The sequence below is a fragment of the Aplidium turbinatum genome, chromosome 4, assembly GCF_918807975.1.
Source record: "Aplidium turbinatum chromosome 4, kaAplTurb1.1, whole genome shotgun sequence".
Taxonomy (NCBI): domain Eukaryota; kingdom Metazoa; phylum Chordata; class Ascidiacea; order Aplousobranchia; family Polyclinidae; genus Aplidium; species Aplidium turbinatum.
In genome coordinates, this window is record NC_137475.1 from 46749955 (window position 1) to 46822043 (window position 72089).

Consider the following 72089-nt stretch of genomic DNA (forward strand, 5'->3'; position numbering starts at 1 on the left):
GAACGATTAGCGATAATTTAAATGGTATAACTGGCGTTTTAAGTCGTTTTTTTGCAAAATTTAACAAAATTGGGGCATTTTGGGGCATTTGCAGGACCCTAAAAACTTTTTTATTCAACAAAATTTATTTGCCATTGTTAATCATATAGAAAATGGCAACTTTTACCAATTTATTGAAGCGATTGAAAGATAAATTTGAAAAACGCCCAATTTTGGCCCACCCTAGTATATATGATTATGGAACTTGTCAGGAATCGAAGCTTCACCCTCACCACCGGCAATCCACGGCGAAGCAGACTGAGACGCCTGAAAAACGGCGTCCCGCAAGGATCGGTCCTGGCTCCACTTCTTTACAACATCTACACCCACGACCTGCCAACCACGGTCTCCGCAAAATACGCTTATGCGGACGATCTGGCAATTCTCCACTCCACAAAGTCGTGGGAAAATCTAGAGGACACCTTGAGCCAGGACATGCAAACCATCTCAGCTTATCTCCAGAACTGGCGACTGAAACTCAGCGAAACCAAAACTGTGGCGGCAGCTTTCCACCTACTCAATCGGGAAGCTGATCGTGAGCTACATGTCCACAACAACGAAAAACCTCTGTCCTTCTGCCACGAGTCAAGGTATCTTGGGTTGACACTAGACAGATCGCTCACATACCGCCACCATTTGGTGTCACTGCGCAAGAAACTGACATCCCGCGCTGCACTACTGAAGCGCCTGGCAGGCTCTAGCTGGGGGGCGAGAGCTAACACTCTGCGTATAGCAGCCTCAGCCCTTGTCTACTCTTCAGCAGAGTACTGTGCACCTGTCTGGTGCCGCAGTGCTCACTGCCACAACATCGACACTGCCATAAACAGCGCCCTGCGCACAGTGACCGGATGCCTGCGTCCCACACCATTGGACAATCTCCCCATTCTCGCTGGCATCCAACCTGCTGAGCTTCGTCGCGAAGAAGCCACTCTTTCCCTCGGTCGACGGACACTGGAGCCTAACCATCTTCTCCACCACAAGATCTCTGCCTTCCCAAACGGGCACCCCCGCCGACTGAAATCAAGACACTCATTCGTGCCAGCCGCTCAGCTTCTGATCAACGAAGCTGATGAACAAGACATCTCTGAGGCTACTTGGGTGGACCATAAATGGAATTCTGAATGGAGGTCAAGCACCACCAGACTGCATTCATTCATCCCCGACGCCGACACACGCCCCATTGGCCTGACACTACAGAGACAGGCATGGGTGCGCCTCAACCGTCTCCGTACGGGCGTCGGGCTTTTCCGCTCAACCATGCACTAATGGAGAATGGCTTCTTCCTCCTCCTGTAAATGTGGTGCCGAGGAACAGATCGCAGACCACATCATCAATGACTGTACCATCTTCAAGCCACCTAACGGAGTGGAAGGTCTGCGCGTCATGGATGATGAAACTAAAGACTGGCTGTGCTCTCTAGCAGCCTTCCAGTGTAGTCTGGGAACATCGTGAATCTGGGGTGGTAAAAGGATAGACCCTCGGCCCCAGAAGCTCAGACGACGACGATAGTCTCACATTCAAAAACTTGGTTGTGATGTCATAAAAGACTCAGAAAAATAAAATTTGCTGGAAACCGGCTCAGTGATGGTGTGACCATGCGGATTCAGAAAAAAGTAAATAAAAATAGAGATATTATTAAAATAATAACATAGAGACATACTACTTCTGTTCAAATAACTTTGTTCAATCAATTTCACTTTCACTTTCCAAAAGTTTTACAAAAGTTACAAAATTAGACCATGAAAGTATAGTGTATATTATCAGTTTATCACTGCTCCGATATGGAAAGGAGGTTCAATTCGATATATAGATTTCTTGACCAGTTTAAAAATAACACAAGTATAAGCAGTGGCGTACGCAGGATTTTCTCAAAAGGGGGGGGGGGGGGGCATTGAAAATGTTTTTGAATCAAAACGAAAAAAACTAAAAAAACTACCATTTGCTAATAACAGGCGATAGCAGTGGCGTAGCCAGGAATTTTGAAAGGGGGGGTTTGAAGGCCGGCGGGCGAAGCCCGACGGCGTCTTCGCCAAAGGCGACAACCAGCGGCGGGGGGTCTGGGGTTGAAAAATGGAAAGATATACTAACGATGATCAAGAAAATAATACAATTTTTGCATAAAAAAACACCACTCCAATAAATAAAACTATAGGCCTAATGTTAACTAAACAAAGATGCTTAGAGAGGTGTCAATTTTGCAAAAATCGCATTATTTTCTTGAATATCGTAAAAATATCATTCATCTTTGAACCGTTCTGCTGAGAGTTCCTCCCAAATTCCCACCTATTGATGCACATCCCTGGAAAGGTAATTTAATACTGAATCCGATGCATGTAAAATTTAAGTGGTACGTGTTGTGGATTATATTACAATTTGAAGATGTTTGGAGAGGTGTCAATTATGCAAAAATCGCATTGTTGTCTTGAATATCGTAAAAATATCCTCCATCTTTGAACCGTTCTGCTGGGAGTTCCTCCCAAATGCCCACCTATTGATGCACATCTCTGGAAAGGAAATTTAAAGTGGCACATGTTGTGGATTATAGTTTTATTCGAGATTTATAGGAGTGGTGTTTTTTATGCAAAAATCGTATTATTTTCTTGATGATCGTAAATTTATCTTACATCTTTAAACCGTTCTGCCGGGAGTTCCTCCCAAATGCCATCCCTTTGAGGACCATTAATTTTCCCCCAAAAAATAGTTATGTAGAATTTGTTTGTTTACACTTCATATGTCATATAAACAACACCTACGCAAAAAAAAAATTAAAAAAGGATGTCTATCCTCAAAATAAGCATAGATATCTAATACTACGTTAGGGTATTAGCAGTGGCAAATTTTTTAAGTTAACTGGGGGGTAATCGGCCTAATTTCATGGGACACATATGTCCCATCGGTCCTCAAAGGGTTAATGAAAAGGATGAAAAAAGGAAGGTGAAAAGCGGCGGAATAGAGGTGATAAAGCGGAATAGATATGGATCTTTTGACAATTTTACTATGTTTTTACAATAAAAACATTAAACCAACATCGAGGTATCAATATAAGTTCATAGAATGACTTAAAATTGACCAATTTGCATCGATTCAACTAAACATTTACCTAATTAAAGTTTAGCATTAAAAATATGAAACGTTTACCACTGAATGTGCTGCAGCTTTCTCCAACATCTACCAGAATTAATTCGCCCTAAGTACCCAATAAGCACTAGCTTCAGGTAGTGCTGACTAAAACTTCATCAACTTGAACCTATTCTCAGCAATTTATTTTGGCAATAAAATTGAAAGAGTATGTCTTGCTTTATGCACCTGAAAAGTTTCAGGTGTATCTCTTATCTACAAAACGGGCAATCGTCATTCAAACGTAATCGCTCGTCGACAGTTTTTTCCAATGCATTGTAAAGGTGAATCCATCATTATTCGGTAGGCTATTAGCCATCCCTGTTTGCGATGTAGGATAGGCTATAGTCCCTCCACTGAAAGTGCTGTAGCTTTCTCATTTCTGCTCAGATTTTAACAATTTTGCCATCGTTGGAAAGCACGATTGTACATCTACCCGAATCAATTAAATACAAGCACAAAGTAAGTGCTAGCTTTATCTTGTGTCAATCACTGCAAGTCACCAACTCACTGCGATCTCCTGCCATTCTCTGTTCCGGTGATTTACTTCAAATGGAACATCGAGCGCGCAGTGACATAGGCTATCAATGGCAACTAACCAGTGATGTACGCGCATACAAAAAATATTGACGCCATCAGCGTAAACGCAAACGTTCGAAAAACCATACGCCATATACGTCAACGTAACTTGCAAAAAGAGTTGGCGGCGTCAGCGCATACACTAGCGTAAACTAATTTTGTTTGCTAGGTGCCAAACATTCACACGGTATAAACCACTCGAAACAAACAAGTTTTATTTTGAATTTCCACAAAGAAACACAGGCATCTGAAAGTGTTCATCTGACATTTTGCTGCGTTTTGGTTTCAATAGCCTATATGTCTTTGCTCATTGAAAACATTCTCTCAGCTGCAGCACTGGAAGGTATTGGCGTGTTGTAGCGAAAAAAAGGCATTAAAAAGTATGCGTTGACGCTATATACGGCGTATAAGTCTACGGTCTCTACGTATAAGTCTACAGCGTATACGTACATCTCTGCAACTAACCTAATGCCTTTGCCATCTCTAACAAGTCACCTCGGTAAACCCCAATCAAATGGGAGCAAAGGTACATTTCTTCACCATAGCTTACTCTTTTGCTTAAAGGCTTAAAGGAGAATTGGTAACTCAGCGGCCTATGCGAGTGCGGCCGAAATCTAACAGACGCATGACAAATAGATGTTGGACCAATATAAGTTGTCAACAACTTTTGTTTCTCCACAAGCCTTGTAGCGTTTTTCTTGCTCTATTTAAAATCTAGTTATGCGAAGTAGTCTGATTGTTTAGAACTGGGAGCCAAAATCGTTGATGATGGCTGAGTAAGACGACACTATTCTACACAATAAAAACCAGCATAAAGTATCGACCTAATAGGCCTAGTTGAAATGAGAGGCTTAACTTTAATAATTTCATACAATATTGAAGTACCGGTAGGCTAGTATAGTTTACATAGGTCTGCTTGTGGTACCCCCGCTCAGCAGCGTTATTTGATACAAAGTTAGGCGAGTGTTTTGGCAAGCAAATTCATCAATTCTGTTTTAATCAGAAACTTTTGCATGCCATCACTATTGTTTATCTGTCCAATTGCTTTTCCTACATTTCCTGCAATGATTTTATTTCGACAAAGATTTACAGAGTAGGCTATTCTTGCACTTGCTAATATTCTACCCGAGGAATGCTTGTGTATGACCTGAGTTACAGTAATCAAACACAACATTTTTGAAAAACAAATTTGCAATATGCTCTAAACAAAAACTGGTTTGAAGAGAAAAAATTTTGAACATGTTGTCTAAGGCAATAAGCTTTTAAGAATATGTGAGATGTCAGCTGCTGGCATGCAGGAAGTTATATTCTCGTACATACCGTACGGTACTAAGAATGTTATAGGGGAAGTTAAAATAAGGAAACGAGTATTATAAAATTTATTGGAAATCGTGTTTACTTTCTACGAATTTTCCACATTAATCTGGATACTGTAGGGTCTGGAAACTTCCAACATCTTTTCTGGCACAGAGAGGGCGAGCTAACATTGTCATGCGTTGCCTGCAGAGGCACTAATTGCTTTCAGTAATTTTTCTGCTCATAAACGTGATATCTCTTTTTTTGTAGATGCGCCCAACTTGTTGTAGGGTAGTTCGGGGCAAAACAAGTCGTCGGGGAAAACTGGTCAGTTTGATTTTAATCAAACATAACTTTTTTTTTGGAACTAATAACACTCAAAAAAATGCTTTAGCTCACTTAGTGGTTCTTTTGTGATGCGACAACAGCAACTGCTGTGCAGTTTTTGCTTGCTGTCTCGGTCTAGGCTGCGAAACGTAAGTTGGTGTAAAATTTTACCTTCATATTTTGGACTAACTTTTTTTTGTGGTTTTGACTAAACAGAGCATTACACTATGAAAATTGTTAATTAAACCAAGACTTTCTAGTTTAAACGAAATTACAATTATTGTACTTTGTCTCAAAACTACTCATCTTGTAGTTCTTCCTTGGAAATTAGTTTTATTGGGTAGGCCTATTTATTTTTGTTCAGTCATGGCTATTTTGGTTGGGGCAACTCAAGTCAGTCACGAAGTGCTGTGCCAAATTTTTACCTCAATTGGTGAAAATGCTAAATTGTTTAACCAAAGAATTTAGCATTTGGTTCATAGGGTATTATTTGCCTATTAAATCAAAAATCAGCTTATCCTAGTGTAAGCGAAGCATTTAGTTTGGGGGGGGTCTGCCAAGGGGGCACGATTTTTGGATTTTTGGCTATGTTTGAGGCCCTATCACTGCTAAACCAAATTAGATAACAACCCAAATTTTTTACAGGTGATAGTACTTCTACAAAATATGAAAAAAAACAACATCGTTCACATTGTCACTCTAAAAGGTCATAGACATCCAAAGTTAGCCGTTTCCAGCTCTCGGCTAAGATTTTCCGAAATTTTAAAACCTTGCCAAGACCCCATTTTTGATTGGTTTTGGCTGAAATTTGGTAGAAATGTTGTTTATAAGATTCTCGATGAACTGAAAAAAAAGAAGTACAAAATATTAAAGGATTTGGAAGTTTATTCAATGTGAAACGTGGGTCAAAATAAAAAAAATAAAAGTGGGGTCCTTTTAATATCTTGGTTGCCCATGACCCCAGTGAAAATTTGCACTAAAATTAATTTTGTCCACTTATTTACTAAGATATAGTAAGTCTACCATGCAAAATTTATCAATGGTTCTCAATGTTTTTTTATAGAAAGTGTGCGTCAAAGTTTGGACAAAAATGCAAAAAATCACAAATGAAAGATTTAAAAAAAATGTAACAATATTGAACTATAAGCTACTAGAAAACATTTGAAGTGTATTTTTGATTGTGTTTCTATCAATTGTTTACAAAGCAATTGTTCTAACATTTGACAACTGTAATGTACCATGTGGACTTCATTGTCAGTGAACAAAATGGCAAATTTGTCATAATCTTCCTTGCTCAGTTTGTTTTGTCGTCAAGAAGAACCATGGTTACTCGGCACAGCAATTGAACAAATAATGTCATAAAATAGAATCCAGCATGTTTGCCGATGTCTGTTCTGAACAAATGTGCTGCAGTAGTGCACTTTGTATGTGTAACTGCACTTTTTATGTGTAAATATACTCTTTTATTCATCAAAAAAACACTGACTTGTTTTACCCTTACTTAGGGGCAAAACCAGTCATTTGACTCTGTCGTAAAAATGATGTTGTATTAACCCATTTACGGCCGGTGTCCTTTTAAAAGGACATCGTCTTGATTGACTCAGTGTTGCATCATCCTATTTCGATTGCATCATTTTGGACTTGCTAGTAGGGGAGACCGGGGCTAAAAGTAACAGGGGTAAGTTGTAACACTATCATTTTCTCCCCAACTAAACAGAAAAATATATTTCTCTATTGCGCCCTCTATCAAGTGTATTGTAGCTAAGTTACAGAGAAACCCTCGTTTCAATATCTCTCCGTACAGTTGAGTTATAACGAAAAGCATTTTTTGCCTACTGAAAGTAAAATTTTAGAAAAATGAACTTGTAATTACTACGACAAGAAAAAGTAAGCTAGAGGGCTGGTCTTTTTTTTTTGATATAACTATTTACTTAGGTATTTAAAAAATTAAAGTTGACCAAAAATATGTGGCATTTTATTGGTGAAATATCGAACAGTTTATGGCTAACTGCTATTGGGGCAAGATGTAACAAGAGCTGTGTTATGTTCTTTGGCAGTAAATGAACTAGATTACTTGGTAACTGTTACAATTATGCTTAATTATATAGCAAGGGCAACAAGCTTTAATAAACACAATGTTCAGTTGTATTTCAACAAACTTGGTGAAGTTTTGAATCGTTACAAATTTAAAGCCTCTGACATTTGGAATTTGGATGAGACAGGGGTCACAACTGTGCAAAAACCCCGCAAAGTTGTAGCTCGAAAAGGCAGCAGACAAGTTGGTGCTATTACTTCAAGGGAAAGGGGAGAATTGGTGACTGTTTGTCAAGCAGTTAATGCCACCGGCAATAACGTGCCGCCAGTATTGATTTTTCTTAGAAAAATGTATAGGGACTGGTTTATTCGTGGGGGACCACTTGGCTGCATTGGTGTAGCAAATGGTTCAGGATGAATGCAGGAAGCTCAATTCTTGGAGTTTATGCATCACTTTATTAAGCATGTGCGACCCAGTAAAGAAGCCCCTGTTTTGCTACTGCTAGACAACTATTCTGCACATTTGTCTATTTCTGTACTGAACTTAGCCAAAGAAAATACCCATGAACTCCAGCCCCTGGATGTTTCAGTTTATGGGCCTCTTAAGAAATATCTTGCTAGTGCACAGGATAATTGGATGAAAAATCATCGTGGTGAAGTAATGTCAATTTATCATCTGCCAGCCATTCTTAATGAAGCTCTACCAAGAGCCAACACCCCAATCAATATCATGAATGGGTTTAAGAAAACTGGCATTATGCCTTTTAATCCAAATATCTTTGAAGATCATGAGTTTGCTCCTGTTACTGATAGAGATGACCCTATCCATGGCAATGCTGTCCCTGCTCTACCTATCATCACAGATGAAAATACTTCCACTGAGATAACAAGTCATAAACAATCCTGTATCCCTCCAAGTGAGGATGTTTCTACTGATCAACCTTCAGTTGCAACACCTTCTACTTCTCTTCGTTCAAGTGAAACACCAAGTCCTTCTGTTTCTTTCAGTGCTGGTTCAGCAGTGTTTTCTCCTATCCAAGTAATGGGAGGATTGCCTAAGGCTGCACCTAAAAAAGTTGGGGCAAAGAAACGCAAAACTAAGCAGTCTGCAATCTTGACAGAAACACCAGAAAAAGAGAAGCTTGAGGAAGAGCAACATGCTTCCAAATCCAAGCACACGAAGAAGCGAAAGCTTACTTTTGAAAAGAAAAAGAAACAAGGCTTCTCGAAGAAAACCGAATGGTATTGTTTGGTGTGCTCCGAAGCGTATTCGAACAGTAGACCGGGAGAAGGGTCAGGCGTGAAAAGTGCCATGGTTGGTCGCATTCTCAATGTACCGAGGGATTGCCAAAGTATTATTGTCACCTTTGTGAAGAGTAAAGGAAAAATGTGAATTTTTGAAATGCCTATTATATTGTGTGCAGTTTTGCTTCAGTGTGTACCTTCTGGTGAACATTTTCTGACCTTGAGGAGTGAATAAACCTTTCTTGAGCAAAAGTGAATGTTCAGTAAAGTGTTTGCTATTTATTAGCAGCAAAAATATTTTGTTACAACTTGCCCCAGATCCGGGGCAAGTTGTAACGTCCGATTGAAGTTTTTCTAGGCCAATTTTCTCAAAATCCTTAATACATATCACAGGGCTTTAGGTGGAATAATATGCGTAAATAGTCTACCTATACAACTAATCTCCAAAAAATTCGCTCAGACTTGTTTTTACAGACATATAATAAATAATTCAAAAAATGTTACAACTAGCCCCGGTCTCCCCTAGTTGTTTAAGGTCTGTTTTTGAAGGTGCTAATAAATATTAGAGAACAGTGTATTTTTTCTGGATTTTGTGGAAGTTTGAAAATTATTGAAAAATGAGTCGAGCCGGAAGTAGCGAAGTGAGGAGGAACATGTAAGTTTTATTGCCTATTAGTAATAGATATGAATTATGTCTATTCATATTTTGACACCCTATAATGTTGTGCTTCCTAACACACTCTAATTTATGTAAGGCTTTGCTTCTTTTGTTTGTTTATTGTGCTTTATATTTATTGTTGCCTTTTAAAAGGACACCGGCCACATGGCCAAATTTTGTTTGACTGTTTTCAGCTGTTCTATTGTCAAAAAAAAGTTTAAGACCCTGGACTACCTCTGAGCGGGTCCTGGCTTCAATAAGCCGTAATGCGCAAGCTTACGTCAGTGGTCTGGATGGCGGAATGGTAAACATACTGGGCTAGCACACTGGAGGTTCAGGGTTCGATTCCTCTCCTGAGCAGGTGTAGGTTTAGCATTTTATGCTTGGCTTTTTGTTCATTTTTTATGGGGTTAGGGTAGGGTATAAGGATAAGGGGTTAGAGTTAGAGAGACATGATTAAAGTGTTAGGACGAGAGTTCAATTGGGAGGGGGGACAGTTTGGTCGACACTGCCTTCAATAAAGTGGTAGCCTATAGCTTGTGGAAAAATTAAGTCATCGTGATTGAATATAACTCCATAACACTAACGCTGGAAATTTTTATTAGGTTCTCCGTGAATGAAGCTTTGGCGATGTTGGAAGATGACTTTCCTCAAAATTACTCACAAGCTGATATTTATCTCCTTCCTGCTGTTTCTACGCTCTCGGACGAAGATAGTGACGATGAAGATAACCCTGAAAGTATGAATCACCTCTCTGGCAGGCAGCTGTCCGCTCCAGCAGAGGTCGTGATGTATACACACCAGGAATTTGAAACTAGCGAGGATGAAGCCCAGCTACAAAATAACCAAAAGAGGAGTGTTACAAAACAAAAAAGAAACCGCCAAAAGAACTCTTCCAAACCAAGAACTTGGAAAGCTAAGGACATACCTTCAAAAGAGTACCTGGGCATTCCGAAGCGTTCATACGTACACCGAGATTGGAGTCCAGTGGAGTGTTTTCAGTTGTTCTTTGACGACGATCTCATCCAGTACATTGTAGAGCAGTCCATATTGTATGCCAGGCAATCAGGAAACCATACTTTTACCATCACCGTTGATGAGCTCAGGGTTGTACTGGCTGTACTGCTTTTGAGCGGCTACACCAGATTACCTCGGCGTGATATGTATTGGGAGCATGCAACTGACGTGCACATTGACGCAGTAGCTGATGCCATTTCCAGGAACCGCTTTAGAGAGTGCTTACGATACCTGCATCTAGCAGACAACGAAAAACTGGATGCAAGTGATCGCTATGCTAAAGTAAGGCCATTGTTTACAACTCTCAACGAAAAATGGTTACTTTATTTTCCTGTTGAAAAATTCCTCTCTGTCGATGAATCCATGGTGGAATATTTTGGGCGGCATAGTTTGAAGCAGCATATCCATGGAAAGCCAATAAGATTCGGCTACAAAATCTGGAGCCTCTGTACTACTTCAGGATATCTGATTCAAGCCGAGCCTTATCAAGGTGCCAATACTGGAGATTCTATCCCTGGGCTTGGAATGGGAGGTTCTGTTGTAGTCGACCTAATTTCGGAGCTTCTCAGCGAAGGTATGGAGTATAGCTTGTTTTTCGACAACCTTTTTACTTCATTGCCATTGCTTGACTATCTGTCTGAAAGAAATATTGGTGGAACAGGAACCATTCGGAGTAACCGTATTGGTAACACAACACTGACCGATCAAAGTGAGTTGAAGAACATGCCACGTGGGTCATATTCTTATGCATCCGATCCATCAGGAGTTTTGCTTGCGAGGTGGCACGACAACAGTATAGTGACACTTGCATCCAACTGCATAGGTGTTGCTCCGCTTTGTATGGCACAGCGATGGAGTCAAGGTGAAAAAAAGAAGATAGATATCCCCCAACCTTATCTGATTCAGATGTACAATAAGTACATGGGCGGAGTCGATCGCCTTGATCAAAACATCGCCAAACTCCGAATCGGAATACGCATGAAAAAATGGTGGTGGCCACTGTTTTCGTGGTTACTCAATGTGTCAGTGCAAAACGCGTGGCAAGTGTACCGTGGAATCAGTGAAGAGCAAGAGCTTGAAAAACTGGACTTACTGCAGTTTACACGCAGAATTTCTCGGTATTATCTAGCTTTCCATTCGTTCAAGAAGAGGAGTAGTATTGCAGTGAGATCAAAGGTTCCACCTGAAATCCGTTATGACGAGCGGAATCATCTGGTAGTATCCTGCAAGGCTCAAGTGCGTTGTGCAGTTTGCGGTGGGAAAGTACAGCGGAAGTGCAGAAAGTGTGACATTGGTTTACACATTGATTGCTTTGTACCTTATCACAGCAAATAAAAGCATACTGTGCTACCAGCAAGCGTGTCATTATTATTGCACAGTAACGGTGTTGATTTGCAATATACGATGCTTGCTAGTTTTCATAAATATTCCTTAGCTTGTCATATGGTGATTTCAATTGCCAAACTGATTGAGAAAATGAGTTGCTACTACCGGTGGCGTATAGCTAGGGTTTGTGCCACCCGGGGCGGACCATGATTTTTTCACCCCTGGTAGCGTGAAGTAGGAACCAACACATAGAATTCGAGCCGAAGGTTTCAAAAAAGATTTTTACTATGCTTTTTCGTTTCATGCAAAAATTCCGCCGCCCACAAGCTTCTGACTGGGGAAGAGGGGTTGCCCACTAGGGGGACAGCCCTCCTCCTAGCTATACGCCGATGGTTACCGTGAATATATTATGTTTATAGGCCTACAATAATTTTAAAACATCTTTCGACAAAGATCTGACAAATTTCTATTGAAAAAAAACACCTGCTTCTGTTAAGGTATCGCGAGATTTACATTTGACTATGTGGCCGGTGTCCTTTTAAAAGGCAAACAAAAAAATGCATCAAAAAAGTAAAAATCACCAATTTTTTTTGATTTACATTAAAAGTTATGATAAAACAACTTTGTGGCTGAAATATCACCTCAAAAGAGCAATGGGAACTTGTGGCGGCTTTTAATGGGTTAAGATAACTTAAAAATAAATTTCACTTTTTTTTGCTATCTTGTTTAAGGAAGCCTTAGTACAACTGTTTAACACTAAAAATTGAGACATTTTTAACTTTATGTGAAGATATACACAATAATACCAAAATGTGACTAGTCTTGCCCCGTACTACCCTATCATCCAGTGTTTGAATTCTCACTGTACAATGCAAACATTGCTACCTTCTGAAGTTCAATCAATCAAATTAATACCGGCAGATGGCCTCCACTAATTTTAAGTTATTCATAAAATGATTTATTTTGACTAAATTATAAAAATGTTTAAAAATTGAATGAGGCTGTTCACCAGGTATTTATTCAAATAGCATGATAAGTTCTTTTGGTGAAAACTAAGCTGAGTTGTTACAAGATGTACAAGGTGATAATCTGCATATATTCCGACGTTTCGTCAATCATACACGAGCGACTTCTTCAGGGGACTAGGCCAGGTATTGACTACCTATCTAGCAAGGCAAAAGACAGGACCAGCGCAACGCGCTAACCACTTGGCAGCAATGGCCGAGTGGTTAGCGCGTTGCGCTCGCAGTCGAGAGCCTGCATGTTCGACTCCAGCCACCCGCACTTGCTGTTGTTTCTCTGGGCAAGAAACTTTACGATAATTGCCTCTACCCAGTGATCGATTTCGAGTAATGGGTAGTACCAAATTTAAGTCATAAGTAGAGTAGACAACCGGAAACAGACATTGCAGTCGGCTGCAGCGTGGGTCAGGCGTACGCCGGAAGGCGTACACCGATGCATAGCGCTCAAGTCCGCTTTCCCGCAATGCAGGATAAAGATAAACAAACAAACAAACAAACAAACAATGTCGCCGTAAACCAACCAAACATGCAAAATGACCTTCAACTTCAAAACCAAACGTTATCACGAGCAAATTTTGAAATTAGAAATTGAAATGAAATTCAATACAATAGTTTTTTTTTATAAATAGTAAGTGCTTGTCTGATGTATTTAAGTTGGTTTCTTGCTGATTGAAATGTGCAGTGTCGCGTATACAATTTGGTTCTTCACGACTCATACTGTTTACTCCCCGCTCTGCCGTTATTTAAGCTACTTGTTGACTTTTGAACACTTTTTCTAATTTCCAAATTTGCTCGAGATAACTTTCTGTTTTGAAGTTGAATGTCATTTTGCATGTTTGGTTGGTTTACAGCAACATGGTCCTGTCTTTTGCCTTGCTAAATAGGTAGTCAATACCTGGCCTAGCCCCCTGAAGAAGTCGTTCGTGTCTGATTGACGAAACGTCGGAATATATGCAGATTATCACCTTGTACATCTTGTAACAACTCAGCTTAGTTTGAACCAGAAGAACGTATATCATGTTATTTACAAAAATATTTGTCAGCTTAACACCGTTGGTTGAGCAAAGTCACAACGAAAGAAATGTTGCTCGCGTTTGAGTATTATTACCTTGCAATTCCCATTGTCTTCCTCTCCATTGTAGAAGTCAGCGGAGAATAAATTAAAGGAAAAACTAATTTGCTTAACCGTATCTGTCACTGCTTCCTTTTGGCGTCAAGAGTTACTGGCCGAGACCATCAGGTCTACGTCTCTCTTATTGCTAATTACTCCGTCGGCTTATATCAAATAACAACGGGAAAAAGTATGCCGTTGGTCAAAAGCCTTATCTATCACTTCAATCAATTTATTTCGCAAAATATATTCGTGATTGTGTATTTTAGGTAGAAAAGGTGATAAAGACTCGGTTTTTTACCTATTTTCGCCATTTCTTGGTCAAATTTCTCAGTTCACATTTTATTTTGAAAGTCCTCTTGCATAGAACACAGAATTTCATCAATTTTGTTTTTCCGTTTCTGTGCAAACCGTATTCCATGCCCTTTTTGCACTACAAAGCAATTTGCGCAAATAATAAATTACCTTCCTAATTGATGTCTGCCAGCAAAGAATGACTCATATCGCGTCAAAGACCAACTCCCTACCCAGACAGAAAAATCGACGTTGAATCAATGTAAAAATGACGGATTTTGCTGCCTGGGTAGAGAATGGAATTTTAGCGCCGTCGTGTTATGACTGACAGACACAAAATGAAACCGCACGCTAATAGTAAACTGTCAATCAAGCTATTGAATATCAGGAAATTTCTTGCATTTTATAACTGGCTGTGACAAAAGGTTTATTTTGAACTCCACAATTATCCGATACCAACATAATCGAGATTAAAAGTTGGGGCAAGAAAAAAAACTAAAAGTCAAGAAATCTCAGGTTTCTAGCGTCACTGCTTCTATGTGAAATTGCTGAATTAGCAGAGGGCGAGACCATAAGGTCTACGCCAGTGACAGATACGGTTAAAATTTAAAATTTATTTTCTGTTGATTTGTACACAGATTAACTTACATGCATTAGTGGAAAAATGAATCTTGGTGTCAAAGCTTACAACAGTAGTCAAGTATTTTTTGAATTAAACATTTGAGTTTTCGAAGAAAAACATGTAAAACACATCACAAAAATATGTTCTGTCTTTTAATTATAACAAGAGCTACACGTAACAATAGATCTGCTCGATGGCTCCTTATTGTAAGTCAGGAGCTATTGGAGTGTTACAACTTGAGGCGAGGGAAATTGCACGGTGGCGGTTGTCAGGGGAACTTGTTGGAGCTTCCCGTACGTGGACACTAAACAGGAACAAGAATGAACGGAGGTAACTCTAGGAATTGCTAGGTCAGTCACTGGTCACAGTCACTGGTCACAGTCACAGGTCGCAGTCACTGGTCGCAGTCACTAGTCACAGTCACTGGTCGCAGTCACTGGTCGCAGTCACTGGTCACAGTCACTGGTCGCAGTCACTGGTCACAGTCACTGGTCGCAGTCACTGGTCACAGTCACTGGCCGAAGAGAACGCTAGTGCTTTTAGATGAATGATGGCGTACGGAAAAAAATGCAGTTTATTGGAGAAAATCGTCAAAGTAACTTTCCATCTGTGGACATGAGGTAGTGACGTTTATGGCATGAACTGGTGGTGCGATACTGCTGAAGATGAATTAGTGACCGATACACCTGTGTTTATCGCATTTAATTATTTCTGCAGAGAAACGTTTTGTCAGCCTGCTTTATAGTTCTAACAGCACTTCTTTGAAAAACATTTAATTTGTGAGCGTTAGGACTCAGATTTTACTGTCACATGACCCACCAGAGAGAGTGATGAAGATGACTCCCCAGGCTATGCTCCAAATCCAACCAATCAAGAAAACCCACACAGTGAGCAACTGGCACCAACCAATCCAAAAGTTTATACAAAATACACCCATCTGTGTCGACCCAGTCTGTGGGATTTGAGAACAACAAAAGACAGTCATGGACGCAATGATTGTTCCTGAAACAATTCGTTGTTTGGTTTAATTGACCTGCAAAGAGCATACTTCTATAAAAATCCAAGAATATTAAAAAAAAATTGTTTCTCTTTTCAGTGAATGTGTTTTTTCTCTGTTGCCCAGGAACAGTAACATGATGTTGGCTGCATAGTCGCGTGGTGAGAGCGCTGGAACGGCAATCGAAAGGGCGCCGGTTCGACACCGCTCATGAGCATGCGGCTGTGTCTTTGGCAGGACACTAAAAGGCATGCCTGAAGGTAGATACGAAGATTGGCTTCCTTGTCTTCCCATCCACTTAATCTAAATCTTCAACCACCAGGCGTAAGCCTGGATATACGATAAAGAAAGCAACATGAAGTCATCAAAACTAAACTACACGTCAGAGTCTTCAAGTAAAGTGAAGACTGGTCGGAAAATATTACGAAATAGCCAAGAGAGATTCAAAAGAACGTTGCAGTCATTCGGCAAACTCGAAGACAACCGTCGAAATAGACATAAGTACATTGAAAAGAATTCAGCAAAATATCCTAATTACAATTTACAAATAACTCCATAAGATCAACAGAGTCTCACCTATTCCAGGGAGGATCACATTGACCACGCAGAGGATGATGGCGCACCAGAGCGGCATCACAGGGATGGCAGACTGCATTGAGTCCAGTCCACTGTTTCGATTCACGAAAACAACTTGCTGCGGTGGCGGTGGCATCATAGTTACTCCCGGGGTATTCTGGGGTAACTGAGAGGTATGTGCCCCAGAATAAGGGTTAGGTTGCTGCGCAGGTGGTTCTCCTGGGTAAGATGGGGGATGCGCATATTCTTGCCCCTGCAAGTAAATAATTCGGTCTGGTGACATCATCTTTGTTTCAGCGACGCATTATAAGCATGTTTTTTTATAATCATGTTTTTTTATTTGCGCCCATTGCGATAACATACAGTACACTGCGATCACAGATGCGATACAACAGACGACAGGAAGCAGCGAAGTGACATACAGTCTTCGAGTCAGCTGCTCCCCTTATTTTAGCTTGTCATTAAGTGTCTTTGCCGAGACACAGCCGCGTGTTCTTGGAGCGGTATCGAACCCACGTCCTTTCGAACGTCGCGCAGACGTTCTCACCACTCGGCTACGCAGCTTTTCAAATAGTTTACAGCAGCCACTCACGTATTGTGATGGACCTGAGGAGTATTGAGGAAGAGGAGTAGACTTTTCGTTTTCTGTAGAATCCATTGTTGCCATTTTCTATGGTAAGATTAAACAAAAATATTTCTAAGAAATAACAAAAGGGTTAATTTTCTTAGGCCTACTTTTGAAAGATTAATTTTTGATTTTTTCATTTCTTAACGACTATAACTTCGCAAGCAAGAAACACTTTCTGCCAGTTTTTCTATTTGAAATCATGATACGTTCTCCTGCTGTGAAATAAGCTAAACTATTACAAGATATTGTGAGGAGTAATCCGTATTTATTCCAAGTCAGGTATTAAACTTTTCAGCTGATGTAGTAATGTGCCTCTGAGCAATAACCTCATTGTAAAGTTGGCTTCTGCCATATGTATGTCCAATACTTAATTTTATTCATTATTTGTCATTGTTTTATTAGAATTCATACGTTTATTTCATACTTAGCCTACTCCTTCGGTTTGCTTAACACAGTGCTTCCCAACCGGTGGGTCGCGAAGCTATTTCAGGTGGGTCGCGAAGCAGTTCTAAATGTTACTGAATATTAAAATTTTCTAAAAAATACCGACATTACTATGGATTTCACAAGCCACAGTTTGGTCTTGAACAGTACTGCGCCTTCGCCATTGCTAATCTTCACTTCATTTGATGACTTTCCATTTTCATGAATTGTGCAATGTGCACCCTGTTTTCTATTAGATCGGGAAATTATTACTCATTATCATTACATTATCATTATGTAAGAATTATGCAACAATGTAGCAAATATGTAACAATTAGATGTGTTGTGTCGCATTAACTATTTCAGTACGTACGTCGTACGCTAGTAGTAAAGATGCCATAACAAAGATTTCATATCTCATTGTGGGTCGCACAATAAAACTTGCATTAAAAGTGGGTCGCGAACTGAAAAAGGTTGGGAAGCACTGAAACACGAGAAGTAAGCTATGGTTGATATCGCTTTTGATCCATTGCAGTTAATTATTAATTTACCACACCCATAACAGTGTTTGTAGACTTTTCAAAAAAAATTCTCTCATTCAATTTAGGCAATGATTGTGTCAAAATAATATGGTTCTCAATATTTGCAATGTTATACCTAAAAGCACTCAAACGGATGCTGTGTGTACAATTTTTAGGAGCGGAAATTCATTGTAACCACAGAAGGTCAGAATAGGCTTCATTTGTGTATGAGACAGCTATAGCATCATTCTATTACTGTACGTCACTACACTTTACATCGCAATGTTGCTCGAATGTAAGTTGTTCAACTCTCCCTGCTTACCAAAAGAACAATAATTACTGTTCAATCTGCATTCTAGCGTTGGCATTGGTGGAGATATAACGTCTAAATTCAGTCTAAAACAACGAAATATCGCAATGCCACAAAATGTGGTGTTGGTCACAAAATAGGAAAAATATACTTCCAACGCTGCTTCTATTAGAAGTTCAGTTCGTGTTAGACTTGCAGTAACTGCAATCGATGATTACACCTATGAAACAAGTAAAGGGTGTTAACAGGGAGTACACTCGTATGCCAAAAAGTAAACAAGAAAAAAAGACGCTGTCATATGGCAAGGGGTATCAACATAGCAACTGAATAAGAAAATATTTGCAAAAAAGATAAGTGAAAAAGTTATGGCAAGATAGAACATCTTGAAGATGGAACATCTTGAAGATAGAACATAATCTACTTGCATCCACTAACGGTAAAATATCAACGGTTTAGGGAAACAGTATTTTGTACACGGCATTCCTATGTATTAGACATAACAAACAACAAAGGGTTCCTGAATATCTATAAGGAACTTGGCTACAGTACGTATGCAACCAAAAATTCTGGTAAAGTAAGCAAGCTTAGCGTGAAGAAGAGGAATTTATGTCTGCACGAACGAAAGAAAAGAAAAACATTTTTTAATTTATCTAAACGAACTTTTTAAATCAAAAATTATTGAATTTGCACGAAAGGTCAATTGATCTCTTTCAATTTAACATCCACTCATCTCCTGGGAACAGGTCTTGCATCTCATGGTGATGCTTGCACCCCTGATTAAGAACCCTTGTCCTAAGTAGCCTGCTGTAAATTGGCCGTGTATTTAGTGTTAATAGAGTTGCCAAGCTCCATATAGCCTATATAGGATAATATATACAGTATATTACATTATCAATTCATTTTATTAACTTTCGCAAGGAACATTACCGCAAATTCATTATGCATTCAAATTTAGTCTAACTGTCGTAACTGACTTTCCTGTGCCAAACCTATTGCTGACTCCCAAATGAAGTTCTGTTCTGATGAAGAGAAAGTTAAAATAAGATGATTTTGCAAAATGTTATTACTTGGAAGAAGAAAAAGGAGCATAAACGAGCGATGTCGTGTTCTGTTGGTGAGGTGGCGGCTGACTAGGTGACCACTTATGGTCTTTACCATTCTGATTGCGCCCGAAACTAACCAACAGCTGCCACGTACAATGAATTGTTTTGAAATTTCACTTACTCTGTTTGTGATATCTCTCTATCGAAACAAATAAATTGACTTGAAACATTGAAGGTAAGCGTAAAGTTGTCAAGACAGCTTGGCTTGGTTTCGAGTGAAGCGAACGAACGAGCGGACGCCTAACCCTAATACAATTCCACCTGTCACCACTCGAACTACCCCTGCTTCTGATGACGAAACAATGATCATTATGAGCTTTTTGTCGAAGTCATAGGATTCTTGTTTCCTGGAGAGAAGCTGGGTTGACGTCATATCACATCTAGACAATGTTGCAATTATGTTTACAACTTGTATCATGCTGCAAGATAATGATTAACCTTTGTTTGATTTGACGTCGCTACAGGATAATGTTTCCAAATACAAACAGAAACATCCAACTTAAGTCAATTCAAGGGTTATAGAGTTTTAAGTTGGCAATTCTGTTTGTTAGATTTTTTAGCGTTTCTTTATTGTTCTTCTTTATAAACATCTGTTGCCCATGAGTCACACAAAAGTGAGATCATAAGTCATTGCTACTCAAACTGTGGTACCGGTACCGATACGCCAGCACTTGTCTGCCGGTACGCGATTAGTTTGAAAGTAATCTATTGAACATTGCATGTGATTGCCATTATGCTTAGGTTGGTTATCAGCATAATTTTCGTACTTTCGTATGTTGTTGAAGCGATATAGCCTAACTTTAATGCTGGCCGCAAACCACTGACTCGGGGGTCACGAAATGATTCATCCCAAATTTTCAGTGACCCATTTGTCTTTACAAATATAACGATCAAATATTTCATTTAACATTTGGAATAAGGCCCCAACCTATTTTCTTCTAGTATCCTGCAACATTGCGGTATAGCAGTCTGATACAACTAGTGGCGCTTAACAATTAACTGGGTGCTTATAACGTAATGAAGCTATTGTGCTCTTGATCGTTAGCAAATCAGTTGACGGCATGCTTCTTGGCTATTTAGAATTAGTGTTGTCTGTGAATGAAAGTGAACTAAAAGCGAACATGGATGGTTGTGACTTTCCTGTCGAATCCTATTCTGAAAGTATAATCCTTGCAAAGTGATACACCCTTCCAAATTCGTTTCAAAACATGAAAAGATTTTCTGGCAGTAGTTTGTTAAAGTTGTGTGGTTGTTTGTATTTGTGCCAGTTCTTATTTTCTCACTTGAATATAAGTGCTCAGCTCAGAAATGAATACTGCATGTGTGAACCTGAACAATGAATGATCCACTTATGTTTTTTCAACGATTAAGGTCTTTGTGACTTATCAAATGGGGATATGAAAATGTACATAAATGAAAAATCATTGCTTTCAGAGACAATTTATTCCGATTCTGGAAATGCCAAGTGGTTGGCAGCAAAAATTCATTCAAGTATAGTTTGACAACACGATGCATCAAAAATAGCCAACTAGAGGCCAAGAACCTCATTTTTTGCTTTGTAGACCGCACTACACTCGCATCATACACATTCGCATCGCTTCCCACTCAAGACACCACTGATCATCCCAAACAAGTGTGGAACTGAAGTTTTGGGTCTTTCATTTTTGTTTGATCGGGTCCTTAACGAATATGTAAGTAGCGCTAAGGATTTTAAGAAAACTGGAAAACCACACATCGTTAGAGAAAAACTGTGAATTCGTTCATTGTAAACTTGCAAAACTAAGAATGGCCTTGTTATTTTTTTTTCGTTTGAAATGTGTGACCGGTACGCCGAATGACAATAATACCTCCGCCGGTACGCCGTATTATAAAGTTTGAGCAGCACTGGTCTAGGGTAGGTTTGTTTCATGTGTTCAGAGTGCGGTATTTTTTATTTAAAGTACCGTAATAAATTCCATTATTCCATTAAATTCCATTTTATTACACTAATGAAATTGCCTGTCAATAAAAGTATTATTGTTTTTACTTATCCGTTTAAGCCTCTTATCATACTTTTCATATTCACATGTCTCTATTTAGCACCTTTGACAGGAAGTCCAAGGGATGCTTTTAGACCTGAACCGGATGTGATTTTAAGGGACGAAAACTTTTGGCCTGCGGCCAAACTGCTTCCTCCAGTGCATCATTAATTGTAGACGTGTAAAACCAGAGTTGGGCTTGTTAATGTCACATTTTTTTCGTTTGAAATGTGTGACCGGTACGCCGAATGACAATAATACCTCCGTCGGAACGCCGTATTATAAAGTTTGAGCAGCGCTACCATAGGACATAGACGACCCACTCGATAATTTCAATCTCGGTACTTTTTTTATTGATGTATTGCATAACATACTAAAGTCAACCAGCAAAGTATGACGCAATGAAGAATAGTTAAAGTGCTGGTGTTCCAAACGAACAAATTATCTGCAAGTTTCAAAAATCAAACTAACGATTAAAGACGTGTGCGGGTTCTTGGAGGGTTACGTCGACAATTGAGGGCGTCGAAAATTGATTGCATTAATGGCAGAGAAGGAATTCTTTTGTTTATTTAGCAATGACAACACGCGTCGACTTAACATTTCATCTTTTAAGAATGCAGCGATTACACCAACACGAAAATTTGTTAATGGCTACTAAGTTGATTTAATTTTCTTTGATGCCCGATTAGTGAAGTCAAGATCATCATGGACCCAGGTTTTGAATTTAATGAACCGCGTAACTTTCAGATTCTGTAGTGGCCGTAAGACACACAAAAGCCAACAGCAACATAAAGCTACAACCTGACAAGAAAATTAGCCATTCAACAAACGGCAGACACAACATGCGATATATTGCTGTGAACGCTCTAGCTTGATTAGACGATTTTTATCTAGCTACAAGTTAATCTAATGCAATCATACCAGAAACCTTACAAGTCAACTCAGATAGCAGCGATGATTTACATTTATCGAGCTTCAAAATGGCAAACGCGTTGGGAAGCACTGGAGATAGTCTTGTTATTTCTCGTTATCCACCAGGTTTCATCTCAACTGGCAGGTTAGTTGTGGACAGGTTAACCTACAGACTTGTTTATAGGTTACCGGCAACACATGAGAGAATCTGCAAGCGATTGTTTCGGTTTATTGTCATCAATGTGATCGAGAAACGTTTGTTCAGAATCATAATTAAACTGGTCTCTATTCTCATCTTTAGCGTCCTCTTTCATCAGTATCAGCGCGGAAACAGCGACAGGATTCGACGTATCGTTTTCCACAATCTCGGATGCACGTGATTATGAAATCATAATAACGGCCATTCATGATCCAAAAAATACAGCCACTCTCAAAGCAAGAAACACTTCCATCACGGTAATTATTTTGATTTTTGTAACTAACCTGCTTTTAATATTTTCTGATGTGAAAGAGAATTGTAGAAAACTGGACAGACGAAGCGCGATGAAGAGACAAATGAAGAGACAGATGAAGAGACAGATGAAGAGACAGATGAAGAGACAGATGAAGAGACAGATGAAGAGACAGATGAAGCGACAGATGAAGAGACAGATGAAGAGACAGATGAAGAGACAGATGAAGAGACAGATGAAGAGACAGATGAAGAGACAGATGAAGAGACAGATGAAGAGACCAATGAAGAGACTAATGAAGAGACAGATGAAGAGACAAATCAAGAGACAAATGAAGAGACAGACGAAGAGACAGATGAAGAAACAGATGGAGAGACAGATGAAGAGACGGATGAAGGGACGGATTAAGAGACGGATGGAAAAGATATATTATTCTCCAGCTGTTGTACAGTATAGCACAATTTGACTGTATTTTCCCAGCAAAAAGTGTTTTCAACAAATCATTTTGTAAATGAAAGCTAGCCGAACCAAGATAATAATCATAATATTCTATTGCTCATTGTGACAACATTCAGCACATTGCGATCATAGATGCAACACGACAAGGGACATCAAAGCACCTACTCCTGCTACTTTGGCACGCTAAAACAGCCGTATGCTCTGGTGTACTATCGAACCGTCGTCATTTTGAAAGTCGTGCATTCGTTCTTACCACTTGGCCACACAGAAGCTGTAGCGGAAGACAAAATTCATTCAGTGAACATCTTGAGCACACTGAAATTGAGCCATAAAACTCATGTTTTTAGATCTTGCGGAAGACTTGACTTCTTATCCTGATACAGATTATAGGCTATGCTGTATTTTTTCAAAGTATCATTATACATTATTTCCAAAGAGATACAGAGGTCGGGTTGCTGAGAATCGAGGTATCGAAATTTCAATCGTTAACTTTTCTTTACCCGTGATGAAATTTAAGATAGAATTTTACAATAAGGATCATTTCGGTCGTTGACATCATGTAGCTCAAAATAACGTTCAAGTTATTTTTGATTTTGGTAAAAAAACGATCAAAGTTGCCAAGTCATAGTGGCACAGACGAATCGATATCAGTTTGTTACCGGTTCTTGTGGAGTTGCGTGACTTCCACAGCAACTATAGGAATCTAAACGTTACAAACTGTAAGGAATATTTGTATGGAAGCAGGTCACAGGAAGACAAAGTAACATCAACTATCGGGTTTCAGTCAGAGGATTGAGTGACACAAACGAACCAGGAGCAATTATCTCCACCAGAGCACGATCAGGTTTGTGGTTTGTTTAGATACTAAACAGAACCGATAATCAAAAGAAAAGTTAAATTCTTGTTCGAATAAACAAATATCAGTTATCAGAAGATGTCGGTACTGTGATCAAATATATTGTAGCCAGTAGGCTCCCATCTTTTTCACTCAGAACACCTTAACGGTGAGAAACAAAATGATACAATAAGACTTTTATGCTGTCTCTCTTTTCTTCTTTGTCTTCTTTCCTCTAGTTGCTTCCTTTGTAGCCAGTAGGCTACCATCTTTTTTGCTCAGAACACCTTAACACCAAGATAAAAAACCTTAACAGGGAGCAGGTCCCTGACAGGGAGAAACAAAATGATACAATAAGACTTTTATGCTTTTGAATTTTCTAAAAATGTGTTGTGATAATATACGCCCGAAAAAACATTTGCAAGACAAATTATCTTTACCGTCTTACAAGTTAAAAGAATAAATTTTCTGGACTTGTAATAACAAAAAACTTTAAGATATTTTAAAATCAAGAAAACGTTTTAAAAATTTGAAAGGCGTCTAATATGTCATTAATATCTTTGTATAGATACACATTCAAAAAAAAACTTTTCCTTTAATTTCTTCATAAAAACTTTGTTTTTGTTAAAATTTTTTGGTTATTCAAGGGTCAGGGGCGGATCCAGGCATTTACTTTAGGGGGGGCGATGTCATTGAGATTCAGGCAAGTGATCAGCCCGGCAAAAACAACGACGGGGTCTCCCCTAGAAAATTTAGGTTGAATTTGGTGCGTTCTGAGAGCATTTCAAACACAAATTATGAGAAATTCTATAACTTAAAAAACCCTCAACAATGCTGTTGTTTAACAAAGGGAGAGATGAAGAATTGATGTGCCCTTGCCATGTCAAGTTGAAGCCTGAACAACCTAGCCGCATTTATAGTTGAGACTGAAGGTTTCAATCTTGATTGATTCACGGCAATTTAAAAATTGACCACGGAAACATAATAACAGGTAATTCTGCCTTCACAATGTCACAGCATAGCCTAATATTGATACAGACATTGAGGTTGTTACGGGCTTACTGTATAGCTTCGAGGTTTTATTCCTCTGACAAGTTTTGAATTGTTATAAAGAGCAATGAGGAAAGATTATGCATACATTCAACATAATGAGCAACAAAAGTGAGGGCCAGGTCAAAACACTGGGTCATGCTCCACCCCCGTAGAATCGCTATTATAGGCTAGGTAGCCTATCGATTGTAAATTTTTATTTTGGACCAGCGAAACACTACAATTTGTACATTAAAACTATAGAGTGGCAGTTAAACATAGTGAAATGACGACCAAATGATATAGTCTTCCTTAAAACGTGTCATGCACGGTCGCTGCACCAGACAAAGGAACAAACAATAACAGAAACAACTATTTCTGTGGACTTCACAAATAAAACGAAAATGAAAAGGCTACTTTGCCGGTACGGGTAATACTAACAGGTATCGTACCTTTGACTACAACACAAAGTCAAGTTTGCGGTTTCTACTGTTGGCAAATCGATTTATCACGGAGTCTGTTTCAATTAAAATGTCCCGATGCTGGTATAGTAAGGCCAATCCACTCAGTCTTTCCTCGCCGATGTTGTTCCTCAGCCAGGTTTTCAACGACCGAAGAGATGAAAAGCTTCTTTCGGCTGATGCTACGCTGACTGGCAAGGTTAATAGTATTTTTAGAAGAGAGTGTACGATTGTGTACACATCTTCATCACACTGTTGTAAAGCTTCTTCCACAGTCATCGGTAAGACTGCAGCAGTCGCCGGAACAGTTATATTTGCCCACTTCTCCTTCCATAGTTGGATCTCTGAACATAGAGCAGACTCCACTGATTCCACACTATATATGTCGTGGCAAGCCGTTGTAGGCATTGCAAATGACTTTTGTCAATGCTGTCGGGTCGATACTTAAGCAATTTCGTGGTAGCAATGATGTTAGGTGACAAGATGCTAAAGTCTCAGCTGAAAATCTTGTTTCCAAGTCAAGTATGAAGGAATCCAACATTGGAATGTAGATCGATCTTTTGTAGTATTGCTCTGGTGATGAAGATGGAACGTTTGTCCTGTGAACTTGTCGTTGATTAATTCGAGGTAAGGTAACGGTAATGTCCAAATTTGACAAAACTTGGGATGCTTTTTGGAATAAACTACAGAATTCATCATCACAATTTTCACGCCGGGCTTTGAGAATGCTTTTTAAATCTCTGACAAGTGTTGTAGCTGCAGATAAATCCAGACTCTTCTTCTGAAACAACCTGCTAAGTGGTAGACACAGCATAAACACAGATAGTTGACAAAAGAGTGTGATGATGAACTCCACATTTCGTATGGATGAAATCATACTTCTAGCTTGAGAAGCACTTTTCGTTTCATTCCAGTTCGAAATGTATTCAAGGGCTTCAATTATCTTCTGCAACTGGTCGAAAAATTGCGCCAATGATTCTGTTCTTTCAACCCACCTGGTTTCGCACATGCTCCGCAATTGAGCTTTAACCACATTTAAAAGAACTTGATTTCGCTTTGCAGAAGCGTTAAAGAAGGACACGACTTCTTTAATTGTTCCAATTGCATTACGGACACTGGAAACTGATGACGTCTTGGACATAGACAAATTAAGCGCATGGTTGAAGCAGAGGCACCTGGATGCATTTGATGCCTTCTTCTTAATTTCAGCCACGGCTCCTAGCTGCTCCGATACCATCAGCGCACACCCATCTGTTCCAACACCAACGCAGTTTAACAAATCTAAATGTAACTCCTTCATTTTGTTCAGGACTAACTCTCCAAGAACTTTTCCACTGACCTTTGGCTCATAAGATGATGACATGCCTTTAAAACAGGAATCATGAACATTTAAAAATCCAACAAAATCTTCATGTCTCCTGTTCTGGTAAACGTAAGACACACAAAGTGTTAATTGGGAAGAATGCGAGATATCTGTTGTTTCATCGAATATTAGAGAGTAATATTTTGCTTCTTCTATGCGCTTGAGAATGATACTTCTAATTTCTTCTCCACAGCATTCAATAAGTTCGTTTTGTGTAGTTTTGCTGATGTATGTAGCATTGGACTTTGCTGTTTCTAGATGCAGTTTCAAGGTAGAATCGCCACTGAGGACACGGTATCTCAGCAGCTCTCGGAAATTACCTTCGTTGATTAAAGGCATTGCTGTCTCTCGTTCTAACGCACCGTCATCTCGATGCCCTCGAAAGGCAATATTTTGTCTGCCTAAAAATATTATAGATTCTACAATCGGTTTCAATCGTTCCCTGTTTTCTTGGACTTGCTTTAGTCGCTGCGAGCTAAGCTGGTTCGCGATGTGTTGTCTTAGTGTGTGGAAGGTCTTCAGAAAATCTTTACCCCCTTCCACTGCATCTCTATGGTACTGCTGTCTCTCGTGAGTTGTTAGATCGCCATCTTTTCCAAGAAGCTTCGCAAAAACAGTCAAAGGCTTTGTAACAAGTTTTTGAAGGGATACGTGCTTGTGAGATCCTCCAACACGGCCAATAACAAATAAGCTGCAATACTTACAAAATAGTCCTTTTTTGGCATCAGAATACACCAACCACGGGAATTTATCCAAGTGGGACTGGTTCAAGTATCTTTTTTCATTCTTTCCTTTTTTATGATGAGTAGAAAATGGCAGATTAAAATCATGTGGAGGTCTCCAGGGTTTCTCTAGTAACTCGCATTTTGTTAAGTCATCAATATTAGAAATCGAATCAATGTGGCATCCGACGTCATTCTGTCGAATAATGGAAGTCTTATCAGTATCACTGACATTAGTGACGGAAGAAAAACATTCTCCAGTCAGTTCAGTTTCAGTGCTAACAAAACTGGCATCACAACCATGCTCTAACTGTTCTTTCGAAACACAACCTGTCACTTTTTTTAGATAAAAATCCAAGGTTCCCTGCAATCTGCGTCGTTTCATTATGCTGACAACTTTTAAAGCATCTATAATAGCCTACTGCAATAGTTTCATAACGGTGTCGCTCTTCAGCTCCTATAAGAGAGATATCATATTAGATGCTACAAAAATAAGCTAATAAATAAATAAATTAACCTTGCATAAGGTGGTGCTGCTATTTTGCATTCATCAAATGCTGGCATTTGCTCAACAATCTAACCTCTTTGTGTAATTTATTAAGAATCGATTTCGCTATAGTAATAGCATCTTCAGCTAGCACATGTAAAAAAGAAAATTTAAAAAATACGTAAAACGAATAAATAAAGCAAACTCCGATAGTATCAACACGCATAAAAATTCCATTTTAAATAGATGGTTACATAAATTAAACTCAAAAGCTGCAAGCCTAAATCTTAAACTGGTGTTCTGCCACGATTTTCAACACTTTACTGGTACAAAATTCAAGAAATACATGAACATTATCATCCATCAAGTAAATTACAACAGTTCAACAAGACGAATACAAAGAAAAACGCAATTTAGTTTACAGTCCACTGCCATAAGTTTACATTGATATAACGCCAAAAAGAATAAAGCGTGAATGGACGTGGTTGAATAATCTACACTACAGGGGTCGGAGGTTGCTGATGACATAGGATTAACCAAAACAGACTAAGTGGTTGGTCGAATCAACTTCTGTAGCCTATGTTAATGGTGGCTTTGATATTATGTAGCCAGTAGCCATTTATCTTCAGCGATGTCTAAATATTGTTTGCTGGGTTGTTCGGCGAAAATAACGACAAAGCAGTCTGCCAGAGCTGGTTTCTTTTTCAGTTCAATGTTGTGGAGTTTCGCATAATGTTTCAATAATGTTTGCAGAATTAGTATTAACTACACTTTTTCAACCCCAAAACATAAGTAAGAATTCTAGTGGTTTTAGTTCCACGTCTGACCGCCAAAGTTGCCAATAACCTGTTCTGTCAATCAACTTATCTAGGCTAAGGGATTTATCGCTATGCTCTACAGTGCGGTAAAAGGTTTAGAAACGTTTTAAATTTTAGTAATTTCGTTCGGTAATTAGACTCTGTGACGAAATAATAGCCTTATGCTATGTTATTATTATAGCCTACCTTAGCCTAACCTAACCTTTGAACATGGCGAAAGACTTATTCAGCATTGCTTTCGATATGTTGTTTTCCAAATCGTATACATTATAAATGAAGAATAAAGCTATTTTCTTAGATTTTAGGGGGGGCGATCGCCCCAATCGCCCCCCCCTAGATCCGCCCCTGTCAAGGGTCAAATGAATACATTGAATAGCCTACTTCTAAATTGACCCGAGAGCAGAAATACTTTTTCGCATTGCGGAAAGTTAAGCTTGTGTCCCTGGCCGTTCTGCCATTTCAAATTTTGCGAACAGGTTATACCTTTCGGTTGTAACGGTCTACAGAGGTTTCGATCTCCTTCCACAGGTACCTCGAATCTCTAGTAGCTTCACAACCTAAGCTGGTGGACTTCCCTCCGGATGCATCGCCACCCCAAAATCACACCGCTTCCCGCCGCCGCGGGTGTGGTAGGCCAGTTTTTTGAGATCTCTGACTTGGCGATGTTTACTGTGCTTTTCTCGCCGTGTCAATTATTGTACCCGTGTGTTGTGGATGCTAATATAACATCACCGTTCAATAAGCAAATTATAATATAACATCACCGTTCAATAAACAAATTAAAACAGTAAAACGCAATGGACCTGGAGAGCAAATTCTTGCCACCAACGCTCAAAAAGCTCGGAGACAAAACTAAATCCACAAAGAATTGACAGCCACAAATACCAAGGTTACTGTTGCGATGAAGGCCCAAGAAGAGAGTAGAGAATGTGATTGTGATGTAACAATATAAGTTTCTAGCACGCAATAAAATAAATTGATTGACTAGTGGATGTTATGGTCGTTTTGGTGTCTCCCTGTCAGTACGAGAACTTGTGCCACTTTTGCAGTGTAGGCTATCAAAACTTGTATATTTCAACCATGTACTGTTCCTGCTTCTGGCAAGTAAACCGTTGGATTGATTGACAGTAGCGATTAATGTCGAGAGAAGTTTGATAAGCATTTTCAGATTTTTTCAGTAATAAGATTGAATTTTATTTTATAATACAACTCCGGAAGAGAGCTTATTTTTTTCAAACATAGACAAAGCTCAGCAACAATACGACATTTAACATTACAAAACATGTCGTATTGAATTTATAATGTTAAATGTCATATTGTTGCTGAGCTATGCCTTTTTACTGTTAATAAAATATCTATAATTTCTTCATGTTGGAAATTGTTAATTACACAAAGCTACTTTAAATTCAGATGGTATACTGCTATTTTGCATTCATCAAATGCTGGCATTTGCACAACAATCTAACCTCTTAGGGTAATTTATTAAGAATCGATTTCGCTATAGTAGGCTAATAGCATCTTCAGCTAGCACATGTAAAAAAAATTTGTACACAGACATAGCTCAGCAATAATACGACATTTAACATTATAACACAAATGTAAAATAAAGCGACTTCATTTTATTTTTCGTTCACTGTATCTTATTTTTGTGTTATAATGTTAATTGTTGTATTGTTATTGAGCTTTGTCTGTTTATTATTGGAAACTTCAAAAATGCATCGCGGCCACGTGTTTCAGACACTTGGACGGTAAAAAATTTATAACTATCATGAAATTTCTAACTTTTCAGACTTCTACTTTATCTTTAGCTGATATAGAGTTGTTCACATATCAACAATAGTTCAAACAACAATTAAAATTGGCCACTTATATAATTATGACCCGAAAACCTTGATTGGAGTCAACTCTTCATGATCACCACCAGAAAGCACATCTACTAAAATCCAATGCCAAACGTTTTATATTTAAACTTGAAATTTTGCATCACTATGCTTTATAATTATTATAGAACCTACTTATATCACGTCAACCTGCATGCGATACTGGTCAGCGTATGTCATTGAGCATTCCAGGATTCCAGGATCTCCGACGCGAACAATCTTCTCATGATTTTGCATAACAAATTATTCCTAACGAGAACGACTTTCACTTCTGCAAGAAAACTCATATAGTACTTATTTAGAAATTATTGAACTAAGCTTTATTTCAGCTCCGGGAGGCTGTGAAATTCTCCAAGTGATTGCTACCCCAACATTCATTTCTGTCTTCCTTGAGGAAGTACCAGGGTCAACGTCTTGGATAGTGGAGTACACCAACACGGTCACTGGGGAGGTTTCACTTCTGTCTGTACCAAGCGACACTCCCTCTATCACTCACTATGTCGCTATGTAAGACGATGTTGGACGAAAATCTTGATTTGAAACTTTCGTATTTGTTTGAAGCTTTAGTTGGTATTCCTATAATTTGCTTCGATAGTTGTACTGGAACGAACTTGAAATATGCAACTCAGCTAAATAGACTGGTCAAACAAATTTTGACTTTTTTTTGTTTAGATTAGAATCGTTGAACCCAAATACTCTCTACTCATTGCGGGCCAGAGTATCCCAAATCAATTCAGAAACTGATTACACATCTGCGCAAAGTCCTTTTGGGAACAGCATCAACGCTACAACAGGCATTTGTTCATCGCGTGATGGTCGTTTGTGACTCATGTGATATTCAATTAGGAAACACTGGAACGTAGATTAAGTTTATTGTTTCAAAAATCACATTTCATCAAACTGATGGACTGCGGAAACTTTCCTTGTTTAATTATTTGTAAAGTTATTCAAATCCTTAATTGATTGAAAATGATTCAAATCAAGCACCTTCTGAAGGCTTTCAATATAACAACGTAAAACCTGTTTGTCATAAACAGATCGTGCCCTTTGAGGACCATTAATTTTCCCCCAAAAAAATTTTAATGTAAAATTTGTTTGTTTACACTTCAAATGTCATATAAACAACATCCACGCAAAAAAAAAATTAAAAAAGGATGTCTATCCTAAAATTAAGCATAGATATCCAATACTACGTTAGAGTATCTGCAGTTTTCAATTTTGTTAAAGTTAAGTGGGGGGTAATCGGCTAATTGCATGGGACACATATGTTCCAGCGGTCCTCGAAGAGTAATGACATCGATGCGTCTTTGTGTTTAACTCTTATTTTCAAACCACCAGGTAGGCTATCGGTCTTCGGGAGGGTGGAATTGATAACGCGGAGGTTCGCTTTCTCGGACAATGCTAACGCTTCTTTGAAGAATGAAATAGCAACGGAGCTTCGATCAGCGTACGAAGGCGATTTATTCAGTGTTTCCACCGTCGAAATTGAAGAATCAATAGAAGGAAATATCATCTGCCATCACGAGGTCAAACTCAACTCCCCAACCACCAGCGTCAATCTTGATCATCTTGTACTGAATGATTCAACTTTGTACAGAAACGTTCAAGTCCAACACTTTGGTGAGAGTTGCTGAAACATTTTGTAAATTAAACAAATGACGTTGATTTGAAGTTTCTTTATCCCAACAAGATGTCACAATGTAAGGAAGAAAATTTACCTTTTAGAAAAAATTCTCTTATTTTTATTCACAGCTTCGAAAGACCTGGGTGGTTACAAATTCACGTCATCTCGTCGACTTTCCTTTGATAACGTCACTCACTGCGTCACCGGGAGCCTGGCCGCCGACTTCAGGTGGTGGAAGATCTACAGCAAAGATCTTGTCTCTCCTTCAGTCGAGATAAGAGGAAGTGACGTACTCACTCCTGATTCTGTGGACGTCTTCCAGTTCACAGATACTTGTAAGTTGTCGCTTGTTGAGGTTGATTCCATTGCAACACTTCACTTTGGTACACATCGCCTGTCGTGTGGTGAGAGCTTTGGTTCGACATCGCTCAAGAGCATGTGACTGAGTCTTTGTCAAGATGCTTATAGGGTTAGGGTTAACCGTCGATTGAAGAGTAGCGCCGTGTAGAGTAGATATACCTGTGAGCTGCATAGTAGAGCAGTGAGAGCCCTGATTTGAGATCGTTCGATAGGGCGCCGGTTCGACACCGCCTAAAAGCATGCGGCTGTGTCTTTGGCAGGACATTGAAATGCCTGAAGGTGGACACGAAGATTGGCTTCCTTGTCTTCCTATCCACTTAATCTAAACCTTCAACAACAGGCGGTACAACAGTGTAGCCTATAAATTGGTGTGGGTTATTGACTGTGTTTTAGCACCATTCTCGTCGGCTTCATAAACGAGTGGTGAGAACTCTGGTACGGCAGTCGAAAGGGCGCCGGTTCAACACTGCTCAAGAGCATGCGGTTGTATCTTTGGCGAAACACTTCAAGGCCTGCCTGAAGGTGGACACTAAGTTTATCTATCTTGCTTTCCCATCCACTTAATCTAAATCTTCAAACACAAGGCGTAAGCCTGGATACACACACAGCTGCAACCACAATTTAAAAAGTTAGATCAAAACAAGCCATAATTTTAAATTCTTAGGTTCTGGGGTTGACGTACGGTGTTGAAAGTTGGACCCTAGCTAAAGGTGTGGAAGATAATGGCTAATACACCAGACTTTCAAAAAAGCATTAACATTAGCTGGAAGCAGCACTTCACCAATGAAAACCTTTACAGTGGCATGCCGCATCTCACTGATACGATCAGAAGGAGAAGAGTACAGCTCGCAGGTCACTGGTGTTCAAAAGTTAGCAGCAAATTGGTAATATTCTTATTTGGGAACCAAACTATGGCCTTTTCCTGTTATTATTCCATAAATGGAACAAATTTTTGGGTGCTGGGTAAACACTTTTAAATTTTAGTATAGAGATTATATTTCATTTTGTGCAATGTTTAAGCAGTCCTTATGCCCTTCCGATCCCTTGCTTATACAAAATTTTTACAAACGCTAATTTCATGAAAATTTCAATAGCGGGGCTAAGTAAACTTGTGAATCCATCAACGAAATTATAGTTTTGAAATCATTCAAAGTCTACCGTAATTTTTACTCGACATATGTGATGACATTTCCAAGTAGAAAAAAAATCTGATTTGAGGCTGTTATTGGGCATAGATTTTAGCTCAAACATTTTTGTTCCCATTGTGGAACAATGGCAGTTTACTGTACACATTTTGCTGATGTTTTCTAGCAAGGTCTAATTATAAGTACAAAGGCTTTTGTCAGTTTAGAATGAAAAAGTAGACCTAGAAGTTTTCACACAAATGATAGAGCTGCGTTTTTATGTTGGGGAAGTCAATCTACATTTTATCTGTTGCGGGATTTTTTATTGTTAGGTAAATTATTTTCGTTTGTTGTAAAAAATTCGAAGTTCTTAGTTGTTTTGTCAACTCTAATCTAACAAAGAAGCTGTTTATTTGAACAGTTTGTTTCAAGAATAGCGCAACACATTTTGGACAAAGCTGAAAATGCGGATGCGAGTACTTCACATAGTTAAAAAAGAGAAACCCGATGTGGTGTGTTTTTTTTCCAGTGTCTTGAATCTGGGGACCACGATCCCACCATCTCATTGGTAGTGGGCCCGAGTGATCCTCTCAACCGCCCTGCGAGTAGCAACAGTAGCGGAAGTTCACGAAATACACGGAGGATTCACTGCAAGCTTGAAAAGCGAAAAAAAAACGCATCTTGAGTTTAGAAGACAAGTAACAACGCGCTTTCTGAACGTTCAAGAACACCGTGCAACAGCAAGTAGTGTTGTTTCTAAACTTCCACAAGATATACTCTTTTATGGCCTGCTCTACACCACTTCCTAGGGCTAGAAACGTAAACCCAAGGTAGGTGCAGCAAGTGCAGAAATAATACGAGAAAATACTTACAGGCATGCCTGAAATATGTGCACAAAGTGCAACGACTTTCTCTATAAGGGACGTGACAAAACTTGTTTAATAGAATATCACACTCGCCAGTGCTTAACAACAAATAAATGAATGCTTTTTACGAACTTGAAATTCTTACCAGACAGACGTAATTCTAAGTCACTGGAGTAGAAAGTTGAAAATCTTGTACGATAAAGTCCAGTGGTTCCCAACTCGTTTTTAAGGCGACACATTTTAAAAAAAAATTCAGTTCGGTAAAATCTTGCGACCCAAGCAAATTGTCGTAATATTTTAAAAGCCATACAAGATTGTGTTGCAAACAAACAGCACTACAAAAGCAGTAACTTTTTCCGAAGATAATATGTTTATCAAATCACTAATGAGATAGCTGTGCTGGCTTGCTGTCAGTAAGTTTTTGAAATTGAGGCGTTATTTTGCTTAGACATAGCCGATTAGCCGCATGTTGGCTTTAACTTCCAGCCGGTTTCGCTGTTCAGTTTTCAATACACACATGGCGCTAAATCTAATCTTACAAAGCCAAGTTGTTGCAAATGGTATCTGTTTTTGAATCCCTAATTGTCAAACTGTGGGATACACTTTGTACATGGAAGCCCAAAAGTGGATGTTTGCCGAATCTTTGGGGTATTTGTCTTTGAAGGACGCAAAAGAAATATGGTTTGCTACTTCTGTCGTTATGTCCATAAACTGTTCTGCAACATAGATGGAAAGTTGAGGCAGATCTTTTCCAACAAATGGATCAATTATCCAATCACTTTTGTTATTGAGTGTTAGAGATTCTCCATAGTAGTGCACAAACTTTTTGGCAAACTGTTCCAGGTGTCCAATTATATCGTTTGCTTAATATCAACTTCATTGCCACAGATATGTTGCGTTAGCTTAGGAAATATATCATACTCATTGGTCACAGCGGTAAACCATAAAAAATAAAAGACGGAAAATTTATCCAGCTAGTAAGCACCAAGCAAACAGTTAAACTTGCGACTAACTTCAAGCAACAATTTTACGAATGATCAGAATACATGGCAATATCTCAAACTCACGTACGCAGTTATGTGACGCATTAATCCATATGCATTGTAAAGTAATTCTCAACAGGTGTGATACAAGTCTTACGAACGATGGTGCAATCTCTGCTCATGTTTTAGGAATTTCCATGACGTAAGATTCAGTAGACCTGAACGGTTTTATATGACGTTTGATTTGTACAGAGATTGGCCGTAACACTCATCTCTGGTGACATAACTTTTCCAGAATATGAGTTTTTGTGTTAAGCAGAAACTTTTGCGGCGCGATCAATCACCGTAAAACCGTTGCCTTGCATATATAAATTTAGAGAATTCAGAGAGTCAAATATATCGGCAAGGTAAGCAACTTTTGCCTTGAAATCTTCTTGCAAAAACTTCTCGGCTAATCTCACACAGTTCTGTTGCCTCAGAAAGATAGCAATCTCCTCTCGCAAATTACAAACTCGCTTCAGGACCCGACCTCGTGACAACTATCGCACTTCTGTGTGCAACAGCAATGCTTGATAATAATCAGAATCCACAAAGACGAAAACAAATGCCGATTTAGTGGACTTGTTTTGATGAAGTTTACACACTTTACATCATTCAACACTTCGTGCAGCTCTTGAGACAGCTTTTTTGCAGCAAAGGCCTCTCTGTGGAGAAAGCAATAAGTCCATACAGCACTTGGGGCTTTGTCTTTGATGCGTTTTACCACACCAGACTGTGCGTGGTCCACAGTAACGTTCGGTGGCTTAAACCGTTGGGAAAGCAACTTGAAAATATGCTGCAGCAAGGTAGTAGGCACGAAGGGCGTAACTGTCGGGCGAAGCCCGAAGGCAACACTTCCAGCGGGGGGTCTGGGGAGCCTCCCCCAGAAATTTTTGAAAAACACTTCCAATTTGGTGCGCTCTGAGAGCATTTCCAAAACAAATCAAAAATAAAAATCTGTCAAATTGTGCTTCGCCTATCGTGATCATACATCCATTTAATGTTTAGAAGTCATGAACAATCTTAATTTTAACGTTGCAGGACCAAAATCCAGTGTTAGACATGGAATAATAGTTGTCTAAATATTTAATTCGTCACGAATGTTCATTCTCAGATATTCAGTTAGGCCTACACTACAAAAACTAACACTTAGGCCTAAACATTACAACCGCAAGCAATTTGTACAAAAAGCTGGATAAGTTTGCCTCCTGCCTATAGAAGCTTAACGAACTAAATATTGCACCCGCACCTGAACGTTCATTGGCGAAGTAACGTTATATCAACGCTGTAAAAAGGGCACAGGCATGACTATGAAAGCTAGTAACTTAGGCTAAAAATACATGGCGAGGAGACATTAAGAAACAGCAACAATTATTTTGGCATTATGATGCTGTGCTGTGTACCGTGACGAGAGACCATTCTGACGAGTTAGTCTAGCCGCTCTAGCGAATTTATGCATTGACGTCACTGGGAAAGCAAGTCTCACCATAACACATCTGATTGGCTAAGCAGCTGGTGACGTTTTGCAAAACGAGTGATGATTGGATAAAACGAAGGCGTTTTTTGACATTTTTGAATCTGGGGAAAGCAACTTTGATAGTTGCTTCCCCGGAGCCTCAGTGATTGTTTCTGACAGAAGCGTTTGCGTTAATTGGCATTTATAGGCTAGACATGCGGTTTGGTGAGGACTTAGACTACTCACAAGCGTTACGAGTAATTCTAGTCACGAATACAGTAATTTTCAAGTTAAAATGGACATGATAAACATAATAAGAAGTTAAACCTAAAATTCAATCATTACATTTTGCATAGTTTTCGCTCAGGTAAGCACTGCTTTCCTTGCTTTCCCTCACCGATCGTCACTGGTGGTCCAACGTGTGGAAAACTTTATCATAGTTTGTCCGACATAGCGTTCGTGACATATAGTGCATGTTACGATATATATCCAGTGTTGTACGCGTCATTAAAATAATTTGACGGCGTCAGCGTCAGCGCGAATTGCCTAAAAACTTTACGGCGTAAAGGACTGCGTAAGCTCTTAAAGAAATTGACGGCGTCAGCGTCAGCGCTAATGTTTAGCGCTATTATTTGCCAGCGTCTCATAAAACGGAAATATTTCAACCAAGTTCAGGCTAACAATAGCTATAAGTAAAGAGCAGGTATTATGTTTTGAGACTGCATTGTAATTAGCTGCTCAGCCTATTAGTTATTTCCTTACAGAAAAAAAAGCATTTCAAAACGTTTGTCTGACAATCTGCTGCGTTTGGGACGACAGGGGTGCCGGAGCGATTTTTGACTGGAGGGGCAGGATTATGAAAAAGGGGCAATTTTGTTGCTGAAAAGCCAATTTTTTTTGTAAGTTTTAAGATAAGATATAGCGATAATGCTCATCTATCAGCTCATTATCGAGTAATGATACAAGTGTCCGCTATACAAAGAACAATGGCACGGAAGGGCATCATGCTATTTTATAATGATGTAATATAACTTACTGTGATGGAGAATTTTGTGTCGTGAATATTATTTTGAGGCAAAAATAGAACATTATAAATAGGCTAAAAGCGAATAGCATAAATTGTTATATTGCAAAATGTGCAGTAGCTTACATGACCTTAAAAGGACACCATTGCCCCCTCTTCCCTTCTCATCCACAGAAATTTGAGGGCAGGGGGGCATCCGCTCCCCCTTCTCCCCCCCCCCCCGCTTCCGGCGCCCCTGCGCATATTGTCCTTTCCAAGTGAAAACATGCGTTCCACAGCAGCGCTGGTTGGTATTGGTGTGTTGTATTTCAAAAGCAAGTTGAAAAAGTTTAGTCGGAAAGGTATCACTGTTCCAAGCGTGCTGTGATAGTTTAGCATGTAGGAATCTTTTAACGAGGTCCACTGCACCAACATCGCTCTTTTCAGGGCATGGAGCTCTTGAAATAAAGTATATTCAACGTCCGCGATGCCATTCATGGATTTTTTGCTTTCTGTCTCTGATCCCTCGTTCTCAATACATGGGTGATCACCATTTGGCGAACTTCTTCCGCATGTATTCCAGGGAGCCATTCCAACCAACGCAAAAACCGGTAATTCGGATGAGTCGCGCTGGCCAGAATACATTGTGAAACTCTTATTGTGAAACGAGATTTTCCATGAAAACAAAGAATGACGCTTAGCGCTTGACGCTTAAAATCGGCAAAATAGTTGACGGCGCTATCACTTCCGTCAACTAAAAAATAAACTGACGGCGCTAGCCTCAGCGTCAACAAAAAGTTGACGCCGTCAAATGACGCCGTCAAATTGACGGCGTCAACGTACAACACTGTATATATCCCATAACTTTGTCAAGTTAATTTATGTTTGAGACTGAAATTTTTGTTGGGTTTACATTTAATAACAATAATAAAAGCGAAAATTGTTAAAACTTCTTGCACTACGATCATGCTACAAAGCTTTTCGATGTCTCGACATGAAACGCTTCATGACTTCTGTTTATATTTTCCAGTTTTGTGATCGATCTCTTCACGTTTTAATTTTTTTTTATTGTTATTTTTTTCGCCCAAGATACAATATGCCTGAAAAACAAGCGACCCAAAAAAATTATCAGGCGACCCAACTTTGGGTCGCGACCCATGATAAACCACCAATGTTCCACAAAAGGAACATGACGTAACTTCCGTTAGAAACATGTTACGACTGAAGTTTAAAAAATAGGTGGGCAAGCAAATATTGTCTTTACCAATTAGAACAGGACACTGAAGTGCAAAAACACAAACTGTAGAATTTGACAAGGGGCCGGGCAGGGGCGGATCCAGGCATTTACTTTAGGGGGGGCGATGTCATTGAGATTCAGGCAAGTGATCAGCCCGGCAAAAACAACGACGGGGTCTCCCCTAGAAAATTTAGGTTGAATTTGGTGCGTTCTGAGAGCATTTCAAACACAAATTATGAGAAATTCTATAACTTAAAAAACCCTCAACAATGCTGTTGTTTAACAAAGGGAGAGATGAAGAATTGATGTGCCCTTGCCATGTCAAGTTGAAGCCTGAACAACCTAGCCGCATTTATAGTTGAGACTGAAGGTTTCAATCTTGATTGATTCACGGCAATTTAAAAATTGACCACGGAAACATAATAACAGGTAATTCTGCCTTCACAATGTCACAGCATAGCCTAATATTGATACAGACATTGAGGTTGTTACGGGCTTACTGTATAGCTTCGAGGTTTTATTCCTCTGACAAGTTTTGAATTGTTATAAAGAGCAATGAGGAAAGATTATGCATACATTCAACATAATGAGCAACAAAAGTGAGGGCCAGGTCAAAACACTGGGTCATGCTCCACCCCCGTAGAATCGCTATTATAGGCTAGGTAGCCTATCGATTGTAAATTTTTATTTTGGACCAGCGAAACACTACAATTTGTACATTAAAACTATAGAGTGGCAGTTAAACATAGTGAAATGACGACCAAATGATATAGTCTTCCTTAAAACGTGTCATGCACGGTCGCTGCACCAGACAAAGGAACAAACAATAACAGAAACAACTATTTCTGTGGACTTCACAAATAAAACGAAAATGAAAAGGCTACTTTGCCGGTACGGGTAATACTAACAGGTATCGTACCTTTGACTACAACACAAAGTCAAGTTTGCGGTTTCTACTGTTGGCAAATCGATTTATCACGGAGTCTGTTTCAATTAAAATGTCCCGATGCTGGTATAGTAAGGCCAATCCACTCAGTCTTTCCTCGCCGATGTTGTTCCTCAGCCAGGTTTTCAACGACCGAAGAGATGAAAAGCTTCTTTCGGCTGATGCTACGCTGACTGGCAAGGTTAATAGTATTTTTAGAAGAGAGTGTACGATTGTGTACACATCTTCATCACACTGTTGTAAAGCTTCTTCCACAGTCATCGGTAAGACTGCAGCAGTCGCCGGAACAGTTATATTTGCCCACTTCTCCTTCCATAGTTGGATCTCTGAACATAGAGCAGACTCCACTGATTCCACACTATATATGTCGTGGCAAGCCGTTGTAGGCATTGCAAATGACTTTTGTCAATGCTGTCGGGTCGATACTTAAGCAATTTCGTGGTAGCAATGATGTTAGGTGACAAGATGCTAAAGTCTCAGCTGAAAATCTTGTTTCCAAGTCAAGTATGAAGGAATCCAACATTGGAATGTAGATCGATCTTTTGTAGTATTGCTCTGGTGATGAAGATGGAACGTTTGTCCTGTGAACTTGTCGTTGATTAATTCGAGGTAAGGTAACGGTAATGTCCAAATTTGACAAAACTTGGGATGCTTTTTGGAATAAACTACAGAATTCATCATCACAATTTTCACGCCGGGCTTTGAGAATGCTTTTTAAATCTCTGACAAGTGTTGTAGCTGCAGATAAATCCAGACTCTTCTTCTGAAACAACCTGCTAAGTGGTAGACACAGCATAAACACAGATAGTTGACAAAAGAGTGTGATGATGAACTCCACATTTCGTATGGATGAAATCATACTTCTAGCTTGAGAAGCACTTTTCGTTTCATTCCAGTTCGAAATGTATTCAAGGGCTTCAATTATCTTCTGCAACTGGTCGAAAAATTGCGCCAATGATTCTGTTCTTTCAACCCACCTGGTTTCGCACATGCTCCGCAATTGAGCTTTAACCACATTTAAAAGAACTTGATTTCGCTTTGCAGAAGCGTTAAAGAAGGACACGACTTCTTTAATTGTTCCAATTGCATTACGGACACTGGAAACTGATGACGTCTTGGACATAGACAAATTAAGCGCATGGTTGAAGCAGAGGCACCTGGATGCATTTGATGCCTTCTTCTTAATTTCAGCCACGGCTCCTAGCTGCTCCGATACCATCAGCGCACACCCATCTGTTCCAACACCAACGCAGTTTAACAAATCTAAATGTAACTCCTTCATTTTGTTCAGGACTAACTCTCCAAGAACTTTTCCACTGACCTTTGGCTCATAAGATGATGACATGCCTTTAAAACAGGAATCATGAACATTTAAAAATCCAACAAAATCTTCATGTCTCCTGTTCTGGTAAACGTAAGACACACAAAGTGTTAATTGGGAAGAATGCGAGATATCTGTTGTTTCATCGAATATTAGAGAGTAATATTTTGCTTCTTCTATGCGCTTGAGAATGATACTTCTAATTTCTTCTCCACAGCATTCAATAAGTTCGTTTTGTGTAGTTTTGCTGATGTATGTAGCATTGGACTTTGCTGTTTCTAGATGCAGTTTCAAGGTAGAATCGCCACTGAGGACACGGTATCTCAGCAGCTCTCGGAAATTACCTTCGTTGATTAAAGGCATTGCTGTCTCTCGTTCTAACGCACCGTCATCTCGATGCCCTCGAAAGGCAATATTTTGTCTGCCTAAAAATATTATAGATTCTACAATCGGTTTCAATCGTTCCCTGTTTTCTTGGACTTGCTTTAGTCGCTGCGAGCTAAGCTGGTTCGCGATGTGTTGTCTTAGTGTGTGGAAGGTCTTCAGAAAATCTTTACCCCCTTCCACTGCATCTCTATGGTACTGCTGTCTCTCGTGAGTTGTTAGATCGCCATCTTTTCCAAGAAGCTTCGCAAAAACAGTCAAAGGCTTTGTAACAAGTTTTTGAAGGGATACGTGCTTGTGAGATCCTCCAACACGGCCAATAACAAATAAGCTGCAATACTTACAAAATAGTCCTTTTTTGGCATCAGAATACACCAACCACGGGAATTTATCCAAGTGGGACTGGTTCAAGTATCTTTTTTCATTCTTTCCTTTTTTATGATGAGTAGAAAATGGCAGATTAAAATCATGTGGAGGTCTCCAGGGTTTCTCTAGTAACTCGCATTTTGTTAAGTCATCAATATTAGAAATCGAATCAATGTGGCATCCGACGTCATTCTGTCGAATAATGGAAGTCTTATCAGTATCACTGACATTAGTGACGGAAGAAAAACATTCTCCAGTCAGTTCAGTTTCAGTGCTAACAAAACTGGCATCACAACCATGCTCTAACTGTTCTTTCGAAACACAACCTGTCACTTTTTTTAGATAAAAATCCAAGGTTCCCTGCAATCTGCGTCGTTTCATTATGCTGACAACTTTTAAAGCATCTATAATAGCCTACTGCAATAGTTTCATAACGGTGTCGCTCTTCAGCTCCTATAAGAGAGATATCATATTAGATGCTACAAAAATAAGCTAATAAATAAATAAATTAACCTTGCATAAGGTGGTGCTGCTATTTTGCATTCATCAAATGCTGGCATTTGCTCAACAATCTAACCTCTTTGTGTAATTTATTAAGAATCGATTTCGCTATAGTAATAGCATCTTCAGCTAGCACATGTAAAAAAGAAAATTTAAAAAATACGTAAAACGAATAAATAAAGCAAACTCCGATAGTATCAACACGCATAAAAATTCCATTTTAAATAGATGGTTACATAAATTAAACTCAAAAGCTGCAAGCCTAAATCTTAAACTGGTGTTCTGCCACGATTTTCAACACTTTACTGGTACAAAATTCAAGAAATACATGAACATTATCATCCATCAAGTAAATTACAACAGTTCAACAAGACGAATACAAAGAAAAACGCAATTTAGTTTACAGTCCACTGCCATAAGTTTACATTGATATAACGCCAAAAAGAATAAAGCGTGAATGGACGTGGTTGAATAATCTACACTACAGGGGTCGGAGGTTGCTGATGACATAGGATTAACCAAAACAGACTAAGTGGTTGGTCGAATCAACTTCTGTAGCCTATGTTAATGGTGGCTTTGATATTATGTAGCCAGTAGCCATTTATCTTCAGCGATGTCTAAATATTGTTTGCTGGGTTGTTCGGCGAAAATAACGACAAAGCAGTCTGCCAGAGCTGGTTTCTTTTTCAGTTCAATGTTGTGGAGTTTCGCATAATGTTTCAATAATGTTTGCAGAATTAGTATTAACTACACTTTTTCAACCCCAAAACATAAGTAAGAATTCTAGTGGTTTTAGTTCCACGTCTGACCGCCAAAGTTGCCAATAACCTGTTCTGTCAATCAACTTATCTAGGCTAAGGGATTTATCGCTATGCTCTACAGTGCGGTAAAAGGTTTAGAAACGTTTTAAATTTTAGTAATTTCGTTCGGTAATTAGACTCTGTGACGAAATAATAGCCTTATGCTATGTTATTATTATAGCCTACCTTAGCCTAACCTAACCTTTGAACATGGCGAAAGACTTATTCAGCATTGCTTTCGATATGTTGTTTTCCAAATCGTATACATTATAAATGAAGAATAAAGCTATTTTCTTAGATTTTAGGGGGGGCGATCGCCCCAATCGCCCCCCCCTGGATCCGCCCCTGGGGCCGGGATGTTTGAAAAAATGGTTTCCTGATACGCTAGAATGGATGATGATGTTGATGATGATGATTATTTATTGAGGAGGATTTTAATGAAGCTTTAGTTCACATCCTTTACTTTGTTTTGCTATTCTTGTCGTATTCAGGCTTATGCCGAATGAATAGTGTATCTCTATATCAGCTTTCAAGTAGCTCGTTAAATGTGTTGACATGCTTTTGAGCGGTGTCGAACCAGAGTCCTTTCAAGCACCGATGCAAAGACTGTCACCACTAAGCTGTGTAGTGGACATGTTACTACAAAATCGCCTACAGTGTCCATCAAAGTTTCTTATCCTGGAGTTAATATTTGGCTGATACAGTATGTTGTTATGCTGATATGCTGCACCCTGCTGTGAAGTTCCAACCTACAGGGAAGGAAAAACTCTTCTATGTGCACAGCTACTCGTGATGCTAACTTATGCCCAAATCCCTCAGGAAGGCATCAATCTGATGGTAGACTGCTGAATACTACAATTAATAGTCAAAAGAAGAAAATTGAAGCAATGCGGACACACAATAAGGCAAAACTTGTTACAAAGATCATTAATAGAAGGGAAGATCAACGGTAAAAGAAACAAAGGCAAACTAACAATGATTTGGACAGCAAACAGCACTAAATGAATAAAATTAAGTTATAAAAATGTAGTACGAACACTCGAACAGCTCAAGGTCGGGAGCAATAGCGCATTGTATCCAACACTCAATACGAGGACGGAACATACTGATGATGATGCTTGGTGTTTGTGCACCATAGCGTAGTTCGTAATCTATTGCATTGTCATAATTGTGTTGTAATCACTGTTTTGCAGCAATTAGAGATGTACTGACTGATAGCGACGTATTCCAACTGAACCCCAACACAATCTACGGAATAGAACAAAACTATTTGTTGAAAACCTGCACAGAGGATGATAGTGATGTCACAATCTATGATAGACTGCACGATGCAGCGAGCGCGGAAACTTCACCCGAATCGAGCAAGTACACGATATTCTACACAACAGGTTTGTCGCATAAAAGAGTGGATGAGTTATATTTTTCAAATTTCAAGATTTATTGAAAATAATTTAGTCCCTTTTTTGTAATTGAAAACTATTTGTTTTGTTGCTTGAATAAACGTAAGATGCAGAAAATTTCCTAATTTGCTAAACTGGAACTAAAGTAATAATAAAAATCGACAGAAATGGCCTTAACTGTCAATCGAAGATCGCTGTTCCTCAGTAATTCTCGCTGCGAGCCACTTTTTGTTTCTTTGTCATTTCACTTCAGACCTACTAGAGCTCGATGGATCTTCAATTGGTAACGTCACAAACGACGATGGTCTGGGAGTCACGTTGACAATTCCATCATCTTTGGTGTCGCGAGCTATCGGTTATGAGTTCACTTTCAACGGAGCCCCAGTGGGAAATTTGAATGAAGCTGCCTTGGATAGCTCATCCATCTACAAGGTCAATTATTGTATGTTGCTCGTGTGCTTCCTAAGCTAAGTAGGTTTATGTGGATGGGGATTCAATGCTTTTTCATTTTACATCGTCCGCCCCGGTAGGTCAGTTGGTTAGCCCGTGACTTCGTGAACAAAAAAGTTTCAAGATCAAGCGGCACTGGTTCGACTCTTGTGGTGTGCGCTTGAGCAATTCATTGTAAGCAGGGCCGGATTAAGGGTAGTGTAGGCCTAAGGCTGTTTACTAGAGAAAGGCCAAATTTTGCAAACCAAGCTACAAAAAGTAATAAAAATACATACATGAAAAATTGAAACTATTTACTGCAAAATAACAGAAAAATGGCTAATGATGGCGCATAATTGGTTTTGGAAACAAACACAATTTTTATTGTCAAATTTGAAGCAGATGGAAAAGATTTTGGAAAGAAAGAAATGGATAGTAGGTACCTGTGGTAATACTTTACCTAATGACACTCTTAACCGGGGGTTTTCAACCTTTTTTCTACCGCGATCCTCTCAGAGCAATCAATGTAGTCTCGCGCCTCCCCCATAAAATTATTCAACAAAAGCATATTTAATAAAAGTAATTTGCGTTCTTCTGGTGACTATTTACTAGGTTACCTCCTGATGTTAAAGATGATAACTAGCTTATGTATTTCCGACGTTTCGTCAGTCAGCACGACTGACTTTATCAAAGTGGCTAAAACAGGTTAACACAACCTGTTCAGCAACGATGGCACAACACAAAAACATACTGATAAAATGAATAAAGTAAAGCAGCAAGAATCAGAATTAAAACACGCAACAAGATACCTAGAAGTTAAACTGAATGCAGTGAATGCCTAAAACCAGTAGACTACTTTCCAACAGCGTAAATTTATCTATCTATTGGGCCACCGTCAAGAAACATTGAAAAGACATTAGACAAGACAGAAAACAGGGAGATTTGCAATAACAATGATGGAGAAGACGCACTGAGAATGGAAATGGTGAAGCAAAAGTTAAAGTAATTTTTTGTACACAGAGGGGAAATTCTGACCATCTTTCTGGTTAAGAGCATGTTGTGCTTTCTGGTTTATGTACCATTTTTCTGTGAACAATCTTTTTGTATAATCCTTTTCAGTTTTAAGAACCAGCTTAGTGGCCGAGTGGTTTCGCCTTCGGCTCTGGTGCTGGTAGATCTGAGATCGATTCCAGGTCAGGTCAAACCGAAGACTTTAAAAACGGTACCGATTGTGTTCTATCCTGCATGGCGCAGTGAGAATGAATCGGGTAATAATGTGATAACATCGTAAACCTGATACAAATTAAAAATGAGCCCTGTCGCTAAAAGACCTTAGCTGTTGTAGAGCGACAATAAATAAAACCATAACATTATTATTCAGTTTTAAGAATGGTGGCGTTGGTCCAAGTAATTTTATGGTCTGAATTTATGGAATGTTTGCAAAGAGCGGAATGCTCCGGACGTTGAAATTTAATAGCTCTTTGGTGCTCGTTGATTCTAGATTTAAGATCACGTTTTGTCTGTCCAATGTAGATTAAATCACAGTCATGACACGGAACTTGGTAGATCAATCCAGAAACTTCACCTTCTTTCATGGGGTCTTATGTCAGGATGAATTTGAAAATTACTAAATTGTATCGTCACTTGAAATTTAACCATACTTGTTTGAGAGAAAGAATTCTGCCAAAAACATTGCAGTTTCCACCACCCATCCGCAGTACACGAGGATTCCGTCTTGCAGAAAAGCATGGTTTTGAGTTTTTAAAACTACGGATTACTGAATGCCACTTTAATATCAAGAAGATATCGTCTAGTCTGGAACAATTGAACCTTGAACTGAAAGAGAATTTGGATCTCGACCACTGCCAAGATTTTCTACATTACACCACTAAAGTAAATTTCTCATCGAATGAAACCACTATGCGTTCCCACGAACAAAAACTGGAAAAAATTAGAAAAGGCAAAATCTCATCTAAAAAATCGGAACATTTAAAAGAAAGGTGGGTTAAAAATCTTAGCCAAAAATCACTCTCTCCGAGTGAAACACAAGTTTTGCAAAACGGTCTAAATTTTGCTATGTCTCCAAAATCCATCCTAAAACTGGACATTGTGGCAGCAACGGAAAAAGGTTTAAAAGGCATCAATGACCCATCAGCTACTGATATGGTCAGATCCAAGATCACTCAAATTTTAAAAACAGCTAAACCTCCCCCACCTAACTTGACTCCACAACACCAGCAAGCGTTGAAAGCCCTGCGATCCGATGATTCAATCAAGATTGTGAAAGCAGACAAGGGAAATACAACAGTCGTCATGGACAGTAAGAATTATGACTTTAAATTAATGACTCTTTTAAATGACTGTAACACTTACAAAATTTTACCTGTGAAACCTAATCCTGTTGTGAACATAGCCAAGTCAGTTACGAAATTAGTTTGGCGATTAGCCACTGAACGAAAAATCACCATGCTTACCTATCGCAGTCTTAAAGGGCGGGGAAACCCAAATTAACTTTTTGCGAGTTTTTGTTTCAGCGTGATGTCATTGTGTACAACATGCGTTTTAGCAAAAAAAAAATCCAAATTTTGTTGCCCTCGTCTCGCTAAGGCCGCTTTTGTTTGATACACGTTTGCGAGGTCTCGCGCGCATCAAGCTGTGATGCTGTTCGCTGTGACGTCACAAGGTACCTATAGTTGTGGCCAAAAGTTTAAGACCAGACTTGATTTATGACCATTTTTGCATTACTTCAAAATACTGCATCATATATTGTTTCAGTTGCATCATCTTTATGCATCATCTTATTTCTGCATCATCTTATCATCTTATTGGCAGACAATTCACTTGTAAAACGTACAAAATTATGTGCAGATGACGTGATTCAAGCTTTAAAAGTGTGTTTTCAATCTACTGTTTTTTGTTATAAAGATGTGTTGTATCGCCAAATTTATGGTACGCCGATGGGCTCCTGCATCTCTCCAGTTGTTGCTAACATCTTCATGGAATTCGTTGAACGCAAAGCCATGAGCACTTTTCACACTCCTCCACAATTATGGGTTAGATATGTTGACGACACGGTTTGCATCATCAAAAAAACTGCAGTTAATGATTTTCGCAAGCACCTTAACAGCATTTCATCATCCATTCAATTTACCATAGAACATGAAGTCACCGGCACAATTTCATTTTTGGATGTTAAAGGGTTCGCCATAACAACAACAAAAAACTAACCACTACCATACACAAAAACCAACACATACAGACAGATACCTGCAGTTCAACTCACATCACCCCAAGCATCAAAAACTCACAGTGGCCAAAACATTGTACAACAGACTGGACACTCAATTAACGGATGATTCTGAACGTTCACATTCACACCACAAGAAAAACATTCACAACACTTTAATGCTCAACGGATTTCCACAAAAACTTGCTTGCATACAACGACCCAAACCGAAACCTTCGCTTTCTTCTTATAAATCTTTTACTTGTCTTCCTTACATAAGGGGGGTAACTGACAAAATTCAGCGTATCCACAATGGCATAGGAATCAAGGTTGCGATGAAACCCTATCTGACAATAGGTAAATACCTTCCCTCGGCTAAAGACCCCATGAAAGAAGGTGAAGTTTCTGGATTGATCTACCAAGTTCCGTGTCATGACTTTGATTTAATCTACATTGGACAGACAAAACGTGATCTTAAATCTAGAATCAACGAGCATCAAAGAGCTATTAAATTTCAACGTCCGGAGCATTCCGCTCTTTGCAGGCACTCTATAAATTCAGACCATAAAATTACTTGGACCAACGCAACCATTCTTGAAACGGAAAAGGATTATACAAAAAGATTGGTTACAGAAAAGTGGTACATAAACCAGAAAGCACAACATACTCTTAACCCTATCTTAATACGACACGGGGTTAAATGACGACGCCCCACACTAGTAGTGAAATATTTCACAGAAGGAAATATGGTAGAAATGTGAAATTTCTTGACTTTTAGTTTTTATTCTTTGCAAATTTTTTAAACCTACCTGGTCTTTTTTCTTTTTTTCTACCTTCCTGCCCTTCACAATAAGCATTTTGTCCCAGGTGGCTAGACATTTTCATAAAACTGCCTACATTACAGCAGTTAATTGTCGTGGGAAGTTTTTCTCCCGCTGTGTGATCCAATTATCCAATATATCGTTTTAGGACATTCGTTCTAATCCTACCTCGAGGCGTTGCTTCGTCGCAAAAGTGTAAAATAGGATTGTGTGGTTTTAATTACAATCTTGTGTGTGTTCGAACAATGCCCTTAGAATTGCGACTGCTTTCCACATTTCGCTGCTTTCCAGATAGAATAAACAAGTTTTATTCCGTTACAGAAAGTCTGTCCCTGATATGTTGTCGATGCATTTCTACGTTGAATCAACGTAAAATGCTTGATTATTATTGTAACAATATGTTGCTTACATTGATTGTAGCCTATCGCACAAACTACAAATCAAATATTACGATTTTATCTTTTTATGTGCTCTACCCTTGTTCGACGACATTGCCGACGTCATAAATACGCTTGTTTCTTGGAAGATGCTGAAGCCCATATTTATTTTTGATTTGATTCTTTTTGATGCATGTTGTATAACTATAATCATAACAAAATTGCTCGATTATTGATTTCACAACGCCTTATCGTACCTCAGATTTTTGTAAGTATATTCACTTATACTTATTTCGTAGAGCGTCGATACAATATAATATAACACCTGTCATGCTACATACATAACGTGTTTTGTCAGCACCACGGTGTAATGAATTCTAGGTCATTGATTTTCGTTATGAGTTCATAAAAAAAACACAAAAAAAAAACAGTTCATAGCGTCCCTACAATGAAGAATGAGAGGTACTTCAAGCGGTCCCATCATTGCTAAAAATCATTATACGTTTCACATATTTGTGTAATCGGTTGTAACAGTCACATTATGCCAATTTACTGTCATTCAACCTATTTAGACGAAAATATAGATGAGTTTATATCGGACAGAAAACAAAGTATCCTGGCTCATTTTAATTTCTTGCGCAAAACTTGTAAACTTTACAGCTATTCTACGTCATTTTGATGTGTCATGGCACTTTGTTATTTATGAGATGAAGAATACTTTGAATAAGACAGAAAGCATTCCTGATTATTGCGGCAAACTCTTGAATTATGTAAAATCGTAATGATGAATTCCTCTAAAGGTGCGATATAGATTATCTGCAACAGGTTTGCAGTATATTTAGCTCTGGGAGTACTATGAGCAACTGTCCAAATAAAACGACATCTACGATATGTTAGTATGCTAAAGACCAACGTTGCGTACAGGAGTAATGTAGAAATGCACATAATACCATGGCGATATTACAAGTCAGGTTACATCATTATATGAAAAAAATATGTTTTATGGCCCAACTAATTTGATATTAAAAAGGCCAGAAATAAAGAAATAAACTTCGGAGCATAACCGTAGGATTTAGAGGAAATTCGGACTATGAATATCAAAGCTAACACATTAGCGAACATTTTGTTCAAACGTTTCGAAAAGTGTTGTTTTCATCGTCAGTCAAAAGTAAAAATGAAGCTATTTTTTTACAATGGCAAAATCGAGCGAAATATGCGATACAGTAGTTGAGTCACCTCGGCTATCAAAATCAGTCGTTCAACAACGATTCAACATCTGGTCATTTATCGGTCATTGACCGATTTTTTAGCAACATGTCCGAAAAAAATATAGTCAATTCGGTCAAAATGTCCGAAAAATATATAGTCAAATCGGGTGTTGCAAGGTTGAGTTTCGCTGATGAACGTTGAAGAAACGTTTGTCTGTTTTAACTTTTCTCAGATAAAACACGACAACGTTTCTCAGCGAAACTTAATGTTGTAGCTCATAGGCACCTAACTATTTTTTTGGCCGTGGGGCGAAAGCGTGTTTCATCAGCAGCAACGTAAATTCAGCAAAATGTCACGCAGATGGATGACATAATTATGTCGTCACACTAGGATTGTTTTTATTGCCACACACGGAGTTATCGCTACGTTCGACCTACCGTCAATTATTATAAACAAAACTCGGCCACTTCGGTTAAGCAAACACATGCCATGCGTCTGCGTAGGCTAGCGGTTGATGGACTGCGATTCTTTAAGCTAAGCACAACATAAAGTTTAGCAACGAATTAGATTTATTAGCATGAAACAAGAGACGAAAAGGTTTACTAAAAAGTAAAAGGTATACTGTAAAATGGAATGCAAATACTAACTTGATTATACGCTTGAAAATATACCTGTTGAAAGTAAAATTATTCACGTTTACATCAATTCAACAGCACGTCACCTTGAATAAATTTAAAAGTTGCTGACATCCGTAAACAGCTCTTGAAAAATAGTTACGGAGAGACGTTTGATTAAGTTTTCGACTTGACATAGCTCCTTTTTCACTACAATATCGCTCGCAACTTATGACTGACCTGCTTTCAACTTTATGACTGACCTGGTTTCGTGTTGCAGATGAAACAAAAGATGCGCATATTCCCGCCTTTGATCAGGTTTCTATGGCAACGGTCGTGTGTGCGCCATGCCGTTTGCGCGAGTCCGTTGTTGCGTTGATTATTCCAATGCGGTTTGTACCAGCCCTTGTTGCGTTGGTTGGTGGTTACGTCGTGCCGAGACTTCAAGTTCATTTTCACAGCGAGCGATTCACTGCCGCGACAATTCACTGTAGAGGTTTCGACTTTCGAAAGCAACATCGAGTCTGTTTGCAAGCGCATAAAGCTAAACGCACGCTCCGTCTACGTAGCAAATTATGTTGTTTTTGGGTGCATTCAACATCTGATGACATTAAATCGACACAAAATGGTAGATTTTTGCTATGTCGCAGGCAGCAAAATCAGTCATTTTTACATAGATTCAACGTCTGCAGACGTTAACTCAATGTAAAAATGACAGATTTTGTCTGGTGTGGAATTGTAGCATCCTACTCGTTCTAGTGATTATTTATCGCGAAGCTGTTGCGGTTTGCATTCAAAAAATGTTGTCCTGCTGCCGATCGCTAGTTCATCTATTGTTTTATGTATCAATACAGCATAAAAAGTTGGCGCCTATGTTGTAGCTAGTCAGGAAGTGCAAATTTTGGTTTGTATCAGCTACTTGAGAGCCGCAACAAGAGAGCATGTCAAGAGAGCCGCAGCAAGATTGGCGAAGTGTTTTGTTTGTGGAAAATGCATAAAAGAAAGGAATGAAGTGGAAAGCCATAATGATGAGTTCTGCCATGGCATCGAAACAGTGACAGACTTCTGTTATCTGGGCAATCGGATAAATGGAAGTGGTGGATGTGAAGCAGCGGTGACAACAAGGGCAAGATTGGGCTGGGCAAAGTTCAGGGAATGTGTGGAAATGTTGTATGGCAGAAAATTTTCACTAAGGATGAAAAGGAAAGTATATCGGAGCTGTGTGCGTCCTGCAATGCTATATGGTAGCGAGACATGGATATTGAGAGAAAGTGAACTGGCAATCCTGAGAAGAACGGAAAGGTCAATGGTGAGAGCAATGTGTGGGGTGAAAACGAGAAGGGAAAAAAGGACTGAAGAATTGTTGGATATGCTAGAGATGAGAGAGACCATAGACCAACTGGCAAGGGCAAATGGAGTAAGATGGTATGGACATGTGATAAGGAGGGAGGAAGGAAGTTTTCTTAGAAAGGCACTAGATCTAAAGGTGGATGGGAAGAGGAAACGCGGTCGTCCAAGAAGAACGTGGAAACAACAAGTGAAGGATGAATTTAAAAAAGTCGGACTGAAGGAGGAAGATGCAAGGGACAGAGTGAAATGGAGAAAAGGGATTAAAACAATTGCTGCGCGGAAACAATCGGCCACCCCCACTAGTGGGGAAAAAAACGACGATGAATTATGATTATGATGATGACTTGAAAGGAAATATTTTCATCAGAAAAAATGATCGAAATAAATAAAAAATGACCGAATTTTTCAAGTCATTTCGGACAAATGACCGAAAAGTGTCAGCGAAAAAAAAAACCCGCGTTGAATCAATGCAAATGGCTGACTCTGCCAGCAAGGGATAGTATAGCGTCTGAATAATAATTGTAACGAATGTCTGCTCTTTCCTCCAATTATTGTATTATTAAATTTAACTTCTTAATTGCTCAAAACACGAACAGTTGAAGAAAAAAAAATCTTCTCACACCCTATGTTGGATTTATTTTTCTTGCAAATTGAAGTCATTTTGTTTCAGCAAGTGGCCCGTGTGTACCTTATACCACAGTTCAAAATTATGACTTCGAATGTGTATTATGATGCAAGGCAAACGGCAGATTTATTAGCAACCGAAGATGAAAGAGATGCAAATTTTTCGAATAGTGATGTTGATTTGCCTTTATCTGATGGTGAAGGTGGTCCGCTAATATCTGACAAGAGTAGCTTAGATGAGGTCGTGACCGTCAGACATAGGCAGTCCCAACGTCGTAGGAGCCATGCCGTCAATTCATTAGATAGCGCCTTGGATGAGGAAAATTACCATACATTGTCTGACCAGGAAGAGGAGCGAATTTCGGTGGTTTTTGACCAAAGAAGTAGAGAGAAAGTTGTTTGGAGTACCAAGCAACCATCAATAAGAGGAAGACAAAACTCTGCTAATGTAGTGCACGGTTTACCAAGAGTAAAGCGCGAATATCAATATGCAACGACGTCGTATGATGCATGGCATTTCTTATTTACAGCAGAGATGATCTACATCATTGTTTCAAGCACCAGCACATGTATACTAGGGTGGCTCATTTTCCTTGATGTTCTTTAAAATTTTTGTCAGTTTGGAATAATGTTCCATTTTGCTCACTGATATTTGTAAACCAAAAATTTTTGTTGGGTTTTGACTTTTGACCCTGGTTCACCCAAGGAGAAATTCTGAATTTTTCTGAAAAATTAGTAAATTTCGAAGTGGTTTAGCAGTATCTGAAGAGAGGATTTCTCTAAATTTGACCACGTGACTTTGACGTCACTTCCCCTGTTAACATCCACGTGGAACATCTTCACCCTACTCCAAGTCTGAGAGTCACTAATAGTGCATGCTTTTAGTGTCATTTTAGTTGATTTTACAGCCTTTTCGCGGTCAGTGAATCTATAACATAGACCAACAAAAAAATTTTGGTACAAAAGATGAGAGTCATTTTAGAGTATTTCAGGGCCCCTGATTCCGAAAATGCACTTAGTTTTTTCAAATTGGCTCTAGTTTTCGAGATATTCGACAATGAAAATATTTTTGAAATCGTTGTTCAAAAGCTTTCAATTAGCAAATTACTTATTTTCAGCCCTGTTTACCATTATGATGTCATAATTGCACTTGTCTAGTTCAATGGGTTCATATTGCACGAAAGTTCAAAACGCAAGCAAAGGTTGAAATGAACTGTGTTTAACGCAAGGGAGACATAAATACTCAATGAAAACAGTTGTGAATCAGTAGGCCTACATCACAAGAAAAATATCCCGAAAGTCATGTGTTTATGAATGCAGCTTTATATTGAAAAGGTAGGCCTACTGAAATGGATACTTGTACAAACGAAGTTTTATTCCAAGCCTTTGCTAAGGCCAAGTCTTTGCTGCAAAAATTTTTTTCTGGTCTATAGGCTAAATAAATGGCATATAGGCTAATAAAATATGCCTTTGCACAAACAACCCAGATATATTTTGCTGCATGAGGCAACGCAGAGGACCAACACATTCTGCGATAGATACAGCGCTATATGAAAACAAGCATTATTATTATTACTTTGACATGAAGCTGGGTGATCAAGATAAGTCCTGGTTTCCTCCTAAAGTATGCAAACATTGCACTCAAACCCGTTTCTGATGGGCTCAAGGCTAAGAAGTTCAAAGTGCCATGGCATAAAGAGAGCCGTGGAATCACCATGAAAATTGATACTTCTGCACGGTGAGGATGTTCGAAGGAAGTCGGAACATCATGTTTACATGGAGTGTGCAAGGCAGTCATTGCATGGATGTTGCTATTTCTGTTTTTTGTTTGCCCTCTCTAGTTTCAAGTGGTGATTTGCTTGAAACAATAGGAAAACGGGCATGACTGAGAGTAACCTCAATACCTTCAGTAATGTTTTGGAGCAAGGTCAAGTTTTTTTCTCAAAACCATTTCTACCACCTACTGTAGTAGTTAAAGATTTAGTTATCAAAAGTGGTAGCTGCAATCTTGGCTCCTCATCTCGATAAACATGACATTCTTGACTCCAAGGCCAAGATTACGTTCTTCCGCAGCAAGGATAAAATTCTAAGCAGCTACTTTACTGAAGAACATAACTTTGTATTCTGTAATTATATAAATGGCCTTCAAACCTTGATGGGTGTTGCTCAGTAGGCCAATCATAATAAAGAGTTGCGTTTGTTCATCGATAGCTTTGTTTTGTTTATTTGTCTAGTTTGTTAAGCAAAACAATGTATGCATTTTGTTTGTACTTAGTAGCTTACTTAGTAAGTCTGAGACTGTTGAAATCAACAAATATATTAATGCAAAACGCAAGTTATATATTCTACATCTTGTATCCTCAGGCTTGCTTCACATCATATTTTGATTGTTACTAGGCCAGTAAACGTTAAATAGCTGTTTGTTTGGGTTGTAATCAGCGTGATTGGTTCCAAATAGCGTTTACACAACTCAGAAATGTGCCTGGGATTACTTCCAGTTTTGTCTATGTAGTAAACGACACGACGATAAATCTATAGGGGCTCAAAATTGCAAAAAAAATTTTTTGCTGTAACTCAAAATCTAAAGCCAATTCGAGAAAACTTAGTGCATTTTTAGAATCAGGGGCCTCGAAATACCTTAAAATGACTCTCACATGTCTTTATATAAACAAAGTTTTGTTGGCCTGTGAAAATCGATAAACATCGTCAAATGATTCAAGAAACTGAAAGCAGTAGATATTTATTACGTGAAGAGTGCACAAAGAAAATCATTTCTGAAGTGTGGTAGAATTCGACATTTTGAGATTAATACATGTGTCAGACCTGTCAGTGTTCATGGAGTTGCTAATTAAACCATTTTGCTTGCTACAAGTTTGTGTTACTGCCTCTTATTGTGTCCATTAAGATGCTAGAGTGCATTAGAAGATAGCGGGTGAGCAGTTTCAGGGATAAGCGAAAATTCGATATTTTGAAAAAATTCAAACCAAGTGAACCAGGGTCAAACGTTAATATTTTTTTGTGAAATTTGGTGTAGGAGATACATTTACCAAAAGGAACAATATTCCAAACTGACGAAAGATTTAAAAGAAAAAAAATTTTTTTTCGAGATTTTGCGCCAGCCTAAATTGTATACGAGAGAGGCTATGCGAATATCGGAGGCTCAACGATCATCTTGGCATGCTTCACATTTTCAGCAAACTGATGCCATGGAACTAGAAGCATTTATTGGATTGTGGTTTGTTAGAGGACTACTCAAGCGAACATTTCACCGAATTAACCATTGCTTTTCCCAGATATATGGACATCCTATATTTAGTGCGACAATGTTGTTGAACCGATTCAAATTTCTGTCTGCAAATATTCGTTTTGACGATAAAGGCACAAGGGCCGATCGCTGGCAAAGTGACCAAAAAAATAAGCCTGCTAAATATGACTTGTTGCTCAGAAGCATAAATAGTGCGCGTATGTCATTCACCTATACCGCCATAGCTTATGCGGGTAAACCAGTAGGTGTACCAGGACCACACTATCTGACTTCCACTATGGAATATGTGGAAACGTTGGTACACAATTTGGACAGAATTTCTTCGCTTCAAGGACGAAACATATCCCTTGATCGCTTTTACACTTCACTTGATTTGGCAGAATGGCTTTGGAACAAAAACATAACTTTAGTTGGAACATGGCAAACCAATAGAAAAGGGGTTGGCGAGTTAAAATCTCTCACTGATCGGGAAGCCTTCAGTACCAAAATTTACTGGGAGGAGTCGAGAACCCACATTACCGTTGCGTCGTACGCAGTCAAACCAAAATCTACCGGTAAACGCAATGTTCTGGTCTCATCAACCATGCAACCAATCCTTGGAGTAACCAAAGATGAGGGAAAGAAAAAACCTGCAATAATCAAGCTCTACAAATTTTGCCAAGGGTGGGACTGATGTCGTCGACCAGAAGATGGCATATTATAGCGTCAAGCCGAATCGGCAAAATGGACTGTGTCTGCATTTTCATACATTTTAGACGTTGGGTGAGTCAATGCGATGATCATTAGTCACCTGAACCGCGAGTTGTCCTTATCACAAGCCAAGGGAGACGAAAGTTATGTGGAGGGGTGGCAGCTAGCCAATAGCCATGTCATTAGTCAAATCACACATGTCTAGATGATTGGATGATGTATCTATTCTACGTGGGTCACTCCGCCATACAATGTCAACATTTTTGGGACGAAACCATAGATTAACAGCAAACTCAAAGTTGCTATTACCAGTGGTTTTCATAATGAAATAGTGGGTTATCATAAGATTTGTTCTTATCATGTTATCGTTGATTATGGGATTAGATATTTTAATCACAGTATTTTGCCATTTATTCAAAAGTTTAATATGTTCAAAATATTCAAAAGTTTGGCCGTTTATTCAAAAGCCAGCGTTTTATTCAAAAGCGGGGTATTTTTCTATCTATAAATTGATCGAAATATTACTTGTAAAGCTGTGCGGTTCAATTTCATTACCATTATACTTGACGACGCTAATTTACTACACTTGCAGTACGATCTGTTTTGTACAATATTTCGCACAAGTCATATTTTTTTGTGACTGGAATTTCTTGTCTTCGAAGAATTTTGATAAGTCAATTATTTCTCAATGCAATGACGAGCTGCATGCCTTCATTTTCAATAAACAGTGCCTGGATGACATTATGTGTTTCCATTTTCGCTGATAGGCATTAGCCTACTTTCACAGATCAAATGTTTATAATGTTTCAACGTCTGACGACGGTGAACCGCTGTAAAGCGACCGATATTTTCTGCGAAAGTTTTGCGTAACAAAAAAGCATTCATTCAAGAGAAATGCAATTTGAAACAAACGCATGACTTTCTTAGGTTGTATCGCAACACCGCTGAACGTTGTATCGACATAAGCAAAGTATCTATACGCTGTTAGCACTCGCAATGACACCAGAGGACATATCAAGCTGTGCTTATTTCTCTACAATGAGAATTAGGTCAGGACAAGAGCGACAAACCAGAGTTGACCTTTCGCTGCTTGATATTTGAGCAAACAAATTATATGGTGGATTATAAATATTAGTGCAATTTCTTTGTAATGTAAAAACGCCCAAAAGTGCCTTATGTTTATAAGCAAAAGTAAATTTTTGTTTAGTTTAGCATTACTTCATGTTGTAATTCAAAAATATGCGTTCGAACGGTCAATTTTGACGCTATTTTCGGGAAATTATAATAAAAACCGACTTTCTATCGTTTTTTCATCTCAAACACTTTATTTCAATAAATTTGTGGGGTAAAATTTTAATTTCTATACGCACAATACACATGGCTATTATCTTGCAAATTATTTTTGCTCTGTGATTTTCATAGCTCCCGTTATTAGCGATTAATTTGCACGGGGCTAAAATAGCCCGTGTCGAACTTTCCGCGTACGAAAACAGCTCGTAAACAGAAAGATGGTTAGAATTTCCCCTCTGTGTACAAAAAATTACTTTAATTTTAGCTTCACCTTTTCCATTCTAAGTGCGTCTTCTCCATCATTGTTATTGCTAATCCCCCTGTTTTCTGTCTTGTCTGATATCTTTTCAACGTTTCTTGACGGTGGCCCAATAAATAGATAAATTTACGCTGTTGGAAAGTAGCCTACTGGTTTTAGGCATTCACAGCATTCAGTTTAACTTCTAGGTATCTTGTTGCGTGTTTTAATTCTGATTCTTGCTGCTTTACTTTATTCATTTTATCAGTATGTTTTTGTGTTGTGCCATCGTTGCTGAACAGGTTATGTTAACCTGTTTTAGCCACCTTGATAAAGTCAGTCGTGCTGATTGACGAAACGTCGGAAATACATAAGCTAGTTATCATCTTTAACATCAGGAAGAAACCTAGTAAATAGTCACCAGAAGAACGCAAATTACTTTTATTATCAAATGCCTGGTGAACAGTCTCTCTCTGTTTTTAAAAGCATATTTGATGCAAAATTTAACCAAATTTGATTCATGCCGACTTCCCGTTATGTTTAGTTTTGCCGTTTCAACGTGAACTTCGGAGATGAGAAACGTTTTTTTGCGATGTTATCACTGCTTTTATTACATTTCCTCTGATTGTTATTTCCATTTTCTATCAAGCTTAGCTAAATAATTGGAGATAAAATAATGAGAATAATCTACGTTTTCGCACTTTCACCGGTTGAGTTTATTGCAATCTTTTATGGATTTATTTAAATCAATTTCAGTGAGATGGTTGGGACTGCATCTTTTTAACTATTAAGTTTGTCAATGCGTGCACATGTTACTGAAAGAATCTTTCAAACAAAATAGCCGACACTAATTTTTTTCAATGCCATTGAAAACGATATTGAGAAATCTATATTTTGCATAGGATTCTACATAATTTTGCTTTTTTACCATAGCGATTGTTACTGGTTAACTGTAGTCTGCACAAAACAACATACAAGATCTTGGTGAAAAATATCGAATGCTTTCCTATAGTTAAAGCCTTTGCAACGTCTGAAAGCTTACACGATCTACTGTAATAACCTCAAGTAGAGGAATGGGCAATTGTGAAAAAACAGTTTTTAATCTTTTCTGGCCAAAAAGAATTGAAAACAATACACTGGAATTTCAAGCGCCTTGCGAACCTCTGAAAAACGGCTCGCGACCTCCAGGTTGAAAAGCCCTGGTCTAAATTCAATTTCGGTAAAAGTGGCGCCTACGTGGTTTTGGAAATGGGCTCTTCATATGTATTGACTCAACTCAGTTATTCGTTTTTAAGCAAAAACTGTAGGCTACTGTTCTGGTACTGGATCTGCATCACCATCAGCCCTGCAAAAAGCCGAATTTTTCCAGGGCCTAAGGCTATAGCCTTATTAGCCTAATGGTTAATCCGGCCTTGATTGTAAGGATTGCTCTCTATTCAGCGGCATCAAGTTAAACCAAACCAACCAATATGCACTTACCTGTTAAAATAAATTGGGGTGATTTTGGAAGTTTTTAATAATGCAACTGTTACAGCAGAAAAAGACACATATTTCTTACTATTGCAAGACATATGTCTAACTCACTATATTCTGGTCACCAGCAACAGCAATTCTAAAACTAATTGTATCAAGTTTTACTTAAATGATAGCTTGTTGCTATACACTCCCAATAGATCTCAAAGATTCTTCTTCTCTTATTTTCGCACTTGATTCCAAGCATTGACGGCCTCTTTCATGTAAAGTTTCCAAGGTTCTCTGTTGTATTATTTTGGTGTTAGTTTTGTCGGTTTGTTGGTTAAAGTAGGTTAATCTTTGTCTGCCTTCGGCACTCTTCCCTTCAACTTTGCTTGTGAAAGAGAGAGATGTTCTTATTTTCATTTTCGCAGCACTTGTCCTAAAAATTGAAGTTGATTTTGTTTTATATTTTTTATTAGATTCTTGTTTGTTTGACTTGAGTTAAAACATTTTGATTTATTTTTCTGTCGGTTTAGGAAATCCTTTGCATTGTTGGAATGCCCACATTTCCCAACCCTTTATCCTTTTATTAATTGGTTTGGTAATTGTCCAGGTTTCTGGAATTATTATTTAAAATTGGATAAATGTAACACCTCAATACTCTGTATCTGGTTGAGAAAGATGTACTTGTTGCATAATATTGATTTCATTTGCTGAAAAGAGGCTTTTGCTTGAGCAATAAGGATATTGAACTTATCATCTTGGCGTCTCAGTTTATTGCTGTGCCAAGATATCGAAAACTTTGTACTGTTTTTTACAGTAATTGTTCCATTCATTTTAATTTGACAGATTGGAATTGCAGTTTGTTTTCATTGTGATTATCATTGTTTCGGTTTTCTTTTCATTTATTCTCATTCCAAAATTCTTTATTTCTTTCATTTACTTTGTTTAACAAATTTTGTAGTTTTGCTTCCGAATCAGCCACCAAGACATTTTCATTAGCATATCTCAGGTTGTTAAAGTTAGTTCCCCCAACATTTACGCCATCTTCATCTTCAAGATATCGGAGGATGATCTCACTGTATAATGAAAAAGGATGGAGGGAGCACGTATCTTTGTCTAACGCCTTTCTTGATTGATATCCAATCGTTGATGTTGTCACTTGTGATTGTTTCTTCTTGCTGCAACTTGATCAAAGTAATGGTTTTGAATAAAACGTAAATACTTATTGTCAATTCCAATGTTATCTAGCATCTCCAGTAATTTGGTATGTTTCACTTGGTCGAAAGCTTTCTTATACGGTACTCAATGAAAGCGATGTACAGATTTTATTTCAATTGATTATTGAAAAGCTACTCTCCAAGGCGTGTATGATCAATCAGAGTTGACTCTGTCAAGGAAACAATCATAGATGGTCCTGTAACCGGTGGTGTAAATCTTCTAAAATGACTGCGACTTTTGATAAATTCTTATTTCTTTTCGAATTAACGTGTGCTTTAAAAGGTCGTCGCTAATTTAGGGTGGCTCGTTTTTGAACTTTTTTTTAAAATTCTCTCGGGGTAGTGGGGAAATGGTGCCAATGAGTGAGAAAACGCTCATGACAAAATTTGAGATTTGTAAAGAATTGTCTTCAGCCTCCTCATGGGGCCCAAAAATCGAAAAATGGAGTCAAAAACGCAATTTTTTTTTTAAATATTTTTAGTTTGGGTAGATACACTATTGTTTAGATATATCTAATTAACCTAAGAAAAAAAATTGGCGTCATTTGAACTATTCCTTCAGCTTCCTCACAGCTTCTGAAAATTTCCATTTTGCTGAAAATTTCGCATTTTTGTGGGTGGTTACATAATACATAATTGCGTTAGACATTTTGCCAGCTATAAAACGTCATTGTATTTCTCTTTATAGACCTGCCCTGAGCTTTTGCGTCATTTTTTAATGAAATTGGGTTAATTTGGTAGGAAAAAGTGACGTCCTTTTATTTGAATTTACGTCACTGACGAAGTTTGTAGTTATGTAACCACATACAAAAATGCGAAATTTTTAGCAAAATGAAAATTTTCAGAAGCTGTGAGGAAGCTGAAGGAATAGTTCAAATTACTCCAATTTTTTTTCTTAGGTTAGTTAGATATATCTAAACAATATTGTATCTACCCAAACTAAAAATATTTTTAAAAAAAATTGCGTTTTTGACCCCATTTTTCGATTTTTGGGCCCCATGAGGAGGCTGAAGACAATTTTTTACAAATCTCAAATTTTATCATGAGCGTTTTCTCACTCATTGGCACCATTTCCCCACTACCCCGAGAGAATTTAAAAAAAAAGTTCAAAAACGAGCCACCCTACTAATTAATTGGATACGCTACTATATTACATTGTATTATAATCACTGAAATCATATTGAATTGATATTAATAACAGTACCGTTAGTAGAGTCATTTTCAAAGGATCCGTGACCGTGTTGAGGATACCAAAGTTTCTCAGTGGATTTAACAAGGGCAACTGATACTAAAAAAAATAAGCTCCCATATACCTCGCAAAAATGGCGGGAAAGTTGTTTTTTTAGACGTTTTTCAAAATGGCCGCCACCGCCATCTTGGAAAACTGATAAAGTTCTATTTCTTGACGTTGGATGGCCAAAAATGACAATTTAGATGTCAATTCCCACTAATTTTGGTGTCAAAAACACAATGGGATGGCATAATTCATGATTCAGAGTCCCTTTGACCTCAAAATCCAAGATGGCAGACGTATGCGGTCCCCTACTGTATTAAGATTCACTATCACTGCAGGACAAATATGATGCACAGCTGTCAGAATCACTTCCGCTATCATCATCGCTGTTCCCTATATATAGATGACTTGGAGTTGTTGGAAGTTCCAGAGATGGTGGAAGTGCAGGTTGGGTATAGCATAGCCTACTGGGAGGCATATGCCATTTACAAGGTGCCATCCATGGCCAATTGGTGATGGATGATTCTGAAGATGGAAGTTCTTCTGCAGATATGTGAGGTAATTGGTGCGCTCTAAGTGTGGTCGTAGACTGTCAGAGTCACGCACCAGTCTGGTGGTCGTTTTTTTCTTGAGTACTGACCACTTTGCTGCTCTCACCTCTTCCAGTGTCTCGTGTTTGGTGTCACGATAGATGTACGGGATAACACATTTCTGTAACTCATTGATGATTTCTTGTGTGACCGGGAGGATTGTGCCACAACTCTTAAGGAGGTTATGAGCTTCTGATGATTGTTTTACACTGTCAACAATAGTTTTCTTGCCTACTCCATAAAAGCCGGAGTTAAGATCGCATGCGGTAAGAACATGAAGTGGGATCAAAGACTCCGCCATTGCCTCATCACACAAACACTGAGCACTTATCAGCTGAGATTTGCGTTTCAAGCACAAGAGTCCTGATATTTGCCGAGCTAGTTATCGGTATGCTCAGTGTCTATGACAACCGCTTCTGAATACCCTTCGGATCGCAGCTTACCATAGAGATTGAACAGAGCTGTGTCTGCTTCTGCATGGGCACATGTGAGATTCTGCAATACTTCATCTGTGGTGAGATTCCTTGCTGGTTTGCCAACAACACAATATATGAGCTGAGTAGTGATTGTAAATGCCCTTCTTTTGAAGGCAGCCTCGATGAATGCTTGAAGGCGAATTTTATTCTCTGGCTTACTGAGAAGAGCATGAAAGTCTCTACTAGAAGGAAATTTGTCCTCTGACTTCATAAACACATTGCGAATGGACTGATTTTTTTGACGGTGTTGTCGTTCACTATCTTTGATGGAGAAGTCTTGCTCGTACGAGTCATTCACCAAGATAATACGTTCTGCATTCGTATGTCGGTTCAGGACAAAGTTCACAAGTTTCTCACCATACTCTCCCCACGTTAACTTGGTTCCATCTGCTTTTTCTCTGTCTTCAGTAGGCTAGTAGGGGTTGTTAGACGCCATATTAGTCCAATGTCTACTATTGATGTGTAAATATCAGGATAAGGCATGGATTATCCATGCTATACCATAAGTCATGGATTATCCAAATATTCATGCTATAAGGACAAGAAACTGGGTGGAGTTTAAGTCCTCACTGAAGTTGATGCTTCCTTGTATGCGATAAGAGTCTGTGTCCATCGTCACACAAATCACAAGAGGCTAGGTTCAAGAAAGCATGCAGATGGTGCCCCAAGTAAGATGAAGATAAATGAACAATCTGTGCAGGATATCAGTGCATGTCTCACCGAGTTCCATGGTGATCCATTTGACCAGTCAGATCAGACACTAAGATCCCTACAATCTGGAATTCAAGCCTCTCTACCTCTCTTTGCTGATCTGAAGTCTGCAAAGGCCGATGGAGAAAGGAGAGTGGAAGAATTTCTAAATGAAAGAGTCTACTCCAAAACAAAGTCCCTTACTGCTCGAATACCACGTAGTAAAAGAGGTAATTTTGCAACTCAAGAAATCGAGAAGACAGGAAGTGAAAACCTGAAACAGGCAACTGAAGAAATGCAGAGTAAGGCATTTTCCTCTGTCATCAAACTTGTTGAGGCAAGTGATGGCTTAAGCATCGAAGACTTAATGCAGCATTGAGTAACAGATGAGTGCCTTTCAATATTTAATGCAAATGGTACTATGCGCAAAACGCAGAAGAGTAGCCTAAGCTACAGGAAAAGCTGACAATGACATCCATGCCTTATCCTGATATTTACACATCAATAGTAGACATTGGACTAATATGGCGTCTAACAACCCCTACTAACCTACTGAAGACAGAGAAAAAGCAGATGGAACCAAGTTAACGTGGGGAGAGTATGGTGAGAAACTTGTGAACTTTGTCCTGAACCGACATACGAATGCAGAACGTATTATCTTGGTGAATGACTCGTACGAGCAAGACTTCTCCATCAAAGATAGTGAACGACAACACCGTCAAAAAAATCAGTCCATTCGCAATGTGTTTATGAAGTCAGAGGACAAATTTCCTTCTAGTAGAGACTTTCATGCTCTTCTTAGTAAGCCAGAGAATAAAATTCGCCTTCAAGCATTCATCGAGGCTGCCTTCAAAAGAAGGGCATTTACAATCACTACTCAGCTCATATATTGTGTTGTTGGCAAACCAGTAAGGAATCTCACCACAGATGAAGTATTGCAGAATCTCACATGTGCCCATGCAGAAGCAGACACAGCTCTGTTCAATCTCTATGGTAAGCTGCGATCCGAAGGGTATTCAGAAGCGGTTGTCATAGAGACTGAGCATACCGATAACTAGCTCGGCAAATATCAGGACTCTTGTGCTTGAAACGCAAATCTCAGCTGATAAGTGCTCAGTGTTTGTGTGATGAGGCAATGGCGGAGTCTTTGATCCCACTTCATGTTCTTACCGCATGCGATCATAACTCCGGCTTTTATGGAGTAGGCAAGAAAACTATTGTTGACAGTGTAAAACAATCATCAGAAGCTCATAACCTCCTTAAGAGTTGTGGCACAATCCTCCCGGTCACACAAGAAATCATCAATGAGTTACAGAAATGTGTTATCCCGTACATCTATCGTGACACCAAACACGAGACACTGGAAGAGGTGAGAGCAGCAAAGTGGTCAGTACTCAAGAAAAAAACGACCACCAGACTGGTGCGTGACTCTGACAGTCTACGACCACACTTAGAGCGCACCAATTACCTCACATATCTGCAGAAGAACTTCCATCTTCAGAATCATCCATCACCAATTGGCCATGGATGGCACCTTGTAAATGGCATATGCCTCCCAGTAGGCTATGCTATACCCAACCTGCACTTCCACCATCTCTGGAACTTCCAACAACTCCAAGTCATCTATATATAGGGAACAGCGATGATGATAGCGGAAGTGATTCTGACAGCTGTGCATCATATTTGTCCTGCAGTGATAGTGAATCTTAATACAGTAGGGGACCGCATACGTCTGCCATCTTGGATTTTGAGGTCAAAGGGACTCTGAATCATGAATTATGCCATCCCATTGTGTTTTTGACACCAAAATTAGTGGGAATTGACATCTAAATTGTCATTTTTGGCCATCCAACGTCAAGAAATAGAACTTTATCAGTTTTCCAAGATGGCGGTGGCGGCCATTTTGAAAAACGTCTAAAAAAACAACTTTCCCGCCATTTTTGCGAGGTATATGGGAGCTTATTTTTTTTAGTATCAGTTGCCCTTGTTAAATCCACTGAGAAACTTTGGTATCCTCAACACGGTCACGGATCCTCTGAAAATGACTCTACTACGTCTATTAATTTTCATTGCTTATCATAGTACTGTAAATTAGTATACTTTGGTAGATGTTCATTGCGATGGCTGTTTTTTCTTTGAACATTAAGTCTGTCTTAACAAACAAAAAAAACCTTAAGCGAGTAGGCTAATTTCGGCTGAAATTGCATGCGGAAGTGATTTTCTGATGTCTCTGGATTTATTAATATTCAATTGAACACTGAGAATAAGTCCTTACAATCTTTGTAATGTATTGTATTGAGTTTAAATTTAACCGTTGTTATTGTGTTCATAAATGTAGTTGCACTGATGAGAATTTAATATTCGAAGATGCGTTCTGCAACATTGCTTTGCACGCTCCAATGCCTGATGGTAATTTCTGGTAGGTTTCCGTCACGCGTTGAAGCAGTGTATGTGTTTCGTTTTTCTTTGTTTATTGCATTGATCGGTTAGTGCCTGCTTATTTGCAGACATTTCTGCATAAATACAGTTTGTTTGCAATGAGTAAAGAAAAACAACAAGTCGAAGAAACGGTAGTCTCCATCTTCCAGCAATCTAAGTAGTCAGACTTGGAAGTTCTCAATGTGGAGAGAAAAAAGTTTTCTCTGCCTATAAAACGTTGAATGGTAGTTTTATTAAATATTTCTGGAAACTTCCTTGGCTTCATATTATCTGAATTTTCTCAACTAGCTACTCTCCAAGGCGTATATGATGAATCAGCGTTGACTCTGTCAAGGAAACAATCAAAGATGGTCCTGTAACCGGTGGTGTAAATCTTCTAAAATGACTGCGACTTTTGATAAATTATTATTTCTTTTCGAATTAACGTGTGTTTTAAAAGGTCGTCGCTAATTAATTGGATACGCTACTATATTACATTGTATTATAATCACTGAAATCATATTGAATTGATATTAATAACAGTACCGTCTATTAATTTTCATTGCTTATCATAGTACTGTAAAATAATATATTCGGTAGATGTTCATTGCGATGGCTGTTTTTGCTTTGAACATTAAGTTTGTCTTAACATAAAGCAAAAGCATCAAAAACGCTGAGAGTTTTCATGCTGATGGGCCATAACACGTCATTACTGAAAATGGGGTTTACAACTTCGTGTGAAGCTCACCATGAAGATTCGATAGAGTGTAACCTATAGAAAATTTAACCCCATCAAGAACAATTCGAATTTAAAGTGAATGTATCAAGCCATACAAAATTTGCAATACAACTGTGAACTTCAAACAATTTGCTTTCATAATTGTCAGTATATAGTTTTATGTAGTATTGTAGTTTTACAATAAGTGAACCCAACCAAATTCCTGTTTATGAAAACAAGACAATACAGCATATATTTCTCGGCCATGTAATAAGAAAGCAAAATCTAGAGCATCTCTCTCCTGTATAACTGGTAAAAGTTTGGAAAGCGTGCACTTGGCACACAAAAACAAACTCATTTAAAACAAGTGACAAGGCAGAAACAATAATTCCTACAAAATATCCTAAAAATACTTGGTTTAATTATTCATCCGAGGCCGTCGATGCCTAGTTCAGACAATTGAGGAAGAAGAAGAGAAATAAGAATAAGAAGGAGAAAAATTGTCGGTATTAATCAATTCAATTGTAGCCTGACACATATTTTGAGAAAGTTTAAAGAAGTGGTAAAACATATCCTAAGGTAGATCCACAATTACTAATATAAAACCACTGAGTTAAACTTGATTGTTAAGGTTTCCATATCTGGTCTCAATCTGGGAAAAGTTAGCGTCATCAGCGTGACAGCGACAACCAGGAGACATGATCTCTCGATGAGTTCCGCTTCCACAACCATCCGAGTGAATATTCCTCCAGGTGACGAAGGAATGAACTTCACCTTAATTAGATCAGTTGTTGAACAAAAATGGGATATTTGGGTTGTTGAATAAATGGTGATAGGTTGTTGACTGTTGAATGGTGGTTGGTTATTGAATAGTGGTTGGTTGTTGAATAGGGTGGGCCGTTTTTGACTTTTTTTCGAAATTCAAAAACAGCTGTCATAAAAAGTGGCACATGCATGAAAGCATTACATGTGCAAAATTTCATCAGTTTGGAGGTGCATCTTCTACCCTCGCAGGGGGGTCAAACTTTCAATTATTTGAAAAAAAATGGGAAATTTCACTTTTCGTTTTAACATAATTTTTTTATAATTTTTCTACTGGCTAGTTATAAATTGTAAGTGGGATGTACCCAGAACTTTCCTATGTAAACGCATGTTCGAAGCTTAAGGTTTACTGCCCCCGCATCGACGACCAAAATGCTGAATTTTCACCAATTTGAAATGCTATTTTGTCATTGCTCAATAAACAAACTTGTTGCAAAAGGGCGAGATGGTGTTAACGCTGTGCGTTCATTTATGTTCTGTCCATTAACTTTGCAGGATGATACGAATGAGGTACGAACATCAGTACATACTAATCATGAAGAGTTACAAAAAAAAACAGAATAACCTTTTGAAGTCAAATTCTAGAGGTGGGCCTAAATTTCAGCAAAATTTGGACCAAATGAAAAAATCTGGAAAGTAAAAATATTTGAAATCGGTTGTTGTAGCCTAAGTGTTCCAATTTTCTGCAATGTACTTGCCCGCAGGAAAATCGTGTCCCTGTTACAGAACAACAGTTCCTTCTTGATCAAAGAACAACTCGCATAATGGTGATTGATAAACATGATAAATCGGCCACAAAATCTAATTTTAAAGGTTTTCCGAGGAGAGTCGCAAGATCAGAACAATTCCGTTTTTTACGTGAAAACCCAGGAGCAGGCACAAGTAGCGCTTTGATAACACCTTTAACTTCTTATTCAAGCTCAGAAACTTTGTCATCCAATGAAGAACGCTGCAAAGATTTTGATCATCAACCCAGTTTTGCCTCGGAAAACCCCAGAAAAAGCATGGTTACATCCAGTTTAGTAGTATTTGCTGAATCATGCGATCGTAGGCCTACTGGTATTTCAAAGAGGTCTGCTGCAGCATTTATTGCTTCATCATTTCTACAAGATGCGGGAGTTGTAACGGATAGCGAATCTCAATCATTCATAGATAAAAGCAAAGTGAGAAGAACGAGAAAAAATGAGGTTTACAACTCAAATGGAAAGTAGGCCTATCATGTGCATAAATTTGCAAAGCATATATTTTGATGACCGAAAAGATTAAACCATCAAACAAAATGAAACTGCTAGGCGACTTCGAAAACATTTCGCAGTTGAAGAACACATTACTTTACTTGAGGAGCCAACTTATCATGCCATTGGTCATTTTACTGCAGCCAACTGATCTAATGTGTCAATAGCTACCGGGATTCTTGAATATCTTGGATCCAATAAAATTAGCTACGATAATGTAATGGCAATTGGATGCGATGGAACCCCAGTTAACACAGGTCAAAAAGGCGTCGTGATAAAGCTCCTGGAAGATCATTTCCAAAAGCCACTTCAATGGTTAATATGCCTACTCCATAGTAATGAATTGCCTCTTAGGCATATTTTAAACGATATGGCAATACTAGCAGACCTGATAGCTTCACTGGGCCCATTATAAAGCAGCTAGCCACTGTCACACAACTAGATGTTGTAAAATATAAAGCAGTTCCTGCACCAGAGATTGAAATTGATGAAAATGACCTCAGCACTGACCAAAAATATCTTCTACACATGCACAGAGCAGTGAAAAGTGGAGATATATCAATTCATTTCGCATATAGGAGTCCAGGTAGGATGAACCACTCAAGATGGTTGAACACAGCCAATAGAATTCTATGTTTATATGTTGCATCTAACGCGTCAGCTGTATTGGTGGAACGTGTGGACTATATTATGAATGTTTATATTCCAGTATGGTTTGCCATTATAAAGGAAAGAAATTTCACTAATGGCCAAAAACATTTCTTTAAAATTTTACACTCTGCTCAGAAGCTATCGAATAAAGCTCGTAATATCCTCAACAAAGTAATATAGAGGAATGCGTTTTATGCCCATCTTGAAAACATTTTGATTGCAAGCATATGTTATACCGTACCAAAAAGTATGTAAGGGAACTAGGATGGAGAAGAATTTTCAATTCAAGAATATTATCATCTCACAGCACTCGTCAGCATAAGTTCACCCTGTCAATATTGCAGTTCAGTTCCGAACGTTACTTTGAGATGATAGACTGGCAAGATATTCCAGTTACGGAACCCCCAGCGATGCGTGGTGTTGACAGCAATGTGATAAAAGAGCACATCAAAACAATAATGACTTCACAACAGTTGTTTTCTACGTTTTCTCTGCCACACACAACAGATGCTCATCACATGCGGTGGACAGCGTTGAAGGAGATGGGTAGCCTACATTAAAGCAATATTACAATCAAGGAAAAAGAATTCACAGGTTCAAGTTGAAACAAGATTTTATGATTCATTAGACTTCAGCCAGAACTAAATTTGAGCAATAATCTGGGGAACTGGCTAAAAGACCTTGTTGTTTGTTGTACTTTTGACACAATTTCGTTTTTTTTTGTTAACACAAGTTCTTTTTTATCGTTACATTGCTGTCAAACAAAGTTTACTCTTGCATGTGGTTCTGTAGTAGCCCATCAAGTGAACGTTTAATGGTTTGTAAATGACAAATTTGTGTAAACAAAATCATGACAATTATTCACGTGGAGCTGTACAGTACATTCCATTTACGGAACCTGCAGATCATATTGCTTTTATTCTGAATTAAATTATAGGTTGCGTTTTATAGCTGCAACTGATCAAACGTAGCCTACTATTGCTTTTAATTTAAGCAAAACTACGTCTTATAGTTTGTCAGTTCGTATCATCCTGCAAAGTTAGTGGACAGAACATAAATGAGCGTACAGTGCACCATCTCGCCCTTTTTGCGACAAGTTTGTTTATTGAGCAATAGGGAGGGCCGTCGGAAACAGATCGCTTAGCAACTCGAGTTTCTTAGGAGGTTTGTCGAGTAAATGGCGAAATCGAAAACCATTTTTTAATTGAACGCCAGGAAGACGGCGCACAACACGGAACTAATCGGTAAATCACCCCGTTCCAGGGATATTGCCAGGGTTGCCATTCCGTCCTTATTTCTAAGATTTGTCCTTATTTTGAAGAACTCTATCTTAGAAAATATTACTGTCCTTATTGC

The 72089-nt window shown here is 38.7% G+C and overlaps 1 protein-coding gene and 2 pseudogenes across 1 annotated transcript; all 3 read right to left on the bottom strand.

Moving 5' to 3' along the window:
- Positions 1-14664: 14664 nt before the first annotated feature.
- Positions 14665-16981, bottom strand: LOC145769296 (protein stum homolog). The gene is made up of 4 exons (XM_082580884.1): positions 16853-16981; positions 16261-16513; positions 15507-15689; positions 14665-14991 (listed from the first exon to the last, which is right to left on the bottom strand). The coding sequence occupies exons 1-4, from the start codon at positions 16925-16927 to the stop codon at positions 14906-14908; spliced, it is 597 nt and encodes a 198-aa protein (XP_082437010.1). The 5' UTR covers positions 16928-16981; the 3' UTR covers positions 14665-14905.
- An 8427-nt stretch (positions 16982-25408) lies between these two features.
- On the bottom strand, positions 25409-27881 carry LOC145769248 (52 kDa repressor of the inhibitor of the protein kinase-like; annotated as a pseudogene).
- Positions 27882-40298: 12417 nt separating this feature from the next.
- Positions 40299-42771, bottom strand: LOC145769249 (52 kDa repressor of the inhibitor of the protein kinase-like; annotated as a pseudogene).
- Between the last annotated feature and the right edge of the window lie 29318 nt (positions 42772-72089).

Coding starts and splice junctions, on each gene's coding strand:
- LOC145769296 (XM_082580884.1), bottom strand. CDS start 16,927: ATGGCAACAATGGATTCTACAGAAAACGAAAAGTCTACTCCTCTTCCT. Junction 16,514..16,852: donor CCTCAGGTCCATCACAATAC/GTGAGTGGCTGC, acceptor ATTTACTTGCAG/GGGCAAGAATATGCGCATCC. Junction 14,992..15,506: donor CATCTTCATCACTCTCTCTG/GTGGGTCATGTG, acceptor GTTCCTGTTTAG/TGTCCACGTACGGGAAGCTC.